General features: G+C 49.1%; 3 protein-coding genes across 3 annotated transcripts; 1 reads left to right on the top strand and 2 right to left on the bottom strand.

Moving 5' to 3' along the window:
- Window positions 1–19266: 19266 nt before the first annotated feature.
- On the bottom strand, window positions 19267–43341 carry PNPLA2 (patatin like domain 2, triacylglycerol lipase; the record flags this gene model as incomplete). The annotated part of the gene is made up of 9 exons (XM_084263073.1): window positions 19267–19531; window positions 20205–20327; window positions 21109–21241; window positions 21690–21857; window positions 22764–22824; window positions 23704–23913; window positions 27668–27733; window positions 27920–28152; window positions 43155–43341. The coding sequence occupies 9 exons, from the start codon at window positions 43339–43341 to the stop codon at window positions 19267–19269; spliced, it is 1446 nt and encodes a 481-aa protein (XP_084119199.1).
- A 5554-nt stretch (window positions 43342–48895) lies between these two features.
- On the bottom strand, window positions 48896–53606 carry RPLP2 (ribosomal protein lateral stalk subunit P2). Its single transcript, XM_084264200.1, has 5 exons — window positions 53511–53606; window positions 52825–52948; window positions 51194–51242; window positions 49431–49529; window positions 48896–49013 (listed from the first exon to the last, which is right to left on the bottom strand). Exons 2-5 carry the CDS (start codon window positions 52945–52947, stop codon window positions 48937–48939), a joined length of 348 nt encoding a protein of 115 aa, XP_084120326.1. The 5' UTR covers window position 52948; window positions 53511–53606; the 3' UTR covers window positions 48896–48936.
- Window positions 53607–56665: 3059 nt separating this feature from the next.
- Window positions 56666–70262, top strand: PIDD1 (p53-induced death domain protein 1; the record flags this gene model as incomplete). The annotated part of the gene is made up of 15 exons (XM_084263535.1): window positions 56666–56930; window positions 58722–59135; window positions 59844–60047; window positions 60913–60967; window positions 61172–61373; window positions 62031–62159; window positions 62467–62646; window positions 63276–63423; window positions 64439–64574; window positions 64795–64945; window positions 66341–66464; window positions 67624–67742; window positions 68131–68238; window positions 69106–69311; window positions 70025–70262. 15 exons carry the CDS (start codon window positions 56666–56668, stop codon window positions 70260–70262), a joined length of 2679 nt encoding a protein of 892 aa, XP_084119661.1.
- Window positions 70263–70650: the final 388 nt, after the last annotated feature.

The following is a 70650-nucleotide window of genomic DNA, read 5'->3' as shown; positions in this document are numbered from 1 at the left end:
CTGGGCACCCATTTGGTAGAAATTGTTTTAACAGGCTCTGTCTGGTGCCTGAAAAGGCTGGGAGGAGAGCAGAAAGAAAATACTTTCTCGATGTAGTTTGTAAAAAATTAATTTTGCTCTTTCCCTTCTCTAGGAAGTTTGTTTCTATTGTTTGGAATTTGTTTGGGTGGTTGTTGGGCTCTCCCTTCCCAAAGGGAATGGCAGGAAAAAAAAACCCAACACTGAAAAATTAGAAAAACATCAATTGTTTTGTAAGGTTGTGGGTTTTCTCCCTTAAAAAAACCCTAAGAAAACCCATACACCCCCCAGACAGAGCACCCGAAATCAGGTGTAATACCTAGAGCTACACTTCTCTGATCACATGCACTTGATCGTGTCCCTTTAAGGAAACACGAACAAATCCAGGAACCTTTGTGTTGTTTATTCAGCAGGAGATTAGCCCAGCTTGATAGCCCTGAGCTAACCATGCTGTGGATGACATCATCGAGGGATGTGCCAGTACGATACAGAGGTATATCCCAGGAACCAGGAAAGCTGCATGCAGCTCCATCATTCTGAACAGCATCTTTAAAAAGGTGCTCTGCTGCAATTCACAGTTTTCCTCACCAAAGTTCATCAGGGGAACACTTCTTTATGACTTACCATACCAACTCCTTCATCTTTGAAAAAAAAGAAATCCTTGTTGTGGAGAAACTTGCTTGATACAGCCTATGCTCCTATCTGCGAGCAGTAACAGCTCTCTGATTTTATTTCAAGAGGTGAACAAACTTCTTAAAAACTGCACTCAGTGATGCTTCCCGATTCAACCACACAACAGCACACGCCAAGAACAATCGGCGTAGTAAGTCTTCAACATAGACAGGTAGCCCTGACGTACCAGAGCAATATTCTTTCCCCCCAGAAGTTGCCCTAAATCCTCCCTCACACCCACAGGCTGTTCCCCAGCTATGCCCTTTGCAAGCCAGTGACACTCTGCAGCTCTCTCACGCTGGCACAGTGTCACAGCGTCGGCACCGAAGGGCACGTGTTTGCACTGGAACGGCTCCCACTAATTGGGGCTTTGGCTTTGTGGGGTTGTTTTGCTTGGGGAGCGGAGAGAGAGAAAGCATCAGTTTTTCCTCTAATGATACTTGGGCCAAGAGTTAATTCTCAGCAATTAAAAGCAAAATCCAAACCACATTTTTTCCATAAACAGCTAATGGTCTGGGAGCTGTCAGTATAACTAGCACACAGCTGATTTTTCAGAAAATAAAGATCACACCTGCAATAAGACATGACAAACAGCAAGTACTAGTTTAAAAACAACTCAATCTTGCAAATTCCTTTGCTTTATAAAAGCTTACAGATTTCCTGGAACTTTTTTTTTTTGTTTAAAGAGACAGAACAGAACACTGCAACTTCCCATCCAAGCCAGCATAAGGGTCTGTCTTATGTGGAACAGGAAAAAATAGCATTATTGTACCCTTTGCCTTCAAGAAGAATTCACTGTGTTTCCATACACTGGAGATCGTGCTGCACATCCACAAAGGACATGGTTAGCCAGCAGTGAGTAAATAAGTAAATATCATTCACTTAGTCAAGTAGAAAAGGCTCCGAGCAGTATCAAGTTCCTCACTGATGCCACGGCTGTTAATGTTCTACCACAAATATGCAGTTGTTCAAGGACAGAGGCAATCAGCTTGAGAAAATAACTGAGAAAGACAGGATATTTTAGCCATGAAGAGATAGCACAGCTGAACATGCTAGCTGAACGCTGCAAACAGTCTTGTGAAGTTACAGGTAGATACCTAATGGCAAGGGCAGGTAGGCAGGAGGAAAGCAAACTTTCTTTGCAGCCCAGATGTGGGAAAAGGAGTGGAGAAGACAAGAAGACTTGACATGAGACACACTGGATCATTTTTGATTTAAAGTGAGCACTGGGAGCCCGGGCAAAGGAGCTCTTTACCCCTCCAAGGGGTGGTGTGGGAGGCGGGAACACCCCATAAGGAAGACAAGCTCATGATCTAAGCTGGCATTCAAAGCTCTTCAGATAGTCTTGACAGGAAACGAAGTAACTCCAGGACAGCTCCTCAGTTTAATTGAGCAACACTGGCAATTTCCTCCTGCCTTACCAACAACACCTTTAGCAGAGGGGAACCCTTGCGTGCAGAGCGGGTTGTACTGGAGACAACGATCAGGAGTCAGCGCGCGTCTGCTGAGCTCATGCCACTGGTTACTGAACAGCTACGATGTCATGCAGGAACACTCCACACATGACAGCACCACCTCGGCTGCTGCAGCGCAGCCAGGACACGTCAGCAGAAACGCTGCTCTGGAGACTCCGCTTGCACCCCAGGACGAAGCAGCAGAGCTCAGAAGTGCTGCTGTGGAGACTCTGCTCACACCCCAGGACGAAGCAGCAGAGCTCAGAAATGCTGCTGTGGAGACTCTGCAGCGCTCTCCCCCTGCACTCAGGGACACCACTGCGTCTGGTGTCCTGCAGAGAAGGTCGGTGCTGAAAGGAGGCATCCCCCCGTCCTGTGCCGGAGGAGAGCCACACACACCCTGACAGTGTCCTTGAAGCATTTCAAGGGCAAAATTACATTATTCAACAGCAGCTGTTTCTGCAGAAGTGGGTAAAAGGTTCTAATGGTTACACAAAGATTCAAATGCAAAAAAATTGGGGTTTTGTGGAGTTGCCCACATAATCAATTCCCAAATTACAGAAATAGCAAAGAATTGTCCCCAGTCACTGTCTTAAGAATGCAGGACCCTCAGAGAAAACTGGGTGGTAGCAGAAGACATCAAACAGGAGGAAGCACTTCTCTCTAATCATGAAAGCATGAGACTCACTAACATGGGATGCTGAGGATGTCACAGGCACTTGTGTGCTGCAGAAGCAGCTGGTTTTTAATTCCCTGCATTTGTCCATGAAGAACTATTACACAAAACATCCATTTTGATGAAAATTTTCTCAGCCACAAACAGCCAAAAGAGTGTTCCAGGAACATATCATTACACATTTATGCTGGGAAGATGAGGGTATCTGCCATTAGCTGCTGTTGGAGATACAGCGGTAGCTCAGCCTGGCTGTTTCTCAGCATGAAGGATGCTGCTTTCTCATCAGCAGGAACCACCATCAAAATACACAGAGTCTTCTGCCTCGGTATTTGTTTCATTTTCACCAAGGACAGTCCTATGAACTGGACTTGGTGCTCCAACAGCCAAAGGTCAGGCTTCTTCCCAAAACTATCACTGCCATGAGACCTGTCACTTGAGTGCTGAACTCAACTCACACTTACCTTTGTGCCCTCAGATTCTAGCTAGCAATACCAGAATGAAGATTTTCCTTTCCAACAAGAAGCTGAATCTCTCTGACAGCCACGTACCTTGTCTGACCTCAGCTGGAATCCTCCTGGGCTGCTGTTACCTATGCATGCTCATCCAGGGGAGTAAGTGGGTAAGTCAGGCACCCTTTCTAGGCATCCCTTCAACTAGTTCTTACATCTTGCTGTAAGAGAGGGAAACACCTGGTGTTAGCTTTGTGGGAGATGATGGCATGCTGATGAGAAAGGTGTTGACTGCTGCCTCTAGTTGGTTCCTAATCTGGACTTGTCACTTCTTCATTGAAATTCCAATCAGACGCCCACTGTGCTGAGCTCAAACCCTTCCTGGCCAGCTGTGAGGTACCTCAGCTGCCTCAGTACACTCTTTGTGCAAAGGCCAAAGATCCTGCAACAATCCCATCTCACCTAGAGTACCACAGGTATAAGTTCAAAGAGCCTTATCTTTGCTCAGTTGAGATCCTTCATCTTGAAATCAACCTTATACAAACAAAAATTCATAGCCTTATGTTATCCTCAGATAGCTCTGCTGCCACGCCAACGCACAGATAAAATATCAAACCAGAACATCAGACAACCTGATCCCCTTTCAGAGGAGGAACTTCATTTTGATAAAGCACCCACTCACACCTCAGCGGAGTATGTGACAGACAGTGATTTCTTCTCCAGCTGAGCCAACAAGTTCTCTGCAGGACTTGAAACCTCCTTATCCAGAGGGCTACAAGGGTGTGCACGAAGTTCAACCATCTTTTCCTCATCCCAGGAGATTCACCTCCAGCCTCCAGAGACCCGGACAGAGTGATCTCATCCCTATAACCTTTTCTGAGGCCAGCACAAGAAGCTTTACTTTGCTAATCTGAAGGACACTTCAAGCACAAAACCCACTTGCAAAGATTAACAAGTGGGAATGAGCATGGAAAGGATTTCTTGGCACTGCCGTGCCCTGGAGAAGCCTCTCTGTGGCTGGTGATGCATTGGTTTTGCCCAGGAGCAACGCATGGGACCCATGGACAGTTTGACCTTCCTGCAGAAGCTGTTATAACAACAAACAGAGCTGAGGCAGCTGGGTGAAGCCAGTTTCCAGTAAGACAGTTAACCCATGCGCTGCCTCAGAGGGAGGAAAATGGCCAGATGCACAGGTGTGTGACACTTGGTTAGGTCTCAGCTAAGCATCCATATAAAGACTGACCCCCTCCTGAGTGCTACACTGGCTGTGCTGTGCAAAACACTGGTTGTGAAAAGCCAGTGTAATCTGTGCACTGGAAAAGGATTAAATCAATGCTCTGAGTAAAGACACCTCTTAGCTGTGAGACCGACAAGAGAGATACAGGTCTTGGATCCAGGGAGTCCACACTGTGGACCATGAGGGTCTGAGTGTCCATGAATTCCAGGATTTCATACAAGGTATCAGAAATACCCTTTCCCTTTCTCATTTGGGGGACGCAAATCACAAGAAAATACTAAAAGCCTCCAATTCCTACAAGACAGAAAGCCAAAGGATGTTTCAGGCAGCTGCCAGCCCTGACCTGCTCCTCCACAGAGCAGGGTAAGGGGTGCCACCGAAGGGCACATGTTCCCTGCACACCAGGCACAGCTTCCTGCACCGAGCAGTCAACATGAGGAACAGCGTTTGAAGCAAACCTGGAAGCAGATGCTGCCTGAGAGATGCTTTTGTTCACCTTGTTCTGGGAAAGGTGAAATTTGCCAGGGAAGGCGGGGGGGCGGGGAGAGGGATATTCCCCTCTGACAAAAGCTGTCAGAGTCAGAAGCCCACAGCAGCAACACTGATGTAGGCTGACAGAAAATGGGAGGTGGGCAGTAGGTGTGCTCATGAGGGAGAGCCCAAAATTTCCTGACAAATGCTTTTAGAGAAAAGTCCTCATAGAGTATGCAGCAGAAAACCCTCAGGTTTTAATCTCCTCAGCTCAAAAGCACCCACCTCATGAGAAAACATAGCAATTCCACATATTCTAAGCACGTATTTCCCCCCTTTGCGTTTGAAAATGTGACCACTGCAGCTATTACCCTAAACCAGCAACTGAACTAGAACCAGCTGAGCGACCCGCAGGAGGAGCCACAGCAGAACTGAGGGGCAAGTTTCTCCGGTTCAGCATTAGCAAAGACGCCGGGTGATCCAAACCGACGCATTAAGCACCTGTTAATTAATCACCTCCAGCTCTCGCAAGCCAATCAATAAGCTCCCCCTCTTCCAGCGGGACGAGCGGCCGTTCCCCGCCGCGGTACCGCCGGGCTCCGTCCCGCTGCTGGTCGCTGCTCTGCAGCCAAAGCAGGAAGTCAGAGCAGAAAGTTTCCTCGGGAGAAGCTCTGCCGAGACTCACAGCAACTCCCGAACTCCTTCCCATCCCCTTCCACTCCGGTAACTCCTCACCCAGAGCGGACAGGCGTTCTTCCCTCCCCTCCAGCCCGTCGCACCCCCCCGTTTTCTCTCTCTGCAGGTGTCCCCAGATACCTTGAGCAGCGGGAGGTACCGCTCCCCTTCCCCGGAGCCGGCAGCAAGCTAGCGGAGAGCAAACACTGCCACTGTAAATACAGCATCGGAGCGGTCCGGGCTAGGAGGTGTGGTCTGCAGTGCTCCCTACGCATCTCATCCCCTTTCCAACACAGGATAGAGCCCGTCGGTTCAGAAAGCAGCAGGAGAAAACCTGCCATTAAGCTCCCCAGGTAAACTCCTTGCAATCCTGCCTTGTGCACAGGTGTGGAGGAGAAGGGCTGGTTTCGGAGCTGGCTGCCTTATGCAAAAGGGGAAGAAGTGGTAAGAAAGCAGATGGTCCCTGGTCTCATGCTGACCTTACCTTTCCTGAGAAACTCTAACCGTGCTTGTAGGTAGCTCACTGCCCACCTCACCTCTGATTTCAACAAGGGCAGCACTGGAAATTATCCCCATCAATCCTGCCTTAAGTTTAATTCCACTTCTACAGAGCTGGCAGAGCTCACAAAGAGAAGTACAGAGAACTTAGGAAAAAAGTAAAACACAGGATGACTCTGCAAGGAGCATCTTCCCAAAACACCATAAAACACAGCCCAGGGTTGGGGTGCACACCACAGGACTTCCTCACTAAAGCAGCCAGAGATGCCACCCTCTATCTTGACACTGACCAAAGCACCCCTATACCCCACAGCACCACCAAAAGGAAGCAAAGCCACCCCTGCCCACTGAGAGCTGGTGATGCTGATGGGGATTTGCTGCTCAGTGGCAGCTCCAGGGCCTCCAGCAAGTTGCCCTCATCTGTGTCAGCTACCACTAGCTGTGCCTGAGGACTTCTTGAAAGCTGACAAAGAAAAAAAAGAGCAGGTGGAGACCCTGGCAGGCTGGCTCTACATCACCTGGTATGGTTTTGTCCCCTTTGTTCACCCCCCACCCCAAATGACTCTTCACGGCAGCCCTCAAGGATAATATTTGCCCAGTAAACAAGCTTTGCCATACAAGTCATGAGCAGGCAAGCCCAGCCTCCACAGAGAGCAAAAACCACTCTTCCACAGATTCCCTCTGAGAAGACTCCAGCCAGTATCTGAACAGCAGGGACCTCATCAACCTGCAAGCAGAGGAGCCACAAACATCCCCATCCTCCCAGCAGCAAGTGATGATGGGACCTGCAGAAAGCAGAGGTAAAGGTGAAGCCTCCCACATGTATTTTAAGATGGTTATTTCAAACCCCAGGCTGAAAAATGGACACGAAGACTATAAACTATCACACTTGGTTTTAATACAGGTTTAATGGAGCCAAGCAAGCTCCTCAGAGCCACCTGTGAGGGCTCTGTGCTACCAAGAGGGCAGCTCTGCTTCTCTCAGGATGAGGAGGATCTCCTTGCCTCAGCCCCAGGACCACACGTCCTTTGGGGCAGGCTCTAGCTGCATAGCTGAGGCAAATAAACCCCAACAAACCCAGACACAGTTACCTGCTTCCCAGCAGGAGAGTTTACTCACCATTCTGTTTACTGTTGCTGCAGAAATGATGCTTAACACTGAACCATGGTCTTGGCTGGGATACTGTGAGAACAGCACCAAAAAAAAAGGGAGCAAACTGCTCTTCGGCACCTCACAGCCTGTCCCATCTCTAAGTCTCTAATCTCCTCCTGGGCCCCTTTATAAAGCTTCTCCTAGTACTGATCAGAACAAAAAAGCCTATCAAACACACACACACAAAGCATTTTGGAGGCACGTTAATGACTCCTTAGCTTTGCACGGATAAAGGCCAGGAAATGCAGAAAGTTCTGGTTCCCATAGTAATGCTAATTCAGCCATCCTGCACATCCCTGCGCTTAGTGGTACTGTGGAACAGAAAAAGGCTTCCTCCACTGATCCCCAGGAGGCTTTTGATTTAGTAAAGACACTTGAACACATATTGTTCAGAGAAGTGGCTTTCAGGTGGGATTGGATTAAGCCAATCCCAGCATCATTACACTTCCCCACATCTAGACCAAGAGCTCTCCAGCGTGTTCTTGCCCGGCCGGAGTGCGGGGACCCAGGCACCGAACGGGCTGAGTCACCGCAGCGCGGGCAGCACCGATTGATTCCACCCTTGGACGCGGCAGAGACGCAAGGAAAGGAGAGAGAGGGGAGAGAAAACAACCGGCCCCCACATATCCATAACTAGCGACTGTTAATCCTGTTCTACAAATGCCCGTTTCTTTGATAGCGAAGGCCTGAAATATCCCCCTGCCCAGCACCCCCCACCTCAGGTGGCGAAGGAGCCGCAGCGGCGCTGCCCGCTCTCCAGCAGCGCAAATCTGCGTATTTCTCTGCTCTCCAAGCTCCTGAGGTCTTCACGCTTTACATAAAGCCCATACCGCTCCTTCCAGAGAGAACGGCTACAAGTGGTCTATTTGCATTCTGCAGCTTTGACGGAGCAGCCAGATTTGCATGGGAAGCAAAAGACACCTGTGGTGCCATAGGAAGGGATTAAATCAAAGGTGGTTGTGTATCCATGTTGGAACAGGGGATTACTCCTTGGGCTACGTGTCCGGAAGGGAGGAAGGGTTGAGCAGAGATCTTGCAACCTCCTTTAAGAGGCAGAAAGGGTAAGGAGGAGGGAAGGTAGCTCTCAAGCACAGGAGCAAAGCATGTGACGAAATGTGTACATTTCTTAAGGCATCTGCACGTGTCCTTTTTCCCCTCAGTAAATCTGTATTCTTTTCCTGGTTCCCATGATCTCAGACAGAAGAGCAAAGTTCAGGACAACAGACGCTTTTGAAGACACCAGGGCACCCAGACAGCCCTGTTCAGAAGACACTGAGCTGATGGAGCTGCTCATGGAGCAACATCAACCCCAGAGTCTGCAGCAGGGCCTGGGAACACACAACAGAAGTCTTTCTGCCCACAGGGTTACTGGGCGACTGTTCCTTCCCTCACAGGCCTCAGGATAAAGGTCACCATCCCTTAGGGTGCACCCACATTCCCTCTTGGGCTCCAGGATCAAGTCTCCACATTTAAAAGAGGCTTTACAACCCTGCCCACAGCTGCAATGCCTGGCCGTCCCTTGGAGCCACACAAATCTCTGACAGCATCTAGCCACACCTGCCAAGGGTAACAAAGATTTGGTCATGTTTTATCTTATCTGAGTGACAATGACTCTCGTCTGCCTTCCTGGGCACAGCAGCAGCTCTGCACCTGCTGAGGAGGGAGCTGGGCTGAGGCCAGGAGCTTCGACCTGCAGAGATTCCCACCAGAGCCGGATGGCTCCGCTGGTCTGTCACCCAACAGCTGTGCACATAGTCCACAGGAAAGAGTACAGGGGAACTTTATCACGTCTCAGCAATATTTACACATCTCACCTCACCTCCACCTCAGCCACTAGCACAGGCACACAGCTCACCTTCCCTAGACATTGTTCAGCTGTGCTAGTCCTTGTCAATAGGTGAGCCAGCCAATTATATCTTACAGGGAGTCTGTAAAGGTGATTTGTCTGGAGAGAAGACCCCAACATTGTCATGCTGTCAACCTACAGGTTACCTTCAGCTGAGAATTCTCAGCTGGAGATAGCTTAGTTTCATCCTCTCCAAACTGTAGGACAGATAAAAGCACTACTTTTACTCAGAGATGTTTTGCTGTCCGATATGGAGCTACTATTCAGCTACTGTAGCAGTGAGAACCACCAAGTGTTCCTGTAATAGGCATTAGATGTGCCTCCCCCTCCCCACACCTCTCCCCAGCTCCCACTACGCCAAGCCAAGAGCCTACAGCTAACCTGTGGTCTGCTTCTAACCCTCCTTTTCCAGAGGCTGGACTCACCTACCTACCTATGCCCAGGTGTAGCCAGATTTTTCCCAAAAAGGTTTGCTTTCCATCACCTAAATGACATACTGAGACACTCCACACTTTTAACACCCCACCATTACCAGCCCTGCTCCTCCAGAGGTCTGCAGGTACCCTGCTTGTCACTGTCAGAGAGCTGGAGACAGCAAGCAATAAACACCTAGATGCTGTTCTCTCCACTGCACAGCTACGACTGGACTCGACATGTTTCAACCCTTCACTGCATTGCTTTAGCCTTCATCCAGCCTAAGTGCTAAAGGCTAATTCTTTCCCAAAGCTGCAGAGGAGGTCTTAAGAGCTCTCCCCTTGTACTCTCATCTCCTCTTCAGAAACATAGGTTGCCTCAGCCCACGATACATGGTCTGCTGTGAACAGTGACATCTTTGCATCTGCCAAGATCTTACCAGCTCGGGCCAGCCCTGTGCCCAGGCAGTGCTGGACTGACACAGCGATGTCAGGAGGTTCCGAGCTCCCAGTCACTTTTTTAGAAGTCCCCTGCCATCCTCAGAACAAGATAAACCTTTCCTGCTGGGCTTTCAAGTGCATGTAATCCTCAAACACCCTTCTGAACCAGGCAGCCCCCTCGACATAGATGGGGCCGTTAACTGGTGCTGGAAAGTGGTATCAAGTCTTGTACCAGCACAGATTAAAGTTGCAGTAGCAGGGGCAACAGCTCCTCCTTCAGATGACATCTCTACTAAATTACCTGCAGTCACATGCTTCACTGGATAGAAAGCAGGGATGTCCCAAGCCTCTTTGTACTCAGTCTTATGACTTGACAGACTGTCCTCCAGTTATGCCAACCAGATGAGAGCACCGTACCCCTCCCGAGCTTTGTACCGTACCTCATCCCCCCAAAACAGACCCAGGATTAAAGTCACAGTCTCTGAGAGCACAAGACAGTACTTGTTCCTGCTGCAGGGCTCTGTGACACGTGGCAAAGAGAAAGCACTTCTCCCAGGCATGTTACCCCAGATGAAGCACGGGACAGTCCACCATGGCTCCGGACTTCATGTGGGAGTTCAGGGTACCAGAACCCCCACACAAACCATCCCAGCTATTAACCTGAGGTCACATAGTTTCCTCCCAAAGCCCACAATACGTGTCACTACCCCTTAGGTCCCCGGGTCCTGCAGTCCAGTGAAATACTGAGATTCAAGTGCTCCTGGCAGCTTATACAGACGTGCAGAATTCGCCAAGACTGTCAGAAATCAGCATGAGAAAGCAAATTGAGAACATAAAATAAAAACAAACAAAAACCACCACCAAAAAACCCCAAACTTCTGCCATCCCATGGCTTTTTTTTTTTTTTTTTAACTGTCTGGCTGATGATTTTTAAAAGCTATGGGCTGGCAAACCTTTTGAACACATGGCCTGAGAAGAAGGCATGGTGCTTCTTACCACAGCAGAAGCATGCAGGGAATACCGAGTGAACTCCTCACAGAGCTCTGAGGGTTTGCTTAGCAAGACATGCAGTTAGGCCCATGCACAGGGAAATCCTCAGCATCAGCCAAAAAAGTCAAGCTTGAGGATGCAGGACGGGGAAAGGAGAACACCTAGAAAATTATTAACGGGGTAGTCAGAACATCAACAGCATCTCCCTTCCAAGCTGCTGGGCTATCCATACCTCAAAGGATACAGAACAGCAAAGGACAGAAAGCCTCACTAGTTGTTGTGATTCTGCTCCTTTAATGTGACAACAAAATGGACCATTCCCAGTTCAGGCATTCAAAGTAAACCAAGTATTTCCACCTCTGACTTGATAGGGATGGCAAGGAAAGGCGTCCTGCGGGAGCAGGGAAGACACTGCTCTGCTTGGTGCAAGACATGTTTGCTACAGCTGAAATTTCTTGTCACTACCTTTATATCCAAGATGAGATCCTGCAGGCAGGTGAGGAGAGGTGAGAGGATTCAGCCCCCACAGCAGCCTTACCAAATCAGAAAGATTTGGGCAGCGAGCAACACGTGAGCTGTATTTTGGAAACCAAACCCTAGTTCGTTGTACATCAGGATCAATATCTGCAAAGCTCTCTGACCATGAAGAGCAGTGTGCATGAGCTGTGCCCACATGATTTATGTTACTGCCAGCTGTCCTCATCCAATTAGTTTATTCTCTGAGGCTGTCTGGCAAAGTCATTAGTAACAGCAGACCCCCAGCACTGCTTGTGTGCTGTTGAAGACAGCCCCACGTGGTGTCCTCCCATGCAATGCCATCTTCAGAGCAGTAGATGCCAGGGTCTCGATTCATTGGATTCATCAAATGCAGATTGGGGGAGAAGTCTTGATATTAGATGAGGACAGAACAGCCAAGAAGAGTTTCCGATCGGACAGTTTGTGCTACCCAGCTTAGCTCGCCACAGCAGAGAGACTACGAGAAGAGGGATGCTCTGAAGAATGAGAACAACATTGTTTGCCCAGCAAGGTAGCTTCAGAGAGATTTTATACCATCTTATGAGAGATGCTAAAATTTTAAGCCTCAGGCTTCTCATCAATCTCTGTACAGAAGGATGCCCTGGCAAAGACAGGATTCCTCCACTCCAATGCAATGCATTTTCTCAGAACCTTCTCTGGACCACCTGAATTGGCAAGTGAAAGGACAGACTAGACTGATGACCTGTTTTATCTAGAAAAGCAATTCCTATAGCCCTCAGGAGGTGTGTGTATGTATGTATGTCTCTCCATCTGTGTATACTTGCTTATAAGATCCTCATAAATAAATATAACTCTAGAACATGAAAAACAAGATGCAGTTGCCCCTGAACGTGGGTAAGGCGAGGCTAAAAGTTCCTGAGAGTCCCCTCAGCAAGGACTCAACAGGTCACGTCTGAACAGGCGAGCAGCGTTTAGATTACGCTGCCTCCCCAGGATGTTCCTGAGCACAGCCCTGTGTCCGAGGCTGGCGATCGCTGGCTGCTTTTCCCCTTGGCTGTTTTCAGGAAGTCCTACAGGAAGGACCTGAGATTCAACTTACAAGTTCACTGAAGTGCATCCCATATGCACGAGATGTTAAAGAGAAAGACACTGCAGCCTTTGGAAAGGGACAGCTCGGGCATTTTTCCCTTCCAAAGAGAAGGAGCCGTAAGGACCCACAGCCTCTGTTTTACTGTGCGGGGTGTTCCACCTGCCTTGTGGCAAGAAAGAACGTCCCTGAGCAGAGGATGCTGAACAAAAGGGAGAAAATAAGGGACATCCATTCAGGTCCAGCACGCAAGACCAAAGACCCTGGACTACCTCATAAAGGAGCCTACAGACTTCAGAGCAACAGAGGAGGGGAGAAGGCGAAAGAGGCAGCAGGTCCCCAGCCCGGACCCCACCAGCACAACGCTCCCCATCCCATGGCTACGCCTCAGGAACGGTGGGTGGCAGAGAAGGCGGCTTTGCACAGGAACATGGATCCTCCGTATCCATCATTTGCCAGCAAGAGACCACTGACACCTGGGGACAAGGCACGGAGTTCATTCTGGGGCGGTGAGGACCTCCGGAGCACACACAGTCCCCTCCAGCCCTCCGCTCCCCTCTCCCCGCAACCGCAGGGGAGGCAGACGGGGAGCCAACGAGGTGAGGGGTGAAGGCGCTACCAGGACCCTCCGCTGCGGGGGCCGCTCCCCGGCACCTCGCCTGCCGCGTCCTCGCCGGCTCCCCGCCACCGGCTCGGGGTCCCTGCGGGGTTCCTGCCCCCGAGAGGGTTCTGCCCAGGCCCCAGCGGCCGCACAGAGCGGCGGGGGGCAGCCGCCCCAGCGAGGGGACCCGTCCCCAGGGGCAACGCGCCCTCAGCCCGCCCCGCTCCTCCCCGCGCCGCCGCCGGCACCGCCCGCCCCAGGGAGCCCCTCACGCCGCTTACCTGGTCTGGCAAAGGGGGAGCGGAGCGGAGCGGAGCGGGCACCCGCGGCCAGCCGGCCCGGGGGAGCGGGCGAGCGGAGCCGCCGTTAGCGCTGGAGGCGGCCCCGACCCGGAAATGAGCGGGGCCGCGGGCGGGCAAGGGAAAACCCGCCGTGCGGCCGGGCCGGGGAGCGGGGCGCCCGGGGCCAGCTCCCCACGGGACAAGCAGCAGCACCCACCCCCTTCCCGCCCCCGGACATCTCCCGAAACCCGCAGGATGGGGCTGGCGCACCCCGCCCGGCTCGCAGCCGCCCGCGGGGCAGAGCCCGGGCTGAGCTGGGGCAGAAACAACTTCAGGGGTTAAGGGCGCGGAGTTGCGGCGCTGGGTTTCTGCGGGCAGGAGGGGCGGAAAGGCTGCTGGGTCTGCCAGCGGCAGCGTTAACTGCAGCACCCGCGCCGCTCCTGTGCCAGCGCTGACCGAAGTATCTCTGCGCTTCCCTGCTGCCGAAACAGCTGGGAAAAGGGAAAAAAAAAACCGGGGGGAAGCTAAACCGCTGCCGCACCCCTGGGACACCTGCCGCAGCAACGCCCGGGACGCCGGCTCCGCGGGGCGAGGAGGCGCCGGCCTGCCCCGGGCTGTCAGTTTCCGCCGGCCCCAGCTGGGCAGCGACCCGGCCAGCCCCCGGTTCCAGCTGCGAGGGAGCAGCAGCGGCCAGCAGCGCTTCGTTCTCGGCTGGTAAAAAGGGGCCTAACAGCCAGGGTGGGGTTTCCCCGAGAGGTGCCCCTGGATTAGAGAAGTTTCACATTCGGGAATAACTTTTTACCCGCCCCCCCCCTCGGGTGCCGAGCGCCTGCCGCTCCCGCGGGACGGCGCCGTAGTTCCGCTGGGAAACCGGGGCCCAAGCCCAGGCTCCAACAGCCCCCAGCCTGATCGCATCAGTGTTTTGGTCTGAGGAAGTCAGAACCGGGCCAAAACGCATCATTTTTTCAGCCCTAGGTCAACGCCCCATTCTTCGAACAGGATGAACTGACAGGGGGCCCAGCAAAACAACCCCACAGGGTACAGTGCATCCAAAAAAGCATTTAATAGATCCCTGAAGGGGAAGACAAGCAACCGACCACAGCCAGGTAAATATAGAGAAAGTTTTATTAGAAGGTACATCTCTGCCAAAATAAATAGTTACATTTTCTTCAGCAAAACATTAGAAAAAAAAAGAAATAGGAAGGAAAAAAAAGCATCAACAATTTAATACTGAACTTTTAAAGTGACTGTGAGCACTACTCAGTGACATTGCCGTGTGAATACATGACTTGCGTGCGCTATTGCTGGTGTAGTTGCTGCCCTGGCATCAGCAGTTCCCACAGGATCTCCACCCGAGTTGTGTGCTTTAGATGTCCTCTCACAGTGACAGCAGCAGATTGCCAGGATGCATTTAACTCGAAAACAGCCTCTAAAGCAGCTCTTCAAGAGTAAGAGAAAACTCCAGAAGAAAAAGGGGGTTAAAAGTCTTCTGTTGGGAGCTGGTGGTGTCCCCTCCCTCTGCAGGCGGCTTGATGTGGCCGCACAGAGGCAGAGACCTGCTGGTGGGTTGGGAACAGCGATGTCCCACCAGTAGGCAAGAGGAAGCAGGGAGAGTGGTGGGGGTGGGGTACGGCTTCTGCTGCATTCAGAAAGGCAGACAGCGCAGGGACACAGGGCTGGCAGACCAGAGCCCACCATAAAGGCACAGGGTGTGTTTGGCACAAGTGAACTGGCTGAGGGGGCAGCCAGGGGCGGTGGTCCATTCTCTCAGTGATTTAAGGGGAGAAAGAAAACACAGATTTTCAGCTCCTTCTCCCACCACTACTTAGGCAGAAAGGGAGAGCTCTTCTCTCAGAGGGAGTGAATGGCTAGGCTATTTATTTTTTAAATGGACAAAATCACTGGGAAATACACACTTAGTACTAGGGACACCCCAGGGCTGGCAGACAGCAGATCTGGTCCAAGTGCTGTGAATAAACAGCCCTCCAAGATGTCAGGAGAGAACAATTCCTAGGTCCTATAGACAGTAGTCAGAAGTGAAATACTTTTCCCCACCCCTTGGAGAACACTCAGCTTGCAACAGTATTAGCAGTAGGGCCAGCAGCAAACCCAACCCAGCACACCACACGCACATTGCAGCTCACAGAGTGTGCCGTAGATTGGGGCTGTTGTGCACAGCAGAACTCCAGTGTTGTGCAGGTCAGGGGCTGGTTAGATGCACAAGTAGCTCACCTCGGCCTTGTCAGAAGCAGCAGTTAGTATCTGTGTAACAGGAAGAAGGGGAAAAACGACCCTTTACATGAAATGGTGGCAAGGGCAAGGGTTGGGACTCCTGCAGATTCAAGTGAATGCTGTGAGGACAATTGGATACGGACTGCAAGCTGAGCCTTTGGTCCAGGAGCCTGGCCTCTCAACCAGACAGGCCCTGGCAACCACGTGCTGGGCTGCCCAGCCACACATTTTGCTGGAGAAGGGACTGACTGCTACAGATGATAACCTTGTTCCTACGACCTTCACAAGCGCAGGTTAATGAGCAACTGCTACCCAGAAGGTAACACGTGCCATGAGGTACACGTAGAACAAAGGCCTGAGAAATTCCAGCTAGCACTATCACAATAAACCCCTCCATATCCAATCCAGAGCCCATCACAAGGTTTCCAGGGATTTCAAGGAAATGGGGTCTGATCCAGAGAAGACAGCACCACATTAAAAACAACTATTATTCAAAAGCAGCCAGAAGGGGATTTTGACATGTCTGCAGTTCCTTTATCAGAGCTTAAATCTATAGAGCCAACAAGCTATCACGCAACAGACATCATTTGGGGAATAAACACAGGCAAAGAAAGGGTTAATACAGAGTGGTGCTCTCCCAGTATCCTTCACACCCTGCAAATTAGCATAGGGAAAACAGGAGTTTCCACCCTGAAGAGTTAGGCCTTTATATTTGAAGTCAGGCATTGGTTTGTGGTTATGGTTTTAAGTGTAAAAAAGGTTCTTTTTGAAAGGTTAATACAATAAATTATATGAGGTGAAACAGAGGGTGGAAAACAACAGTTAGTCTTTTGAAATGCATGGACCAGAACCAGCAAGCCTTCTGGATCTCAGCACTAGAAGACAGCAGCACCAGCCCAGTCAGTTCTGATGCAAGAGGAGAACAGAGGAGATCCGGGGGATAAGGGTGCCAAGCTGTAATTTCTTACTGCACTCTGTTGCCAAGAGAATTCTGTTTCATAGTTTAGTGGTTTACATAATCACTCAGTGGTTTTACCAGTCCAGGAAGAAGGGATAAAAAAAACCCCAAACCAAAACAGTTGCATCATCATCTCCACCCATATATTAACACAAACAAGGCAGAGTCAAAAGGGCAGCAGCTTCCAAGCACAGGGTTTTCCTTATCCAGCTTCGCCCCGGCAGATGTTTTGCTTTTGGATGAAGTGTCTTCATTTCTTGACACTAAGTATCTGTATGTTCTTGTCAATTACTTATGTGCTTAGGGACAGGAATGCATTTGGCAAACTAAGTAGCTGTGCTACAGGAGAAGGTACAGTGGAACAAAAGGAATCCCACACCAAACCACAAAATAAACACCTTTTCTCAATTTCAACTTTGATAAAATTCATCCCACTTGTAGGCACAGCAGCTTGCTGCTGGTTCACTTCAACTAGAGGTATATCTGTCCAGTAGTAACTTTTTTTCCACAGGCTTTAGAAAAAAATCACAAGACTGCCTTGGCTTATAACCCAATATTGCTATTCTGGTTTTGGAATCCTCCAATTTATTTTTTTCCCCCTTCCTGTAGCAACTTCCCTGTTCCCTAATTGCCCTAATTATGTGAAGCTCAAGACTAAATCCAACCGTGTAAGTGCAGGCCTGCTTCCTGAGCTACACAGGCCCTTGTTAGGTTACATCCAGGAAGGGCAGCGGTGTGAAAGCTCAGGCTTGCACTGGCAGCCCCCAGACAGTCAGTTAGCATCACAGCTGCCCACTGTACTGCCTCCCAGCTTGCAAAGGCCAGTACAGGGAAGTCCTGATGCTTATTGCTGTCTCAAACCAACCCGGGCCCAGTGTACAACTGTGCTGGTAGGAAACAGCCCCACCACTTCCCCCACACCACTCATACAGATGTGATCAAGCAGATTCACTACCTCTTCTATTAGTAGAACTTCAGGGGTCATTTTCCCTTCCTAAATTAAAGGTGCAAAAGAGAGTCCATTATAAATTGCCATTCCATGTATTGGCTGAGTAATCAGCTTCTGATACGCCGTCTCTGTGGGGAGCAGGACAGGGTAAGTTTGGTTTGGCCAGTTGCAAACTGTTTGTGCTAGGAGAGGTAGAAGACGCCTCATGCAGCCAGACATGCTGCAGAAAAAAGATACCAGGAACTGGGTTTGTGTCAGAGTGCAAGGACTTAAGCTTAAGTACAAGCAATCCCCACAGGAAGCCATATCTCACCCTGTGAGGAACAAAGTGTTCATGCTTCTGCACAGTCACAACCAGACCACCACCAAGAAGGCAGTGGTGCAGTCCTGCCCTGCTACTGACCCAACTAGCTCTAGTCTTTCAAGGGACAGGAGCAGCCAATTCCAAACAGGCTACATGTGCACCAACACTCCTATCTTCACTTCCACTTCCCATGCTAATGCTATGGCCAGCTGCAGAGCTGTACCTGCGAGCCACAACATGAGACCGGTAAGCTGCAAGGCTGGTATAGCTGTAACTCTAAATCATTTCCACTCCAACACCTCAACATCCAAACTCTTTGAGCAAAAGATAAAGCCAAGCCCCAGTTTGGCAGAAGGACCCTTTGGTATCAGCCACTTGGAACTTCCTTCATTAGTACAGTCCTCAAGGAGCAAAGCTTGACCCCTGTCAGGGGCAGCCACCTCCTGCTGTGACACTCCACCACAAGCCACTCAAAAATAACATGCCCTACACAATCTCACCTTCCTACAAGCATTCCTTCAACATTTCTTCAGCTGCTAAGCTGATCCTGAGATAGTCAGGCTGAGCTTTTCCAGGGTAACCTCACACCAAATCCATTCAGTGTGACAGAAATGAGACCTCAAATCCAATGTGTTACCCTGGAAAAAAATCCTGTCTAAATTACTTCTTTAAAATAAGCTCAGTAACGTACTTCACGCTCCAGAGTTCAAGCTACAGCAGTTCAATGAAGACAGAAATCAAAAAAAGGGAGAGACCAGACAAACACGAATCAGGATAAACACATCTCTGCAGTCCTGGTGCAGTCTGCAGCAGAGCCAGCTCTGGCTTCCAGAGGGATGTTAAGGGACAGAGGAAAGGAGTCTTCAGAAAGATGAAAGTCAGGAGGAGATTTGGAAGCCGTGAGAAAAATTGGTTTGGCAAGAAGCTACTTCGTGTTTCAGTAGCCCAAACAGCTACAGGGTATCAGATGATTTAAGAAAAAACTAAACTGATGCTCTGAAAAACAAAGGAAGCCAAAAGCTGTATGAACTTGAGAGCGTCATCTACGTCCTGATTATTTGGCGGTAAAAATCCAACGGCAATTCAAAGTGCATTATTTGGGAGAGCCCAGCTGGGTCAACATCAGCCGGGCCACAGGCAATGGCCAGGCCTCAACCCAAGCCTAGAGCAAGGTAGGAGCCCATGTGTCCCTAAACACACAGATCCCTTGCCTGGCCCAGTGGGCAACAAATGGCTACAGTCAATTCCACCAGTCTCCCTCCCAGGGAAATCCCCTCTGCAGCATATTCAGGAGCACAGGGAAGCCTGCTGCTGAGCAATGAGACTGGTCCCACCCTACATCCACTCCCCTTCCCACCCACCCTGATCCCCTCACAGCAGCAGGCTCAGAAGAGTGGCAGGCACTCTTTTGCACAGTCTAGAGGCGGGAGCTTTATCTGGAAGCCCTCCCGAGGGAAGAGGGAGGCCTGCATGTCCACATTGATGCAAAGCAAGCCCAGCATGAGCTGACGCTGGTACTCCTCCCACTTCATCATGACATCAGACAGGGAACGGTTGCTTCTCATCCACATAGGCAGTGCTTCACCACAGGCTGCTGGGGAAGTAATTGGCAGGCTCTGGGGCCCTCCAAGCTCAAGGTGATAGTAAAGCCTGAAAGACAAACGGACGCAAAGAATCATAATGTGGAAAGACTTGGGTAGGTCACCAGAGAACCATGGACCTATTTCGTTCTACCCCTGGCTCCATGATCTTTGTCAGAAGACTCTGTGGGTGCCTGTTCCTATCTTCACCCAAGCAGCACAGTCCTGCCTCAAGCTGTGGCCTACTGGAGGGAGTCCAGTTCAGAAGCACAGGCACACGCACAGACCCAAAGCACTCACTCGGCAACTCTCTCAGCCACCCCAAACCAGGCCATCTTGAGGCAGAAAAAGGTTATTTGAACACAAGTACCTCTTAGGAACTTTTATGCAACCCTGGGCAAGCAAATGCCATGCAAACACCTCTCTTCTACAGGGAGCATGGGATAAGCTAGCTTATTTTGTTTTAATTAGACCTACATCTTCTGCCCTACTGCTATAGTAACAGCTTCATTACAGGGTCTGCCCTGTAACGGGAAGAGGGAAGGACATCATGTGTTATCCACCAGTCAAAGAAGCCAAGAGACAGTGGAACACATGTTCATTTTAGATTGGGCAGTAAATCCTTCTGGTTAATTAGTGCTTTACTGTCTCTGCTCCAGTGAAGTGAAGTCTGAAGAAGTCAGACGTGGAAGGGGAAATGTAGGACTCCTCCAGAACGGTATTGTGGAGGAAAGCAGCCATACCTGGCTGAAAGATGGCTGCCCAGTTTCTTCTTGGCTTTCTTCATGAGATAGTTGCAGATTTCAGTCATTTGCTCCCTCATCCATCTGATGTCCTCAGGGATATCTGGAAGCCATTCCAGCAACCTGGAAAGAGACAGGAGACAACCGTTAGTTGGGCCATGGAAAGGTTAGTATGGAAAGAATGCCAGTTTTGCCTCCTATCAATGGTTACTCAGTATTTTTAGTGACAAATGCATTAAGAGCCACTTCCCATGCATAGAATTAAGGGGGAGAAGCTGAGAAGGATGAGGACATCCAAGGAACTTATTCTTTACATTTTGTGCCTGTGTTTTTTCATCCATTTTCAGATTTGAAAAGTGTTTTTCCTGTAAGCCTTTCTATCACAAACTATTTCCTTCCAGAAGCTTCTCATAGGATATGCTCTAGACTAAGAGCAAGTCTGAAAGACCTGCCTTTCCAACTGTCTAGAACCAGAAGTGGCTGAGACTGCCCCAGAGGGGAGCTGCCTCTGGTGTGGTTCCTACTTTCGTCCCTGTGCTCCCAGTTCAGAAGTCTCTCTCCAGGCTCCAAAATTTGCCACCATTTTCTAGGGCAAGTTCCAGCACATGGCCATCTTCCTTCAGCTGGAAGTTTTGACTGTAGCTAAAGGACACATGAAGGTAGAAAAGGTTTTATGGTTGTTTTTTGTTTGCTTGCTTTGTTTGGGTTTCTTGTGGGGGAGGAGTTTTGTTGGAGTTGTTTGGTTTTGTGGTTTTTTTTTTTAAATGTCTAGTATGTGGCAGGAACTCTGGCACCAGAAAGTTAGAGAGGATCCTGCTTTCTGGCCATTAATGCTCCACCAGCTACATCAAACACTCTGCTACACAGGGAAGAACACCAGTAAGGGAACCAGGTGAAGGCCTACCTGACAGTGAAGGAAACTGCAGACTCCAAAGGCAGCATATAGGGGACCATCATTGCTGTGGCCACACGAACAGGCAGCATGTTGGTGATGCCAGTCAAGAAACTTCTTCTTTCAGCACAAGCCTCCAGAAGAGCTGAAGACAGAAGAGAACATGGCTGAATCCTCACAATGGGATGGTCCCTTTTCCTTGCCATATCCCAGAAGTTATTCAGCCTGAGGCCTTCCCTTCTCCACCTTCCACTTCTCAAAGAAATCTTTCTCAGGGTAGCACAGCTGAGAACAGCAGCTTTTTGGCTTTATCAGACTGCCAAAGGAGTAAGCAACAAGTTCTCTCTCCCCTCCTATTCTTCCTATGCAGAGCACCATCAAATGAGTCAAATTCTCCCAATTCAGTCTCCACAGGGCAAGCCACAGGTGTATCTAAGAGACCCCAACTCCACCTCACCATCAGCAGGTGCCAGTTCAATCCCTGAGTATGGTCAAGCCCAGCCCACAGATAACACCCACTCATTCCAGTAATCCTCTGAAATGGGCCAGGTAGCACAGGAGGACTGCCTGGGCTTGGTCCCTTTGGATCATACCTTGGTTCAGTCTGGGAGGCAAGTGTTCAAGGATGTGGTCTTCAACGGCAGCAAGGGCAGTATTGTCCTCTAGTTGGTCCTCAGCTTCTGTTTCTTCATCTTTCTTCTCTCCTGGAGGGGCTTCAATGGCAAGGAGAGGACGGGCAGGACTTGGACGATGAAGGAGACCTGAGAAGTCATAACATAATGTTGATACAAACTAGTTGCACTGCCTTGCCTTTAAAATGTTAGTCCTCACTCCACCCTAGTTCCCCTCAGCCAGACATCTTCCCCAACCTCTTAAGCTTACATCTAGCATAATGCTTACCACAACCCACTAGAAACCCTGCTGCTGTAAGATCATACTCTTTCCCCACCAGAAATTTTAACTTTTACCCTTGAATTACTGCAGGGTGCTGTTTGGAAGTATTTTGCTGCTATAATCTGCCAGTCACCAGTCCTGCAGACAAGATTTCCCTCCTGCAGCTTAATTCACAAACACAGCTGTATGACTGCTCTTAGCCCATTAAGGTACATATCACAGAGCAAAGAAATGTGCTTGATCTGCTATAAATTGACACCAGGTGGCATCAAACACACACTCAACCTGCTACAACAGTTGGAGGCAAGAAAAGTCCATAACTTGCAGGTAGAAGAGACTGAAACAGTAATGCCAAACTGCCAGGTGTGTGGGCTGCTGAGGGCATGCTGGCACTCTGCCCTGCTGTGCCACATCAGACATACCCTAGAATCACATAAAAGGGAACAGGGTATCTACAGGTGGCCAAAACGTCACTGGTGCCTAACAATGACACTAGTATAGCACTAAGCACAAGCTAAGTAGCTTCAACACTCTGGTATCAGAGTGGTTAGTGTCCTTCTGCACTGCACTGGAAAGGCCTCCATTCCAGGTCTGCTTGCTTAAGTGCTAAAACACACTTATTAAGGGAAATTCCATACTCTGATATCTGAGGCACAGCTTAGTTATGCCCTTCCACGTTTTGTATGCACCACCGACTATCCTCAAAGCCAAGCCACCGAGCCTGGGCACAGAAGAGAGAAGTCAGTGCCCCCTACAGACAGGCAGAGCCTTACCATTCTTCTTCAGGAAGTGCAGCGCGTCCCGATAGCCCTGCTTGCACATATCCCGCAGCACCTGTGGGCAGGCAAAGGCAAGAGCAAGTCACTCAGAGGTTTTCTGGCTGAGTGGAGCAAACACCCAGCTCAATGCTGGCTTTAGAGAAATTCTCCTGACTCCTGAGCTACCCCAAGGACAAGCCTCATCCTTGCCAGCTCTTCCTCTGAGCAGGAATAGGAGGTATAACATGAATACACTGGATATGGGAATCACAGGATAATTCAGTTGGAAAGGACACCTGGAATCCTATCTAACTACAGACCTAGAGATGCAGCCACCTCATTCACCCATCTAAAGCTGATGCTGCTGTGGGCAGCCCTCAAGTCACTCTGACAAGCAGCCCAGAATACCTCCCAGCAAGGGCCACTGCATTTGCTGACAAAGCCAGCTAAGACTAGAGAGGGAGCAGGAAAAAACTTGTCCAAGTAATTCAGCACAAGAATTCAGCTGTGTGAGGCTGCATTTGCTCAGAAGTGGGCACAGCTGCCCGCAGTGCCAACAAGCTCCACTGGCCCTTTCTGAGGCAGCTACTCACTGCAGGCTGGCAGCTCCAGCCTGACCTTAAAACACTCAAGAGCACATTGCTTCTGTCCTTGTTTACAAGTGAGCCCAACTTCCTGGCTACCACTACTCCAAAAAGAGTGCACCATGGAAATACTTTCCAAGCAACTGTTACCACCTACATTCCAGATATCCCAGTAGTAAACGAAAACCAAGCCACCTACACGACCTTGTTCAGATGGTCAAGGCTTGCCAAGTCCCTGGGTTGGTAATGTCAAGGTTAAAAAACAAATGAGAAAATAAACCTGAGTGTATCTGGAATCTTCTGCTAAAAATGCAGAGCACAGCAAGTGCCTGCCTGCTGCACCCAAGTTCTGGTGCTGCCAGGAGACTCACCTGTGGCTCCGGAGGAAACAGGGCCTTTGAGAGGCGGTAGAGGTTGCGAAGGTTGAACTGGATGCTGGTGTTGGTGACTCTCAACTCATGCATGTTTGTGGAACTGTCCCGTGGACAGATATCACTCTCTCCTGAGAATGGAGACACTGTGATGGTGTTCTTCAGCTCGTAACGTGGCAAGTTGTCAGAAATCCCTCCATCAACGTATCTCTGAAACAAAAAGAAGTTAAACACTCTCTATTCTTGTAACTGATCAAGCGGCTTTTTTACTTGTGTCCCAGTTTCTATTTGCACTGACAGCTCGTACAGAGACTGGAGTACATCTACCAGCACTGGAAGACTTGTAAGCAGGGACAGCACAGCTACATTGTCTATAATCTCCTTTTGTTACATGCCTTTCTTGCAATAGTCAAGCGTACTGGTCTCAAGTGTTCAGTGTGAAAGGCATATTCATATCTGTGACTGCTGACTGACATCTACAGGGTTTGACTGCTGTCCAATTAAATAACCTGACACACCAACCACCTGCAGTGCGAATTAGCACTGATCTCAGTTGTCTCATTATGACATTTTTCCACTTGTGTTTAAAGTGAATCAGCTCAGACATGAGTCCCCAGTGGCAGATGGTTTGTTACCCAAGAGCAGAACCAGGTGATTTGTTGCTAGCAGACTCACTGAACAGCAATCCCTACACGTGCATACACATTTGGAATCTACTTCTTGAGGCAGGATAACAAAGTACAAGGGACTTGGGTTTGTTCTTAACAGGCACCCTCTTATCAGAGAATGTTCTGTGCTTATGTACAGCAAACACATCTGCACAGCCCTGCAGGAAGGGTACCCCAGGAGCACACACTCAACTCCAGCACTCGTTGGAGGGCTGTGATTGCACAAGGAGCTGAGCAAGCCAATCCCTATCACAGGCCTTCGGCACGGCAGGGAACGTGCAGAAGATAAAAGGAAGGGGACGAGCCAAAAGAGCAAGAGGTTTGAGACCTTTGCAGAGCAACAACTCAAGCTCCTGCGAAGCTTGGTTACAGAAGAGTCCTGCTTGACTTGCTATCACAGCTGATCCTGACATTTGCTGCCTGGAACCTCTGGATACATTCAAAAGCAGATCACCATACAGGAGCTACGCTCATAAGCAGCAGCTGTAACATCCTTCAGAGCTCTGCTGGGTTAGGAGCTGAGCTGGCAAAGACTGAACCCAGGCAGAGCATGGAAATGCTGATTGGAAGAGGAGATGTTCCATGCTTTCTGGACAACAGAGGTAACAAAAGTCAATTGAACCCTAGCGCCCTTCTAAAACGGGCATTAGTTTTCCCTAAGCCAGAAGCAGCCATAGCAACCTGCCACTGCCATCACCGCCCCAAAGGGGCTCAACTGAAAGCCAGACTAGGCACAGGTAGAGCTGGAGACCTCTGGCAGAATCCTTCTGCGAGGCCAAGTGGGAAGAGGACAGAGCAAAGCAGGCAGCACCTGCCTGATCTGAAGAAGATGGAGGTAAATGAAACACCACAAGTTTTACACAAGGACGCAGAAACACACCTTCCCCTGAGGGTGGCAGCACGAGAACACGGAAGCCATTAGAAAGCGGGCTTGGCTGCAGGAAGGCTGGCACACAGAGCCGCCTCACCGCCTGGGAATCGGGAAACTTCGCGCTCTCGTCCTTCTTTGCATTTGCCAGAACCTCCACCAACCTAAGGCTAGCCACTCTCCAACCTCCTGCAAAGCCCCTCTGACCCTCAGCTGCCTGCAGGCATGAGCAGCAGCAGCTTTGGGGGATGGTTCACGGACTGGGGTCATTTCTAGGGTGCCTAGTTCCATTCCCTTACCGTGTCCCCACTCCCCATCACTCACATGAAATGGCAGTTTGCTTTGTGACTCTTGTTAGGGGTTCATGTCACCCTTGTGCCACAGACAGTTCACAGCTAGAGGGTGTTGACAGGTCAGGTACTGACCCGTCTGTTTCTCAGGATTTGAGAATTCTTCCCCCCACCCCCATCTCTCTCTATCGTCCACTCCATGGATCTACTAGAGCTCAGAGAAACAACCATTACCAAAAGGTTAGGAGGAAGGCAGGATACAGATTTTACATTTTCCACACAATCATATGGCAGTCCTCATGCCAGGCCTGTCAGTCTGTCCTGTGGCAAATACAATCATCACAGGCATGCTAGGAAACATGCAGTCCTGTTTTGAAATCTTTTTCCAGACTCATACCCAGCCTGATTTAACCTCTCACCTTGCCAGCTCCCCCTTCAGAGACACAAATGGCCATGGATTTTCTGGGCAAAAGGTAGGAATTAATTTCCTCATCTCCTATTTCCTCCCCACCTTTCCCCATGAGGGATCTTGACATAAAAAGTCACCTCTCAGTGTGCCAGGGCAGCTGCACATTCCAGAAACCCTGATGTTGCACACAGCTTTGGAATTTTGAGATTTGCCCTGATTGACACTGACCTCAACTAGCCCCAAAGAGGTGTCAGACAAGAGCCACTGCTATGCTCCCACCAGCTGTGGGACAAAAACCCCACCAGCAGTGACTGAGCATATACCAAACCATTACCAATTCTGTCACTTCTCTGAAGGACTGCACACTGGACATTTCTTCTAGGTCATCTCCCTGCCCAACATGCTTGCACAAGACAAAAAGAGTCAAGTTGTGTATTATGCAGAAGAAAAACTGACCTCACTTTTACGACACTGGTAGCAATGGGAGCAGATTTGTTGCTGTGCTCTGACAGAGCATCGTAGTTAGGTCACTTAAGGGAAACCTGGGCACACATACATTAATAGCAGCTCTCCCTTGTGGAAATTTAATTTGCAAACAAAGCACCTTTTAATGTGTGCATTAACCTGTGCAGCACAAGGGGAGTCCAAGCTCAACTGAAGCCCTTACGCAGGGCTGCAACATTCAAAGATGCTCCTGCTCTACACAGCTTTCAAACATTGCAAACAGAGGGGAGAAATTGCTCTGGACAGCCTTGGACAGGACATCAAAAAAGCTCTAGCAGGCAGCAGACCATTATCCTCAGAGGAAGGACAGGAAGAGCTCCATGGAAAGGAGGTTTGGTACGAGCACCACTAGTTAAAACCCCACAGAGTGTGTCAAGCATGTGGGAAAGGGACTACACTCAGGGAACTCCTTGAAAGAGTCCAGTGCAGGGCCACCAAGATGATTAAGGGAATGGAACATCTTCCTTATGAGGAAAGGCTGAGGGAGCTGGGTCTCCGTAGTCTGGAGAAGAGAAGACTGAGGGGTGACCTCATCAATGTCTATAAATAAATAAAGGATGAGTGTCAGGAAGATGGAGCCAAGCTCTTCTCAGAGATGTCCAGTGATAGGACAAGGGGCAATGGGTGCAAGCTGGAGCATAGGAGGTGCCATGTGAACACAAGAAAAAAAAATTTCACTGTGAGTGTGACAGAGCACTGGAACAGGCTGCCCAGAGAGGTTGTGGAGTCTCTTTCTCTGGAGACATTCAAAACCCACCTGGACATGTTCTTGTGTGACCTAATCTAGGCGATCCTGCTCAGGCAGGGGGGGTGGACTAGATGATCTTTCAAGGTCCCTTCCAAGTCCTAACGTCCTGTGACTCACTCATAATTGCTATTCTGGACTAATGTTCTTTCCACATGCATAGGGTTGGAGCCTCAGTGATGGAGAGGACTGTACCAAGCAGCCAGAAGAACCACCTAAGTCACTTGCCCAGACTGGTATATATTACGGTCATGTCAAATCCTCTAGTCTTTGGGACATTGACAGCCAACTGCAGGCAGCAGTGGAAGGAATGCACATCTGCTGCTGCAGGTTGCTTATTGCAGAATTTCTCATGCCTCTCTGTGCTAATGGCTGCCAACAGACAGGACATAATAATGCCAACACTCAGTACCAGCATTACTGCTTTCTTATTCATTAGTACAGGATGTAATGAAGGAGCATCTTAAGAGTCTTACTTACCACTCCACGCAAGGTTGGAGGTATCAGCCCACAGTAGACAGGGATAAAGGTGCTGCAGACACAAGCCTGAGGGAGAAAGAGATCCAGAACCTAAGCACCAGATCAAAGCCTCCTCAACTTAATACTCTTCTTAGAACACCACACTGACATGTGCTGAGAATTACACACCAGTATGAAGGCCAGTTGGAGACCAAGGCAAAACAAAACCGCATGCAGTTCCTACCTATCCCTCTGCAGTAAGTTTCCGCTCACCTGGATCAGCTCCTCCTTGGAATTGAAGTCTGACAGTATCACATTTTCTCCATCAGAGACCCGAGTCAGGGAGATACCCAAACGCCCTGCTGCAACTTCATGCCCGTTCTCTGGCACAGTCTTGGACAGGCAGATCCGAATGATTTTCACCAAGTTGAAAGATGGGTGGAGTGGGCCCAAGAACCTCTTCCGAGCCTCTTTGGACACGCGAATAATGCTAGCGCCAGCCTCACCTGCAGCCAAAGAAAAATGCACCATGAAATCCCAGCAAAACCAGCCCTCTTCATAAAATAAGAGGCCAAAAAGCAGCATTCACAGCCGTACTTAGATGTTTCTCCCCACTGGCAGATACATAACTGAGACAGGAGGCTGTCATGGGTGGTGTTACAGAGGTCAGACATTTGCTGTCTGGGCTCTCACACTCTACTGCTGCAGAGAGCTACCCCCATCTCACATACATTTTATAGAGTCAAGGAAGTTCACATGCATCTGGCTAAGGCCTTGCACTTTTTCTTAGATGCTGTTTCACTAACCAGCATAGGGCTGGTGAAAACACAGGCTGACAAAGAAAACAAGGCAGATGCTTACAGCTAAATTCACATCAAAACGTCTTCCACTAAAACTTTTCTAGTGAGCATCATCTTTTTCTGACATTCAAAGTCATCTGCCTATAAGCAAAAGTGCCAGTAAACACAAATGTCAGTGCTCCCCAGTTAAGTGATCCCAGCTCTGTGGTGAATGGCAGCCACCTCAGGTGAGCAAGACAGACAGACACTATGCTCCATTCAGTGCCACCTCCAGTCCTTAGTGTCACATCCCTTCTGTGTCCAATTTCACAGCACCCTGATGGCAAGCAGCACTCAGAGGCTTGCTTGCTTTACCCTTTCACATGGTGACCCAGCTGGGTTTGGAGAAGAGACATCCCATCTGCACAAGAGGGAAGGCATCTGCTAAGCCCATTATCTCACGGTCACTAGGAGACCAATCTGGCAACAGCATCTGAGCTCTCCAGTGGGAAAGGAGAAATGAGAGAAAACAAAACAAAAACATCAACCCAAGCCAAACCCACAGGACCCAGCACTCTGCCCTTTGCACACACTGTCTGCTGCTTCCACACACATCACTGAACTATGGTGAGATACAAGACAGTTCCTCTAAGTACCAGCCAAACACTGACTCCCAGGGGCATTGTGGAATATACACATGAGAAGAACACGAGGGGAAGAATTAAAGAAACCAGAAGAGAGACCTGTTGTCACAAATTAAGGCTTCTCTCCAATCAAACTGAAGTTCAGTTCCTGAAGCAAGGTGAAAGTCTATCAGTTCAAGTCAACTGAAAATCCCTCCGCTTTGCCCTCCCACCCAGGCTTGACGTTGCAGAAAGGAGGCAGCAGAATGAAAGAATCCAAGGTAGACCCAGGTTAATAAATATAATGGAGATAAGAACACCACCACCCTCAATGCTATGTTGACACATCCCACTCTTTTGCAATACACATGTGCCAGCAACATGTTTTCCAACAACGTGGCCTGAGAATGTGATTCTGTGCTTAAGAAACCCATCATCACCAGTAGCTAAGCACACACAGAACTGGACCCTTGAACATGACCAGAGACTCTGGGGTCAGGATTTTAGGCACTGTGAGGTAGCAACTTAGCAGAAAATCCAAGTTCCCACCTCTGAAGCAATTTTTAGCACTATAATCCCAGTCTTTTGCTCTGTCCTACAGCAATGTTTAGCAGTCTAATTCTGATCTTACTTACTCAATTAGCAGTAAGCCATTGAGCCCAGCCTGTTCCAGATAGTAGCCACATGGTTCAACATCCTTCCCAACATGAAGAGAGCGAGCCTCACAGAAGTTACATTTTATTAGCTCTCCTAAGGCTCCCCAAGATGCCTTAACATCTGATTAGGGGAGTAAAGACACACAACAAAACAGCAACACAGCCAAAAACCGTCACAGCCCAGCCCAGCACCTTGGCTACACGACCCCAGGAAACTCATTTGCACTGAGTGCATTGCAGGGACTTACTGGTTTGGGTGAAAAACCCAGTAGGAGGGTGGGTGTTGAGTGTGCAGCAGTACAGGGACTGCCTCTGTGCAAAGGCCATGCTGGGAGGCAGGGGGTGTCACTCAAGAGAGGGTGCTTAGAGAATGATGCTTTCAGACTTGGCATCTCAGCATGCAGGAAGATATAACAGCAGTACTCAAAACAAATGCAATTAAACTGAGCTAAATGTGAGCCAGGAGTTGCTCAAGAAAAATAAACCCCCCCGAAGTCCCAGCTATGCCAGGAAACAGACTGTCTGCACTGGAAGGGAGACTTCAGTTGCAACTATCTGCTCACCATTTCACAGCCAAGTGGGGTGGGGGGGACAGAGGAAAACACAGGGTAGAATTAAAATTATTGCTAATTAAAAACTTCATTCTTTGAATACTTTGTGTGCTTGTTTGGGTGGTTTTGGTTGGTTGGTTGGTTTTTAATATGTGTGCATACACACAGGTCACCTGTCACGCTGTGGGACTTGCCGGCTCACTTGCGCCACAGCTGGGTGCAGAACAGCTCTGTGGGAAGAGACAGGCACAGGGTGATCTGCAGCACCACCGGCTTTCCTGGAAATAAGGATAGCTGAGGGTTCAGCCAAAGGAGTCGGGTTTCCATAGCTAGATCCACGACAGACAACAAGCCCTCTTAGAAATACATTTGGGAAGAGAGAGGTGAGAGGGTTTTCATCCTGTTACTGCCAGAAGTACTGTTCCAGGAAAAACAGCTCAAATTCTGCTGGTGTCAAGACAGACGAGTCCTGGGGTGGGGGGGTGGGGGGTCAGCCACAAGCTGTTAATTGTTTCCCAGGGTTTTTGATAAATCTGGTGATTCAGGACACAGAGTCATGTGAAAAAGCTAAATTAAATTTCTCTTCCTTTACTGAGAGGCAGAGATGGTCCCTAGTAGTTGGTACTGCTTGCTGGGAAAACATTTCATGCTTCTCCCACCAAGCAATTAATTCAACACTTCTCCCTCTACAGATTTACTAAGCCAATATTAATTTAAAAGTCATATTAATATGTGGAATATTCCCTTTTCATGAGAAAAGCCATATGCCCCTTCTTCCCTGCCCCCACCATCGCTCCAGCGGGTGTTGTTATTTATACATGAACCTGAGCACTGCAGGGCTATTGTCCTTATCTGAATTTCAGTTGATGATGACGCAAAGGAGCGGCAGTCTTGTCCTGAAACACCCCAGTGTGTCCCCTGCCAGACAAGGAAGGCCAACTGCTCCACCTCTGCTGGCTCATCTTCCTGCAGCAGCTACAAGGGGCAAGTTACCCACCCACAGGAAAACACATGAAGGCAGCTGCTAGTTAGCACTTCATTTTTAAGCTATGTCAAGCCAGCTTTACATTAGTTTATTGACATAGCAAGATTGTTCCCTTAAAGAACTGGCTTTCACCCTCAGCAGTCATACTCAACTCCAAAATAACCCAGTATCTAAGTCTCTACTGCCTTGCATCCTCTAAACTACCCTTCTCCAACCTGAAAAGCATTCAAGCAGCACATTATATGTAACTGCACAAACACCCCCAGCCACAGGAGCTGGCTGCTGCTCTGCCTCTGGAAAAGAGCTGGAGTTCAGTCACCTAAACCTGATGTTAGCTGGGCTGCTGGGAAGACACAGCCAGGAACTCTGAGATGAAACAGAAAAGCTACTAGTGCATAAGGGTGAGGATCATCACAAAGGTTAAACAACCCGTGGTAGGCAGGGTAATGGGTGAGGAAGAAGGGCCTCTTCAGACACAGGGCTTTTGCCTCAAAGGCACCATGATGCTCACCTGTTGATATCTATTTGCCAGCCAGCAAAAAGACAGGTGACCCATAAACTATTTTAAGTGGGGAAAACCAAAATAAATCCCAAGACACAAACAAAAATAGAAGCAAAGCAGGCTGAAGAATGAAAAGGGCATGCTGGACATTCCACCCCACAGCTCCTGTGACTGCAGCTCACCCATGACACTGCAGCTCCCTCTGGAAGAGGTCCACATCGGCACAAAGATCACCCTCTCCGCCAGGGACATTCCTGCTCCCTGGCTAATGCAGCAGTAAACAGGATGGAAGCTTAAAGGAAAGGTTCTCCAACAGATACGGAGAGCAGAGAATGGCACAGACAGTGTATGGATATAGGGACAGCACCTCCTGTCCTTGTTGGTGGGAGGAACACACAGGGAGGTCACATCCCAGACTGCAGATGCCCTGGCTTGTCTAGATGACCAAAGCAGGCAGGGAGGGAACTGTGCAGATCCCCACTAAACTTACTTCTCATTCAGCACAACCAAGAATTCAAAAGGATTCCTTCCTACACATCAGCAGCACACAAGGTACTGCGCCTCTCCCCTCAGTCCCATTACCCAGGTAAGGCTCCAGACTGGCCAGGCACACCAATACCAAAAACTTTAGCAGAAGGAAGTGCAGGTGCTTTTGGCATTCCTTCAGCACCTGGAGAGCCCAATGCCTTGTTAGTTTGAGATGGGAGTGACCTGACCAAACTATTTTGACTGCAAGATTTTCAGCACAGGAACCAGCCCCTGGATACCGTGATCAGGGACCTCTTTCTGGAGCTGCTTAGGTTCTGCTCAGCTACCTGCTGGAGCAGCGTTCGTGTGACACTCAGCACAGATGCTCCCTGCAAGAGCCTCCAGCTACAATCGTCATGCTTTGCTCTAAACTTGGTTGCTGAGCATCACTGGCATTCTCATGATTTCCATTGGTAGATCCCAGCCCATATTTTAATTTAGGAATAGGATGAGTCAGAAGGAATTCACTAGCACCATCTCCCTCAAGGTTAACTTAACTTAGTTGCTTGTCCCTTGCTATTTCAGCTGTCCCTGTACCTCATCTACAGAACAGCTAAAAGCCAGTCTTTAGTGATGAGCACGAGTTTCAGGAGAGCTGCCCTGCATTCTTCTTGGGCATAAATTGCCAAGCTGTTCCAGCTCAGCACACGCAGCTCCTGCACCTGCCTCTTCTCTGAGCACTGAAAGTAGGCAATGCCCATGTTTCTGCTGCCAGCCCTCTCCCAGGAGATGATACTGACCTAACTATAAAAACAATCCTGCAACAAGCCCAAAACAATAAAGCTGTAAACAAGAGGCACCAAAACACAAGTTATCAAACTGACACCTAGAAAATAATTAACAGAGAACTTCATTGGATGTTTCTTCACAGGTAGCCCAGACCTCCAGAAAGTCCCTGTTCATTCACCCCAGGGAGCAGCACATAGCAATGCACTGGTGACCCAAGGACAACCTCAGTTCCTGTGGCCAGTAACCTCAGTTTGCCAGAGATCCCACTGCTGGTCTGGACTTCTGTTCCTCTTCCTACACTGAAGCAACTTGGTTCCTATCTGTTGTACCAAGAGAGCAAAAGAAGACAGACCTTCAGCTGAACTAAGCTGAACAAAGGCCTATTTGTGCTGAATGGGAGCCTGACCTGAGAGGTTCTCTGTCAATCAGTAAGGCTAGATGGATGCCAAAGGAGGGACCAAAGACATACCAGCAGGAAACAGAGCAAGAGCAATGTCTTAAGATGTGCCCTTGTAAAACATTTTCAGGTGACAGGTGAAGAAACCTCCTGTTTATAAATATTTGAGGCTGGGGGATGGCAGGCAGCAGTGGAGCCTCTAAAGGCACCAGTTCTTTTCACATCTGTACACATCTTCCTGTAAGCCAGTAATATTGAGAAACACCATGTACCAAAACAAGCTGTTTTTTCTGTGACTTCTCTAATTCTTGTTGTCCTGAAGTCTACTTATTTTATATTTATTTTAAGGTTTTCAATTCATCCCTCCTACTATTTTGCCATCAGATAAGAAGCGGCTCAGCTGACTTGACTCCGAATAAGAGATACAGAAACTTCTTAGCCTGGCTGCTAGCTGTAAATAATAGTCTTTCTCCCTTTGCTCAGGCATGAGTGGCACTGACACAAACCCTAACTAATGCAAGCAGACTAACTCCTAAGGATCCCTATCAGACTACAGTAAGCACCATCTATTCTGACCTTACAGGTGGGGCTGGTGGAAACACCAAGGGGACGAGACAGCTTTTCAAGTAGGGCCAGCTCTCACAGCCAGAGGCGGATGATGAAGGAAGGGCTCTGCCCACACCACTTTCTGGCTCAGGTATTTTGTGCTCAGCATTGCAAAGTCTAGACACAAACAGGGCCCAGACACAGCCTGCAGCAGGAGGGATAAGTAAATCCAGATCACCTGCAACTGCTTCAGAGCCAGAAGCCTCCCTCTAAGCATGTTTTTCCCCAAGGGGTTTATTATTTCAAGTAAAACTTGGGAAGAGAGCAAAAAGCTTTTGGTCTGTCTGTTCAAATAAAGCCAAAACAAAAAGAGCTGGGTTTTTTTCCTCTCTGAGCCAGAAGAGACAGCTATTTTGTGTGCTGGGGATACCACTTCATAGATGAACCAGAACTACTGGCATGCCCTGGATGTGTGGAGATCACAAGGAGAAGATCTGCTTTTAAGTCACCCTAGTTTTTCGCCCTTGCACAGAGCAGCTCACTGTGACAGCTGCCTGCCCACCTACCCACTGGTACTTGTAGCACGGGACCCTCCTGTAAGCCAAAGTGCAGACACACAAATCATACCCCATCTCACCCCAAGGCAGGTTGCTCTGCTTTGCACAGAGACCAAAAAGCTTTGGGAGAACAGGCACCAGAGCTGCCAGGCTTGTTTGCATCTCTAAACTAAACCTTTGCACCCGACATAACCTACTGTTGGCACGCCAAAGCCTCCCTAGGCAACTGATGTTCTGCAAGCTGAGGCCCCGCTTTGTTTCTGGGGCCAGGACAGGACTCTTGCAACATGAATCAGAGAACAGCACAGCTGCTACTGCAGAATGGTCAGTAGGAAGGCTAAGAGTCAGCTCCGCTCAGGAAGGCAGCCAGGATCATTCTCTGTCACAACCACAACAGCAATCCCCAGTAGCCTAATCTCTCTCCACTGTAATTCCCTAATAGGAGGCTTAACACTGCATTCCTGCTCACTGTGCTAGAGAGAAATGAGATGGTCTAACAGCACATGAGAGGAGAAAGTTGCTCAAGACCCTAGGTAAACTGTATCAAAAGCTACATCCTGTCCTCATACATCCATCCGTTAATCCCTGCCAACGCTACAGTGCGACTCAAGTTGTACAGGGTGACGTGGAAATGACATTTACAGAGTAAGAGAAGGTGCAGCCCAGACCCCCGCTACTCACTGAGCCACAGCGATGCTGGGTTTGGGGTCCCACTTCAAATGCAAACACTCAGCAAGAAAAAGGGAGAAACAGACCAAAGAACATGATGCAATAATGCAAAACCGCCTCCTTCCTCTGCCCTGCACAGAGGCAGAAGGGGAACTACATCCAACTCTTGCTTTATTCATTCAAGTGAAAGCCACTAACACAGAGCCTGCAGCAGTTATTCTGAACAGGAAGCACTGCAGAAGGATCAAGTCTCAGCCACATGCACCACATTACACACACTCCCTCCATATTTATTTCTTAAGGCTGGTTTGCAGGACAGCACCACATACCTAGAGAAAGAGCACACTGCTTCCACTTAATGGTGGAGGTATCGCTGGAGTTAAGATGCTTTGGAAGAAGAGACACCAGTGCTACAGGACAGTAGATGTCCCTGTCAAGCACCTGCACCACAGTTTGGTGAAGACAATGATGAGCTGTCATCATGTTTGTTTCCAGAGCCTGAAGAACTGGCTGTCATGCCTGCCTCACTCCAGCTTTATCAAACACCAGCCATTACTCTCAGCTGGCTCACCAACACCAAAGAAAAGCCCCCACAAAGCTTTCAGTGGCTTTCAGTCTACCACCTGCTAAATGTTCTCCTACATGCTTGCAGGCAGTGATTGTTGCATGTTCACCAGACATGTTACCAGAGACATGGCTGGCTCTGTCATGCAGAGCAGGGCAGCCCAATTTCCTTCTTCCCTATCCCCTTTCACTGTACATTTGGCGTGACTGCTAGAGCACTGCCTCACCCTGGCACTGAATGAAAGGAACAGGCCTGCAGTCCTCCACTGGCCCTCAGCCTGCATCGTGCCCAGCTCCCTCATGCCTGCACAGCCAGCCAAGTGCTCCACCCCACGCCAAGCACCTCCCCGTGCACCTGAGCGCACTGCCTGCTGCGCCCGCTTTGCCCTTCCATCTCACACAGGCATGTAACGTGCTACCTTATACCCCTAAACTTTTCCCTACTGGGCACGGCATGAGCAGAGCGCCTGCCACCAGCAAGGGATCAAGAATGAGCAGCTTTGTTCCAAAGCAGTACTCAGAAGAGGCAGGAGCATTTTGTTCTAGAAGGAATCTCATTCTGATGATGGGGCTTATTTGGGAAGGATCTTCATTCAGGTTGCATTCCTTGGGAGCCATGACAAAAATATCTGGAGACTGATGTTACCTTTCTTCCACGGATGTCAGCAGCAGACACCCCCCCCCCAACCACAACTCCCAGGCATCAAGATGTTTAGGGTTATGAAAGGAGCTATGCGAGCCAAACAGGAGCAGCTCACAGAGGGTCGCACAGACCCCTGCAAGGGAAGAGCATCTGCTGAATCCTTCCTGCAAGGCTGAGCAGTGCACAAGCAAGGAAAGCAGCAAGACAGATGTAGCAGTGTCCACCTGAAGCTCACACACAGAGAATTAACTCTTCTGTGTGCAGAAGTATAGCTAGTAGTGAAATGGAGAGTTTGTTCCCATAAATAAGTTTCTACCAATCCCACTATGTAAGAACAGTGGGATCCATAAATCACGTAACTCCCCCTGCACCAGCAGCCCACTCGGAAGCAGGGCTCTAACTTTCTCCATGCATGACATAACTATGGCAGCCCGAATCCACACCCTGCCTCCATGACACACTGGAATAACTTACTTGCCAGGTCCGGCCCTGAATCAGCAGTCTTCAACAAAGCCAGCAAGAGCCGCTCTTGTAATTAACATAAGTAAAGGGCTCCCCAATTTACTTACACCCTCAGATGCCACCTCCTCTTTTTCAAGATGCTAAACTAGATAATTCATAGGAGTGGCAGTTCAGAGACACTGCCGCAGCCTCCAAACAATAAATGGTACTTGATCCTTTAAATCCTAACCTAGAAGGCTTCCAAAACCAATACCCATCTCAACAAACTGTAGTGTATGAAGAGGAAGAAAAAGGTTTATTCTCAGAATAAATACTCCACAGCCAAAAGCCTAGGAAACAGCTACAGAGCTACAGCAATCTCCAGCACTTTCCTACACTCCCAGGCTCACCAATTCCTTCCCTTCTATGTGCTTCTTGGAAAGGATTTTCTACTGACCCAGACCCTTTCACTTCCAGGACACATTCTGCCTTTTCCCAAGGACACAGAATTATTTAAGACCTTTTACATTAAGTCATTTTCTTTACCTCTCCTTTCCACCAGCTCTTACTCTCTCTGGGGCCTTATGCCTGTTTGACAAGGCAGACAGACCAAGGCAAATACACATAAATGGGCTCCCTGGATTCCCAGACTCTTGAACACACATCCTGACTTTCATTTCAGGTCCCCAGAAGATGCAAAGTATTACAGCTGAGCAACAGAAATGCAGAAGTGCAGAAGAATGCAGTGGACAGTCTGGAATCCAGCCAGCAGCAAGGTTTGCCTCATGGAGAGCAAGGTAAGACAGGAGTCACCCCCTCATATCACTCCTTCAAACTGGAAATTCCTAAGCTTTTTCAAAGGCCCTGGAATTATGAGGTTCGTCCAGTTCTGGCTCTGGAAAGAAGAAAAGCTTACCAAATCAGCATTTCTCCAGCCCTCTCGTGGTCGTCTTCAAGTACAATACAAAGCAAAGCACAGCAGAGTTAAAAATCCCTACTTCATGCAGGTCACAGAGAGAAACACGGAGAAGCCCAGAGCAAGCAGGGACCCAGCATCAGAGTGCCATCATCCCTAAGCCCACCTGACTGGAAGGCTAGCACCACTACAGCAGCAGGAGTTTGAAACTTGAAGACAGAGCAAGGAATCTGAGGAAGGGTTTGATTTTATCGGGACTAAAGTTACATTCCAAACATAATAATAACTGGACACAGGACCCTGAAGAACACACAACAGCATCTCATATTTTACAGGGAGGACTGGCAGGTGCCTGAAAGAGTTTTAGAAGATAAGAGGCAGAAAGTAGAACAGTCTGGAAAGCTGCAAGTTCAAGAGATGCTGAAACGATGGGTCAGAAGAATGACCATGCAGAGACCGCTTGCACTGTTGCCACCAAGACCGCACAGCTGCTGCTGGGGCTGATGGAGAGGGCCAGGCACCAGGCTGCTCTGCATGTGTTGTTTACATGGGGTGACAAAAGACTAAGCACATGCACAGCCATTACTATGTTTTTTAGCAAAAAGTAGCTTCTTGGCCTCATCCAAGGAAGGATTGATTTACATCCTCACAAGAGCTTCCTTATTAGAGCCTGGCAGACAGCAGGCACAAGCTCTTTCCCTCCCAGTAAAAGGTACTGCAAGGTGTTCTGGCTGCTTGGCTGCCAGCTTACTCATCTGGACACCCAAACCTGCAGCCCTGTGACCACTGACAGCGCTGACCCAGGCATAGCAGCTCTTCCACCAAGCCCATGAACATTTCCAACTATGTCAGTGCAGAACATCCTCCTACCCACCTGTTCTCCATCAGAGGCAGAAGCAGCAGCTTCACCACCAGGAGGTTCCACATCCACATCTTCATCTCCATACACAGGAGTACCTGTCCTTCCACTGACTGTCCTGGGGCAGCTGAGCTCAAGAACTTCCTGCCCCACTAAAGCCTTTGTAGGAGTTACAAACGACAGTCTCCTGTGCGAGGAGGGACTCAGGTTTTGAGAGTCCACAGAAGTTTTCCTTTCTTTAGCTGGGGAGATCTACAGATCTCTTCACATGGCCACACAACATCACATAAACTTCCCCTAGGATAAGCCTCACAATTCACGCTTTGGCCAGCATAAACTGGCATTGCTCTGAGGACTCCATAGAGAATAAGCTGATTTATCTCCCTCTCTCAATCTGGGATTTGGTGTTAGACTCCACAGAGAGAAATAACCGCCATGCCCAGTCCTTATGCATGCACATAATCAAATTTCAGGAATAACATTTAAAGATGCTGCTATCACTCATCATCTCAGTTTCAAAGTGGTAATACTTTATATGGTGGTTTGCTTCCCCCTTCCCACTGCTGCCCAACGGAAAAAGTCTCTACAGTTCAGCAGCATATTTCCTGGTGGTCACATGGTGAGAGCTGACAAGCAAACCTGAATGTCAAATAATTGTTATTTCACCACAGGTTGAGCCTGGGACTGAGTCCTGGCTAAGGTACTAGTTTGAAAAAAAAAAACAAAACCACACAAACCAAATATCCAAAACCCCGCAAGCCACCAACTCCTCTCTGTATTCTTAGTACTAGAAGGATCCCTTAGCCTGCTGTAGCATTTCCTGCTGACATCATCATGTTTTAGATGAACAGCTAACTCCCACAGATGAGTGTTTGACAGCCAGCTTTGCATCTGACAGCAGAACTCATCCCTTCCCCCCCAAAAGGCCACAATTCAGCAGTACCAACCCACCCTCACATGGGGGCCGTACAGGACAACACGTGCTACACAGACAATTGAGATGCTGTTGGTTAACTATGAGTTGCAAGCACAGTCTGGGACCTCAGCATCAGCTCAAAAACAGCTTTTCAGTGATTACAGGTTCACATCACATCATTCACCCAGGCTGCTACACCTCCAAAGCAAGCACACCAAATCCCATACAGCTCATGGTGGCGAGATGATTCAAGACCTTTAACAAAAGCATATATATATGGTGTGTGTATATATATATAGTATATGTATATATATAGTATGTGTATATATATGTGTACATATATATATATATATCCTCTGCTCTGTAGTAAAGATTTAAGAATCTGACATTGGCTGCATTGTAGCATTACTTGTGACTGAAAAAAAGAGACAGACTCATATCATGTAAGACATTTTTACTCATCAAGGCCCAGTGACTTCAGGACTTACTCAGACCTGTAAGCATCCCCAGAGGTCCAGGCCTGGAATTTGTGAAAAGCTGCAGGACTTGTGCTGGTTTTACAGTCTCCTCCTTACACATATCTCAAAAGGACTTGTGGCACATAAAGGTGCATTTCCTGGTGTGCTGAACTCCAACAGCCCCAAGTGAAGACACAGGCATGACAGAAGGCCATTTCCAGAAAACCCTCAGGACAAGAAGTGATTCATGCTACAACACTGCAGCACACACAGTCACTTGTAAGCACGCCAGACTTTGCCTTACACACCTTGATAACCACACAGATTACCTTAGCAGAAAAATAGCAACTCTTTTTCATGCTAGTGAAGAAAAGGACCTCAAAGCTGGATAGAACCCTTCAGCTGCAGAACAATATCACTCTTGTAGCCCTACAATTTAACAGTATAGTGCTTAACATGAGCTAGGCAAGGTTGTATCAGACCATAAATAGCTTCTGGCCTCTTATTTAGAAATAAGGTCCTCTGCCTAGCCCAATGTTGTTTTATTTTGTATTCTCAAATGCCCCTTTGAAGCCTACAGTGAGCTCTCATGGCTGCTGGTCATTTGGTCAGTGTTAGCCCATAGCAAAGCCTTACTGTCATATTCAAGTGAGGACAGCATGGCCTTAAATCAGGGAGAAGGCAGAAAGAGCTCAGAGGCAAGCTGAAAAAATACAAAGTCCAGAAGGAAAGAGCTGGAAAAGAAACTAAGTGGGATCTTACACTCTGAAGTCTGAGAAAATTTCTGTTCTCTCTGATTAGAGTCTCAAAGTATCAGAACCAAAGAAAAAACAATCAAAGGAAGATGTTTTTCCACTCCTCCTCAAGAAGCAACTATCTTTACCCATTAGTCTCATTGAATTCTGAGCCAATTTAAGATGGATGAAGGCACTAGCCTTAACCACAAACAGCCAAATAAGCAAGGCTTCTGCAAAGCTCCCCTCTGCTGTCCGCCATCAAGAGACACAATTAACATTTCAGTATGACTGACAGGGCAACAAACACTGCAGGGAAGCAGCTGCCACAAGCTTCAAAGCCCAACACCTACACTCAGATACTTGGGATCCCACAACAGCCTATGCTGGGATGAACTGCTCTCCTAGTACAGGCTGGATCTTCTGCCCTGTCAACTTCTTCCCTGTGATTTCATCCTAACCCCTAAACCTCAGCCTGGAATCTGTGCTGTCAGAAGGGTTTATGACAGGAACAAAGTACAGCAATACCGTGCTCCAAACAAACACCCCATTTGCTTTTACTTTCAGAACTGAGTTCTGTTGCCTTAGAGCTGCTCTCTACCCAAGGTACATGCCAGCCACTCAGGCATGGTCAAAAGAAACCTATTCCAGAGAAGCCAAATTTAAGACAGAATTTGAACATCCAAGATCCGAGCCCTGGCTGGCTTGGAACAGCATGGTTTGCCCTCTTTCAGGGCCTGGAAGGTGGCCCCTAATACAGGCCTCCCCTTGTACCAAAAAAGGGCGTGGGAAAACCTATTCTAATCCTGATTCACAGAAAGCTCTGTGAGGGCAACGCCTAGCGCACCGCGGATGCTCCGGACATATAAATAGCAACAAGAAGGTAGACATGATAACAGACTTGCTCAGCGCTATAATGGCATCTGAGCAAGGCAAGGGATTTAGGCGCTGTCTCATGTTCGTGCCATACCTCCAGACACCACCGTGAGGGAACTAATTGGACAGTCACCTCTGCAAGAGAGGCAACAGCAAACAACCAGATTCCCGGCCGCAATCAGCAAGTGGATCCTGTTGGAAAAGGGATCAGAGGAGCCTTTTTCCCTTGTTTGCACTAAAAGCTAGCACCATAGTACAACTACAGTCTTTGAGATCCCAGACTGGTTTGTACCACTAGTAAGAGGTGCCCATGAAGCTCCAGAAACAATGGTTACACTTCCTTGGGCATTTCCATAAACAAAATACTAAGGAGGTGGAAACTTCAAGCCTAACTACACAGAAATAGCTTTTGCTTCACGAAGGCTACAGCTCAAAACTCTACCTGTCCCCAAAGGACAGGGAGTGCCATGAGAAGACACCTGTGATCAAGGCAAGAGGGGTTCAAGGAGTAAACAGCTCTGGTTTCACTCAGCTCTAGGAGAGGCTCACAATTCTCTAAGACTAAGTAGATAAATCTGATTCTCTCACATCACAGTCCCCTTCCAAGTTTTAAAATACCTTCCTACATTTGTTATTCTCAAAATGAAAGAAAGCTTGCAAGTACAGACTAGCACAAGTTTGTTGATGCCTTTCCTGTCCCCATATGCCAAAAAGTTGAGTGTCAAAACAGTAAAAGACCAAGAGGCACCATGCACTGTTCTCCTCGGATGCTCCCCAGACATGCCCTAAGCAGAGACAGGCCACACTGGGCACTTGCTTCAGAGAGAACTTTTCATGGTTTCTTCTTCAACTCGAACACAGAGCTAATATCGAGCCAAACTGGTCATCTAGCTCTTGCAGAGGGCAAGAAAATTCCAGTGCCCAGGAACAACTCTCTTCCAAAAATAAAGATGCTGAGAAATAATAGAGATTTCCTAGCTACTTGGAGATGCCGTTCAACCTCAATCTGTCCAGGCAGCACACTCTTTGATGCCCTCACAAGTCCACATTACTGTGGTGTGGGTCAGAACCAGGGTCCCCATGCTGAGCTCCCGCTCTCAGTGCCCTTCTTGACACACGTCACGTGTCCCCTCTGCGGACACCTGCTCTGCGGGGCACAGCGGCATTCACCCCCCTACCCCCCCCCGTCCCCGTCCCACCAGGGCCAGCTACCCATTTGGGACGCTTTACCGGGCTGAAGCGCCTCCGACAAGCCCTCGGATCTCAGCCGGAGGGAGGTACGCAGCCACCCGGGCGGCCCAGGGAGCGCGAATACGGAGGTAAAGCCCTCCAAAACACAGCCCCTCACGCATGTGGGAAGAAGGCGGGGGAAGGCGGAGCGCTATTTCCACCACCGCCACCCCCGACGCTGTTGTTATTAAAAAATTTAGCAGCCACGAAGGGAAGACTCGGGGAGCGCTCGGCTCTGACAGCCGGCCGGCCCCGCCGCGACAGCGCCGGCACCTCCGGACGGCCTGGCTCTAGCCCTGACCCAGCCGCCCGCCAGTGCCCGCCGGATCCGCGCCCGCCCCGCGCTTACCGAGGCAGGCGCCGCTGACGAGGGCGGTGGCGGTGAGCGCCCCGGCTGAGGCGCCGTAGACCTTCCTGGCGTTGGCGACGAGGAAGGGGGCATGTTCCTGCAGGCAGCTGGCTACCCCGATGTGGTAGACCCCCAGGAAGCCGCAGCCGGCGAAGGAGATATTCCAGGTGGAGTCCAGGGGGAACATGGCCTCCGCGCCCCGCTGAAGGCGGGGGAGGTGGAGCGGGGAACAAGCAGCCGCGACGCTGGAGGGAAGGCGCGAGTGTCTTCTCGCAGCGCCTTGTGCGGGCGGGCGGGCCGGAAAACGAGAGCTCGGAGACGCTGCTGTGGAAGCGAGAACCCGGTGCCACGGCCGGGTTTGCCGCTGGGTCTCCGGTAGCGGCCGCCGAGTTTATAGGGGCGGCCCGGCCCTCGGGCCCGCCCTCAGCTCGGCCCCTCCCCTCCCCTCCTTCCAACCCTTCCTCCGGTGAACCCCCTCTCTCAGCCAGGGGAGGCCGGGCCCCGTGGGCATTGCGGCTTTTCGCTGCCTGTTGGGCCGCGGCGGCCATACCAGTGCTTAACGGGCAGAGGCTAAGTCAGTCCCTTCGAGGGGAAAGGAGAAGATGATGGGTCCTCTCAACCCCCCAAACCTTGCTGCATAGCTGGGCAGCAGCCTGTCTTCCCCCCACAAAACCTGTTGGTTCTTGGAGCTTAGCACAGTTGTGGCACAAGAGCAGAGAGGGAACCCCTCTCTAACAGCTTCCTCTGCCCCCAAACACACCGTTGCTTACCTCTGCTAACTTAACAGTTTTCTCTACAGGCATCTAAGCTCACTGCAACGCTTACCCGTTTACCTTTGGACAGGGCAACTGCAGTTGTCAGTTGGGCTTCTCCACAAGCTCCTACGCAGGCAAACCCACAGCATATCAGCTCAACGCAGCACGGCACTGGGTGAGAGGCCAGTGCCATTAGAAGATCAAAATAGGTTTCAGAAGCTGGAAAGATGCCCTTGTCATAAACAACGCAGACTACAGCCATTCAAGCAGTTAGGTAAGTGTGAAAGTTTACAGGGACATCAAATGCATCAGCATAGCAAGAGATGCAGCTGCTCAACTCAAAGCAAGGAAACAAGATCAGCAGGAAGGAAAGAGGTTTTGGGGTTACAAAATAGAAAGCACATGTAGTTTTTTAATAGAACCACCATGGGGCAAAAGCACTTTTTGACAAAGTTTTTTTTTTAAAAAAATGCTTATTTCATCTTGACATAAAGATTCTAACAACTTTGAAAATTTTTTTGGAGTTTCTCATTTGGGACACCATTATAGCTGTCCTTAACAGCTCTCAGATTAAGCAAAGCTATGCTTTCCACCCCACAGGAATTTCACTGGTTATGTTAGTGGAGGTCCAAGTACCCCCCCTCCTGTTCTTTCCACTCCAAATGCCCTTTCAAAGGACACAAGGAAGGCTGGTGCCCTCCCCACAGAGGGGCCATCCAGGTTGTAAGAACAGCTGCCTACTGCCTCACAGTCAGATGACTGAAGCAACCAAAGTCAGCAAATAACCCTTGTATAAATCCAGTACCTAAGCTCAAGTTAGGCCTCATACTCCAGCCTCTACAGGCAGAGTGCTTTGTCCTTAAATGTTTACACTTTCCTTCCATCACACAAGCAGGAGTCCAGGCTTAATTTTATTCCAGGTCCTACCTTGGACCCCACCATCTCACCTAGATTCCAGGAAGTATCCTTATTACATTAGGTCCATCCTGGAGAACATAAAGAATTAACCCCACCTATATCAAATCCCCCACCTTCCTTTCTCTTCCCTCTCTGTACCTCTACTTGCTTTTATAATTTCCTTTCTCCCCTGTGTTTGATGTAGTTACACAACCCTTGTCAGCCCACATCTCCTCCACCTGAAGAAGTGAGTGTTGACACACCTGAGCTTTGACCCTCTTAAAGGCCCTTAACACCAAGACAATCATAGTGCTTTCACCCCGTGCTTCTGGTGACATGGAAAGGTATTTCCATGTAGCCAAACACAAAGAAAACATTGTGTCCTGCATTTTCCAGAACAGGGATTGTTCTACTGCTGTAGAAGAACTAGTCAATGGGCTGTGACTTCCACAGAAATCTGTCAAAACTGAATACTGAACCTTGTTTGCAGATACCTCCCTAACACTTGTAACCACAAGAACAGCTTCATTCTTGAGCCAACACTGCTTCCTCTTTTTTTGCAGCATTTCACAAACCTTAAGATTCCTACTATGAAATAGAAACAACAATGCTGTGACAATGCTGGGGTGAGTTTCACTTGATTTCTCAACAGCATTCTCATCCTGAGTTGTTTACATCGCTCTGCCTTGGCCCTCGAGGTTACCTATTTGAAGAGGTTAATGCTGCCTGCTGAAATGGGTTAATGAAATAAACCATATGAACAGTAATCTCTTGCAGAGTGCTGCCTGGATACTGGCACTACCAGGCTGGCAAACAACCGTGCTTTTCCCAAATTATCCCCCCAAATCAATCTTCTTCTCTTTGGTAAGAAGCTACTGCCATAATCCTGAATGGTTTATAATCCTGCAATAAACCAGGTCAGCAGGATTTACATGCAGCTTTTCCTGTGTATCAAACTCTTATCAGAACATTGCAAGTTCTCTCACGCCCCTACATGTTGTGATGCCACTGAGGCAGCTTGTCATGTGATCGCTGTCACATTTGTTGTCTGGCCTAATGAATGGCGAGCAGTTAGCACGTGTAACAGCGTACAGGCAAAAGCAATCTCCATTGGTCTTCCAGTAAAACCATGACTGTCAGCAGCTGACAGGAATTCTTTTTAAAGGGGAGCTGAGAGACAGCCTGTTACACTGTTGTCTTTGGCAAATTACTTGACTAGTGTTGCCTGTAGTCAGCAAGACTGGGGCACTGGTCACGAAGCCCAACCTGAGTGCTGTTAACATCACCGGAAAGCCCGACTTTGGTTTCTCTTTTTTACCTACAATGTTTGCATTGTATTTGTCTGATATAGACAATTCCATGGCAAACATTTGGGACTTGCTTTGTAGGACCATCTCCTGATACAACAGAGCAGCACCCTTGTCCTTCTCCCTTGGGACTAAATTTTCCCTCTAGGAAAGCTACTGCAGGTATCTCTGCCCTATGTTAAGTCAAACCTACTGAGATTAGTAGGGCTGCGTGCACGTTAACAGCTTGCAAAATTGGGCCTTAGTAGTAAGAGTGAAACCAGTTAGTGGCCCCAGGGAGCCATTGTTTATTACTTTCCAATCGTGTCCAGGACGTTCTCCCTGCTTTCCAAGTAGTGAAGATGTCATGTCACTCTCCCTGCCACACAGCATTTGTAAGGAATGATTTTCAGTCAGGGCTGGTTTGAGGTGGCACAGCAGTTGTGTCCCAGCTCACACGTTTCAACGTCAGGCCTATGACTAAATCACTCTCCCCTACTGTCAATTTAGTAATGATCAGTTACCAGTATAACCCTCCAGGCACAAGACTATCCTTTCCTTCCCCTTTATAATGTCTTTGAGCCTTTAAGAGGGAGTCAGGAAAAATCTGGTTTAGCTAAAATTGATTCTGGAAGTGGACAGGCACAACACATCCACCCCACTGCTGCCCTTGCCTTTGGAAACCATTGCTAAGCCTGAGCACTGACCAAGTCTGCAACAACCTTCCAGGCGTATCGCTGCTTGTACACAGAGCCATCAGGTGACAGCTCCTTTGAAAATGGGTACAAGGGAAGTAAGCTTAAAATGCTTTGATTTCATATTCATAAGGAATGTCCACTGCACAGAGGTTTTAGTGTAATTCTGCAAAACATGTGTGAAATCTTGGAGTAAACCTGTCCCCTGACATTCCTTCACAGGGAATACCAGCAGGCTGGTTGTATAAAATGCATCAGTTCCCTGCGGCAGTGCAACAGATGCTGTATTTTCAGTGCTTTCTCTGAGAGCTGCCCCCCAAAGTTTCTTCTCTGAACACTTCCCCAAATGAGCTGTCCTTCTCCTTCTCAAGGCACACTGAGCAACAGTTTTCATCAAAATGATGTGCTTTCAGGAAGGATTTATAAGATGGTAAGAGGACCCACAGCACAGGATCAGGCCTGTAACTCAAGGTTTAAGAGCTCATAGGGAAAAGATAGAGAAAAACAGGGGGAAGAAAGAAGTTAGTCTAGGTGTAGCCTTCCCCTTATCACAGCAGCCGGCACCGCAGGTTTCCGTCTCATCCCACAGGCCTGGGCACAGCAAAACTCAGACTAGCTCAGCACCACCAGAACAAATCCCTGGTGCACCAAAAAACCCTGCTGAACGCCATGACAGGGCAGTTCCTCTCTGAAAAGCCACCTGAATTTGCTCTTCCAGTTCCACACAAGGAAATATTGCAGGGTATTAGTTACCTCTCAGTAAAGCAACATCCAAGAGCCCCTCATCCAGTGATCCAAAATGGAGACATTGGCAAAAAGCCAAATGTGGTTATACGTGCCCCCCCTTCCAGTGGCAAACCACAGCCCTTACCAGCCTGAGAAGACTCAAGTGACCACAAGCTGTTTTAGTCACTACCACAAAGATTACCACCCTAGGACTTAAGAGACAAAGTAGAGAGGCATTGGTGGTGTTACCTCCTGTAACTATTTCTTGCAGCCGGTACAGGGTTAGTTCAGATTAAATTGCAGCCATTTTGAGGCCTGGGGATCTTTCAAACTGCTCACTCCCTTGGCTACTGTCAAGTAATAGGCGTTTCCTCATTACACCACAGGGAGGTAAGTTTTTCCTACTTGGATTTCACCCATCCCTCTCCTCAGAAGTACTTGCCATGCTTTGTCCAATGACTCCTAACCAACACAGCTGTACCTTTGGGGCTTTTTTCCCCAAAAACAACGATGTTAGAAGAGCTTCATGGTATAGATGATGTTAGGACACCTTTTCAACAGCATCAGTGGAGACTTGGCACAGGAAGATCACATGTGCTACTTGCACTCTATCTACTTAAGGTGACACTAAGACCTCTGTAGAGGTCAGGATAAGCTGCCTGCCAGAACCACCTCCGAACAGAAGCCACTTTTTATAAAAGCAAAATTTACTATCCTCCCAAGCTGGTGTGGTCTTCTGGGCACACCAGAGACTGGTTTCTGTTCTCCAGAAATACCATTCAACTCATAAACCACTTTTTATTCAGATCAAGGCGATCCATGTCTTGACAAGTTCAGCTGCCCCCAGAAAAGCCATTCAGTATGAAGAGCACCCTTGCATTGATCCCCGTGTCCCATGGAAAGCAGGATGCTGCTTTTCTTTCTTACAGATTCTACATCAAGCCTATGGATATCACAAATTTCAAGTGTAGTCAAGCATTTTATTGGTGCTGCCACAGCAATGGAATTGGTGCTTTTCAATACTTAAACCCAAACCAAATTACTAGAACTGGACAAAATCACACCCGCTGCCCATTCAGGTTCATATGTTTTGGAAATGATTCAACAGATCCCTCCAAAATAAGGTTCTTTCATTGCTGAATAGATGGGTGTCTTCCCTGAGTATCTGGGATGGCAAAACAGTACAGAGAAGATGAACTTATGTTAACATCAGGTAGACTCAGCTTCCACACGCTATTTAAGAAGCAGGAGTGTCAGAAGCACCATCGAGGTTCACGTGAGTCCCATGGCTTGTTGTAAAATCCACACACCTGCTTCAGACAGATAGCTCTCAGAGCTATTCAACAGCACTTGTTTGGTTAGAATAATAAACTCAAAAAGCATTTAAAACAAAGAATTTTAATAATTTCTCTATAACAAATAATTAATCAAATAGGCCGAATCCCATGTCATCGTCAGATTCTTCTGATTCCTCCTTCTTCTCTTCTTTCTTCTCCTCAGCTGAAAGGGGAAAAAACCGCCAAAATTAAACCCCAAGCCAATGGTCAGTGTTCACATTTTTTGCACCACAGATACGTATTTTTGTGTTCTCAGCTTCCATACTATTGGCATTTCAGCCTCCATGGTTCACATCATTCCCTTTCAATAGCCAAATATGAACACTGAGGAGGGGACACAGACACTGCTACTGAAGCAATGTGCAGGGAAGTCTGATTCTCAGTTCTAAGCCAGACCAATCTTTAGGTGGATAGAGTAAATGCTTCTGACCACCCAAAGGAAAAGTAACTCTGCCATTTACACAATCACACACTTAACTGACAAAGTGGAAAAGCCTTGAAATTTGGACCCAACTATTAAGATTTTAACACAGAAAAAGGAAGCTGCCCTGTAACAGTGCCTCTCACCACCCTTACTCACCGGCAGCAGGGGCAGCAGCTGCAGCAGGAGCAGCAGAGCCCCCTCCAGCAGAAACTGCCACAGCTCCCCCCGCTGGCATGCTGGCAAGTTTTCCATTACCTGAGTGGAACAGAAGATAAAGAAATTAAATACTCATTTGTGAGCACGGAGGTGAAGTGAAAAGGAAGAGAAATGAGAGTGCAGAAGAGAAGACAGTGTGACTTGTGGACTGAACCTCTCACTATCAGCTGTAAGGAATAAGATGCCGCTCCCGTGGTAAGAAAAGTATAAGCTACCCTATGAAACAAACACCTAGAGTTGAAGATTCACACAGGCTTATCCTGATAACACTGACAACACTTATTACTAAGTCTTCTGTCCCCTATTTTGTCTTCCAGAACAGTAGTATAAAGATAGTGGCAAGCCCATCTAGTTTTATACATACAGGAAAACTCTTGTAAGTACAGCACAACAGCCCAGAACTCGGGAATTTCAGTATACCTCAAAAAGAACAGGCAGCACATGGGTCCCCCACCCTTTCTGTTTAACAGTACAGAAAACTGTGAGGACATGACTGAATCACGCTTACAGGAGATAAGAGGGTGAGGGGAAATTTATGGCAAAGAGGACAGTACTTAAACAACTCGAACATATTGCATCTCCTTTGAGATTAAGCAAACTGATTTCTCATTTATGCTTGTCTTTGGAAAGCCAGCTAGTTCTCTGGCATCTGTCTTTCACATACCAAGGATCCCTTGGCATTCAGAGGTCGTGTACACAGTATGTTTGCCCCTATTTCAGTTTCTGGGAATCAGTTTCTAAATAATTCTCTGTTACTTCAAGCTCCAATAAACTAGCCAAGTAAACAAACATGTTTCCTATGCATGTCAGTATGTTCTAGGAAACAATTTATTTAAGGAAAAGCATTAATAGCCTAAGTGTGTTGTAAGCACATGCATAATGGCTCTCTTAGGTCTTCAGACCACATTGACAGAAAACGTCCAGTTACTGCTCCTAACAGCAAGGCCAGGCAGAGTCCTGGCAACCTTCACACAAACATATGCCCACAAGTTCCCTTGTGCCGTAGCACTTGGAAGAAAAAAGACAAAAAAAAAAAAAAAAAGAGGAATGAATTAGTCAGAAGCCTTTGCACTACCTCAGCTCTGCTTTATTTCAGCCCTATGACCCAGTCAACGTTAAAAGTTCCAGCTTTGATAAGAGCCAGTAGGTAAGAGCACAAGCATCTGCAAAAGGTATGAGAGTCCTATCTGAGGGAAAAGAAAATGCCAGACCTGGGGAGCTCTAGAAGAAACGTGTACTGGAGAGGTCTGTATTAACCACAGAGGGTGTACTGTAGCCTTAATGTGAACTGACACTTATTTAACGGTTTGTTTTTCCTGTTTACCTGAGAATGCTGGTGTACACAAGAGGGTAAACTCAAAGCAAAAATTATCTCCCAGGGAACCTGAAGGACAACTAAGACTCTCTCCAATCAGTATGTCCAGAAAACTACATCATGAGCAGACTATCAGTAAGCTCGTACATGCTTAAGTTTTCCAGTTTAATGTGGTCCACAAGCGAAACCCAGCAGGTACTGGCACCAACCTGCAGGGAATTAGAATGGACCCATTTTGGTCATTTCAGCAGAGATCCAGCATGGAAGTCCTCCACCACAAAGCTAAACTGATGAACAATCAGGGAGTTGGCAGCAATTCTAAGCTCTCAGGTCAAAGTGAGTCAAGTAGTAAAAGCAATTATCTGTGACACTCAGAGACTGTACTTACCCTGAGCAATGACATCCTCGATGTTTTTTCCATTCAGCTCACTAATAACCTATGTAAATTAAGTTTACAACGTTAATATATTATTGTTTCAAACCAGCAAAAGTATAAGCTACATTTAAACAAGTACTGATTGAACAGCACGTGCAATGCCTTCATCCTGCTGCTTATACAACCCCAACGTTCCCTATTTCTCAGTGGAAAGGACACAAATAAGTATTTCAGCTAAGTCTTTCATACTTTTCTGTGAAAGCTTTTTCATGAAATCTGTTACAATAAATTCATATGAATCCAAGTGCCTTGCAGAAAGAAAGATACACGATGTTGTGGAGCCAATTAGGAAACCCCACTACTGGTCTGTCAGCCCCTGAGGGACTATTAACATATCTTGCTTAATACTCACTGGGATGCTCTGAAGTGCTGGCCCCTAGACCAAAAACCCCAGGGTCCCGTTCCTAGCATTACCAAATGTTATAGCCAAGCTGGCTGCTGTATCCTTGCACTGGAACAGAAAGTCCTAACTTCAGTTTTACTACCATTGTCGTATAACTGGGGATGATGAAAGCAAAACACAACAAGAACTGCTGCATGAAGCAAGCACTTTAAAAAAAAAAAAAAAAAAAAAGAGAATGCCACAGACTTTACTGGGAGTCCCTGCTACCAGAAGCCAGTGCTGAACACTGCAGAGCCCCCAAGCCAAAGGGCTTCAACCAAGCACTGAGTTGTGCCTGTCGTGAAGCACCTCCTGCTCACATGGAGCATGCGATCAGTGAAGTGCCTGTGTGCTTGCTTCAACCAGAAGGAAGGTGGTTTTAAAGACTTCACTAGGTTTACACTGCTGGAAGATGTAGCCAATGCCAATAGAAAAGGATTAATTAATCACTACCAAAAGGAATTCCAGAGCAGCTTTGCAGATACTGGGGGATCAGAGAACACATTTTTTTTAATTTATGAAGGAATTAAGCCAGAGCTGAAAGTCTTGGAATTCAACCAGTAGCAACATGAGTTCAAACCAACATCCCAAACCATAACAGGAATACAATCAGCTCAGTCAACTCATTGTTTTGTTGGGCCTATGGTAAAACACTGTCTCTGACTAGGAAAGTAACTTGTTTTCTCCTCCCCCTCTCAGGAAATACTGCACGTCAAGGTATGGGTCATGTGATAAGACCCTTTTTGTTTGGGTTTTTTTTTCCATGGCCATTTACTATTAGGTCCAGAAGGCTGCAAGTCTGTTATTCCCAATAAACATTCTACTCTCTTCTTAAAGGACCTGTTTTTCAACAAAACTATCTCTGCATTAGTTCCAAATATCTTCCTACATATTACTACCACTTAAGTCCACGTTATAATTGGCATATGTTTCTTAGTGAAGGAACAAATGCTTCTTTGCAATACCCTAAATGACAAGAGAACTCTGCAGGGGGCAGGCATTAAATAAAAAAAGCCAAACTCCTACAAAAACATTAAAACAGTTCTGATGGGTCAAGCAACGTTTTAGAAATCACACATATAACATATGAAAAACATAAGGCTACACCAAGAGCAAGGCAATGAAACAAAAAATAAGGACACAGCTCCAATGCCTGGTGCTGACTGGGACGTGACCAGCTGGAATTAAGAGGCAATGCCACCTTGTTCATGCGTTCATCATCTGTCTCAATGCCAACGCTGTCGAGGATCTTTTTCAAGTCCTTTGACGTGGGAGACTCATTGCCACCGAGGACCGCTAGAAGGTAAGCTGCGACGTAACGCATCCTGCAAAACAAGAGAACTGGATCTTCAGCGCCAACGTTACACCTTGGGAGAAGCTTTATTTCCTCGCTAGGGAAGCAAACCTCACCCTTCTCTCCCCCGCGACACGCGAGGTCACGTACTGGTCTCCGGCCAGCACAGGCCCCGCTTACCCAGGGCAGCCCGGTAAACACTCCAAAGCCGCAGCGGCTCCCGGCCTGCGCCGGACTCCGCGGCGCTGCTGCCCGAAGGCCCATAGAAGCCTCCCGGCCTACCACTGCCGGCACCGCGCACCCCTCCTGGAGGAAAGCAATGCCGCGGCTTTCCAAGCACCTCTCCGTCCCCGGAGAGCATCCCCGCCCCAACTCCCCAGGGCGTCGGCCTCAGCCTGTGCCGTCTCTCGCAGGCCCAAGCCCAAGCCCAGGCCCAGGCCCGGGCCCACGCCGGGAGAGCACATGGCCGCCATTTCCTCGCGCCCGAAGCGGCCTCAGCCAAGCCCCACCAGCGGCCGCGGGCGGGAGGGGTGGGGGGCACCAGGAGGGCCCCTTCCCACGGGAGGGGGGCGAAGGGACCGCCGCCCGCTTACTTGAGTGGAGGCTGCGGCGCGGGAGACAGGCCCGGGACGTGCGTTCGCAATGGCAGCCCGGCGGCAAAAGGGAAGGGGCGGCACCACGGCAACGCCTTCTTCCCGTCACTCCTCTACAACGGGCGCTGCCATTGGGCCAGGCCAGCGGGGAGCGGGTAGGCCAATGATAAAAAGAGGCCTTTGCCGCTGCGCAGGTGCCGGCGCATGCGTGGAGCACTCTGGCGTGTGCTGGCGCCGGGTGTCTGTTGGGCAGCGGCGTCCCTGCCTCGCCTTTGTTCGGTTCTTGAACCCAAAGCCGCGGTGCCCGGCGGGTGCCGCTCACCGGGTTCTGCGCGGCCTCCCGGCGAGCGCAGGCTCTGCCGTTAGAGGGAAAGGCCTCCCCGGGAGGGAGCGGGTGGGCTGTCCTGCGCCGTCCCGGGAGGGTTGGGAGTTCGAAGCCAGCGGCCGGGTCTTGCCGCGGGAGCCGCCCGTTCGCTCGTTTCTTTCGGGATCACGGAAGCGAGTGAAGCGGGGAGCGAACGCCGCGCCCGAATGCCCTGAGCCCGAGTGAACCAGAAGCGCGGGGCAGCCCTGCCGTGCGGCGGGAGGCTGCCCGGAGACCCCAGCGCGGGCGGGAGCGCTCCGCTTCTCGGTAACCCGGGAAGCAGCCGGGCGCCCGGGGGAGCGCTCCAGGGCAGCAGCCGGTGCTTAGGGTCTGCTCCCCTCGGGAAGAGAAGCTTCCCTCGGGGCGCCGTGCAGCTTGTTCTCAGCTTTGGGCAAGGGCCGCTTCTCCCGGGGGGTCTCTGCCGTGTGCCGGCAGCGCGGCACCAGCCAGAAACCCGCCCTCACGGGAACACCCGGCTCCGCGCCTCGGGGCGGAAGGCAGCGCGGCACCGGTGCTGCGGGGCCCGGCCGCGGCGCACCGCGAAGCAAGCGGCATCCCCGCTGTGCGGGGCCGAGGGCAGCCGGAGCCCCGCCGTGGCAGAGCCCCGCAGCTCGGTGTGGGCCGAGGGCTGGCTCTGCGGGCCCCCAGCCCCGCTCCCCGCTGCCACGTTTCTCTCCCGGCGCTCGCAGCAGACGAGCGCGGCAGCCGGGGCCGCCCGTGCTTCCCGTTCCCTGCGGGCTGAACTCGTGTTGGAACCCCACCGGCAGCGGCTGGGGTGCGGGGTTGGGAAAAAGTCTCGTTCTGTGATATTTTCGGGACAGTGGGACGCCCGGGCAGCAGTCCCCCGAGCTGCCTGCCTTTGTCCCGCTGATTCTGGCACCTCCTCCGGCTCGGCTCGTCCCGCCCCGGCAGCGCCGCTCCCATGCAGACTTTGCAGGAAGTGCCCGAGCCGAGCCGGGCTGAGCCCAGCGCGCCCGGGCTTTCCCTGCCCAGGCTCGGTGTCCCGGGGAGCGGGTGCGGAGCGGGTGAGACAAGCGCGGCCGTGCAGGGCACAGTGCCTGTGGCCTGGCTGCTCGGCTGTAGGTCCTGCCGGGGCGCGGGGGGACACCCTGAGTGTGCAGCCTCGGCTCGGGGCCCGTGTGGGGCAAGGGGGGGCCTGGGGCTGCCGGAGGTGGTGGCAGGGCAGGGAGCACAGCCCGGGGCAAGTGTGTGTGTGTGTCTGTGTGTGTCTGTGCCTATGCCCAGGTGCGTGCCTGTGCCCAAGGGTGCCTGCGGTCTGCAAGCCTCTCCAGCCTGGCCTGTTCAGAGACGCCCTCTGGTTCTTTCACCATCATTTCTAGCGTTACAGAGCTAGAGCAGGCGTTCTTTTTGCTTATGCATATCTGAAAGAGCGCTGTGAACGCATTCTGTGTAGCTTTTCTGTAAGAAATGCCTATTTGCTAGAGCAGTAATCTCCATTTACCTGTTCTTCCTGCTCTTACATGTCTGTAAGGTTTCAACTCTTCCAGGGAGCCGGCTGTGACACATCCCCCCCCCCCCCCAGACTGTGCCTTGGGAGCATCAGTGTTGCTGTGTCCTTCAGGTTAACAGTAGAAAGCACTGCTCCTCGGGATGTGGCAGGGGCATTGGCTGGCCTTGGACATTAAAGCTGTTACAAGGGCTTTTTTAGTTCTGCACTACTCAAAACAAACATCTATTCTCCTGTTGGGTCCATTGCAGGGTTTAAAAAGAACTCCAAAAGTTCACACCATAAACTGGTTTAACTACCAGTCTCAGGAGGATAAAAAAAGATAAAGGAAGCAAAAAGAGCAGGAAACTGGGGACTTGGAATAAAAGCAAGCATGGTGCCTCTGCTCATCTTTGCACTACCAGTATGCTATGATGATAGTGGCTAATTTTGAAAGTCCCAGATGGATGAAGGCTTCTTCACAGTAAGAAGGCAGACAAATAATTAATTTGTTAGAATTTAATTCCTCTGCTCCTTTAGGTTTAAATACTTCTTAGCATGCACTACCTAGTATCTACTTTTCCCCTTTCTCTTTATCTGTGGAAGATGCTGTGAGGGGAGAAACAAGGACTTGGTAACTAGCTGGCTCTGGTTTCATGCCTGGTTTGCTGTGGTAGAGCATCCCTGCAGAGGCAAGCCTGCAAGAGCCCCAAGTCCCACTACGCAGTCCAATGCTCCTGTGCCATGAACATGCCTCTTCTCACCCCATCCCTGGCCCTGCCACATTTGCGCTGATGCACTTTGCCCATTTTCATCTACACTCACTTGTATCCTGTTGGCACTTGGTTTCTCAGCCAGGTTTGATGAGAACCTGTCACAGCCTGTGAGCAGGCTCTGGGCTCTGCTTCTGTCTCAGCTCTCCCTGCCCTGGTTTCCCCCTCCACTCGTAAAGCTTCCCACTAAGGCGCTTTGAAATCTGTGTAAGGCATAGGCTTTTATATCTTTTTAAGTTAATATTGCTGTTTATTCTGATGGCTGCATTCCCTGACAAGATGTAGGCTAGGAAAACTCCCAGGAGGAGAGGCCTGCGTGTCATCCATCATCCTGCATTTCTGTGCTCTCTGCCCACAGAGCTCTCAGTAACGTGGGTGCAGTCCCTCCTGCCCTCTTGCCGTGTTCATAAACTGTTTCCAGCCACTCTGGGCTGGGGCAGGTGGCCTTCATCATGCACTTGTGTTCTCTTTCAGAGCCATCCTCCTCGTCCCGGCTTCCTTGTGGTGCTGCTGGTGCCTGCCTGCCTGGCAAGTCAGAGCATGTCCAGACCCCGTGGACAAGACGTAGAAGATGGCAGAGCTGCTGGGGCTCGGGGACGAGTGCGGGGAGGGGGCTTTGGAGGCTCTTTCGCTTGCTGGCTCCTGCCTTGCAGACAACAGACTGAACCTGGATGTTTATCCTGACGGCTGTAGCCGGTTCCTCCAGCTGTTCCAGGGGCGACGGGGAGAGGTGGTCCAGGTGGAGTTCCTTCAGCTCAGCAGCAACGACCACCTCCTTGGCACCACACTGGGCATCCTTCCCCATCTGAAACACCTGAAATCCCTGGTGCTCAAAGGTAAATTCCTGGGCCCGACATCATCCAGCTTTTCTAGGCTTTGCTTACTGCTTCTTTTTTTTTTTGGGGGGGGTGGGGTGGGTTGGGGCGGTATCCTTTGCTCCCCATTTGAGATATACAAACTGCTCTTGGAATTGTTTGATTCTGGTGCCCCTTACTATAGCTCTGGCTCTTAGCCTTGCTTAGAGGTGCATGCAGATTTCAATAAGATACAGCTTCTAGACTCTTTATATCCTTCCTTTGTTTCTAGTGCTGCCTGGGGGCTGGTTTTTGGAGCCTGGTTGGGTTGATGCTGCAACATTTTTTTTAGCCATCCTCTAGAAGAAGAACATTTTTTGCACAGTTATGCAAGGGTAGCGGGGGATTGAAAGGTGTTGGATTTTTTGGTAAATGTTCAGCTCCTCTTTCATTTTTGGAACTATGATGAGCTGTCTTTGCTGTGTTTCCATCTGAATCAATCCTTGCTTAGTGTCAGTGACTGTAGGTTTAGCAGAGTTCGAGAGAAGAGGCTGCTCAGTGTTTTTTCAAAAGTATGACTCAGGGTGTGCACGTAGTTTAGCAAGCTGTGATAACTGTTAGGCTTATAAATATTAGATCGTTCTTTGCTTTCTCATTATCTTTATTGTAGGAGGATCTCACTACAAGTGGTACGATTTCATTATCAGACTGAATCATTTGCTCTTTGGGAGGTGGATTTTTCAAAAGAAATGAGAGAAAAAAGGGGGAGTGTGTGGCCAGAATTCATGGTTATAGCTGAAAACTGAAAAGATTGAGGTTTGTTTCTGTATCTGCCACAGATTTCTCTTGTGAATAATTTCATTTGTCTTTCCCACCCCTTAGAAAGGCAAGGATAACAGCAATACCTTTTATTTGGCTTATTTTGTGAGATGTACACACCCCTTGAGCATCCTGAAGTGCAATAAAATAGTTTGCTAAGATTTTCTTGTGTGCAAAGTGCAGTGTGTCAGTTTGACTGTTCTCATTTTATGCCATTATGCAGCATCAAAAATGTTTGGTGCCCTCTGCTGTATGTGTGTTCAGATAGACAAGGGTGGAGGGAGAGTAGGGAACAATGAAGAAATGGAGAGTTTTGGAAGCTTCCTTTTATTTGCTTGACTTACTTCCTGTGGGTTCAGTCCTTCTCCAGTTTGAGTGTCACAAGCTGGGGTGGGGGGACTTGTATCCCTCTCTCTCTGTGCTGTCTGGCTGACACACTACTAAATTACCTGCTTTTTTCCCCCATTTTCACTGCTTTGCTTGCACCTGCTCACCAGTCTTGCAAGGGCAGATCTCAGTCCTCAGGGCTGTTTGTCCTTCTACAGCACAGGCAAAGACTGGAGGGTAAGGGATGTCTGTCTCCTTAAGTCCATGAAGTGTTGTGTGTTGGCCACTGGTGCTGGTGGGGGAGGATTGGGGAAGGAGTGTGGGAGGCTTGGAGAAGGAGTGTGGGAGGCTTGGAAGGGGTATCAGCCACCCTGCTGAAGGGTGGTGGATGTGAGGAGTGGCCTGGCTCTTTCTGATCTTCACCTCCAGATGTGTTTAGCAGAGCTTTACTGGTTGACTGTGCCATCTCTTCACTTCAAAATAGGTCTTCACCATTGTACCCCTTTCACTGATGAGGAAAGTGAGGCAAGGAGCAGAAAACCCACTTCTCTATGAGTACTTTGTAGTCAGTGCTGCTCATTGTGATCAGTAATTCCCCATCTTCTGAGTCTCTGTGCTAAGGAGTCTCCTGCGGGGCTGGTGAGGTATCCTGTGGGATATTGACCTCTTCTTCCACTTCACACCCAGGTGGCCATACCAGGGATGAGTTTGGTTCATGTCAGCATGGGTCCCTGACAAGCTTACCACCAGATGTGGGCAACCTGAGGTGTCTCACCCACCTGGATCTCAGCTTCAACAGCCTCTCCACCTTGCCCAGCTGCATCCTCCACCTCCCCAGCCTCCGGGTGCTCCTGGTGAGCCACAACAGCCTGGTGACCCTCCCTGAGGACTTCGGCTCTCTGAGGAAGTTGACTTTCTTCTCTGCTATGAAAAATCAGCTGAAGGACTTACCTCAGAGCATTGGAGAGCTGGCAGTGCTGCAGGAGCTGGATCTCTCAGAAAATGCTTTGGAATTCCTCCCCGAAGAAGTTGGGAATCTGCACAACTGCGTAGAACTGGATCTCTCTGGGAATCGCTTATTAAGCATCCCAGAGTCCTTAGGTAAGTGTTTTCTAGGGAAAAAAGGAGGACATTGGCTTGCAGAGCTTTTGGTACAGTCTAGGACCCCTGAGGCTCAGTCTCTTGTCCCAGAGCTGTTGGCACAAACCATCTGTCCTGTTACAGCCAAACAGAAGAGATTTCCAAAAGAAACATGCTTGGTTCAGTTTGTGCCTTCAGGCATTAACAAGTCTCTGGACCACACTTTCTGCTCCTGTGGATCAGCAAGACTGATAAGATTTCAGTACAGTTTACAGTAGCCAAGGATCTGGCCTGGCTGGTTTTGGGTAGCAGCCAGGGCTGGAAACAGGAGAATTGGGATTTAATGGACTGCAAATCTGGACTTGAAATCGCGCTGTCCAGTTTAGATGAGTCCACAGAACCAGGCTCTGACTTCTGCTGCCCAGATTCCTTGGGTCCTGTATTGCTTTGTGCCCTGGGGTTGTCACTAATGGTGTTACAGAGGCATCTTACATCTATACTCATAGCTGGGTGCTGAAAAGGAGAGGACAGGGAAGGCTGTGTTGCCTCTCAGCTAGTTCCCTGGGCCTCTTTATTTTGTGAGCTGAAGAGATGTCAGACTTTTGTCCTTTTCCCTCTGTGTGTGTGTGTGTGTACACGTGATGAGGAGAGCAGGGAGGGGGGTTAGAGCTGACTGTGCGATGCAATTAACAGCTTGGATGGGGGGTCCCTTCTTGTTCTAACCTGCAGCCAATCTGAAGTCTCTGCGGCGGCTGCATCTCCACAGCAATCTCCTGGTGACAGTCCCTGCCTCCCTTGCCAGCCTGCCCAACTTGTCCAGACTTGATCTGCAGAACAATTGCCTCCGCACTGTCCCTCCAGAGATCCAGACTTCACCATTTGTGCGCCTCCGAGGCAATCCCTTAGGAGAAACTGAGCCATCCCCACAGGCTGGTAATTGCAAGGCTTTTGCTGCTGTGGGTTCTGCCCAGCTGTTCCCTCCTCAGCCCAGCATGGTGTGGATGGCTTGGATTAGAGGAGATGAGCAGGGGGGAGTCAGATCAGCATTCATTTGTCTGGAATAATTATTAGGTTGTAAGGATACAGACATTACTACCATTTTTCCAAGCCAAATCCCAGTCTGAAGGGCTCAGCAGTCCCTGGAATTGGGCTTGCTAGGAAAGGCTTTACAGTGGAAGTGAAAATGGGATTCACAGGAGAGGGCTTGAAGGGGTCCAGCCATATTAGCAGAAGTGAGCACCAGTTCTTGGACTAGTTGTATGGCCCTAAGGCTACAGTGGCTCATGCTAGAAGCACAGAGAGCAATAAGAGGTCATTCTGCTGTGCATTTACCTCCTCCTTCCCTGTGGTTCCCAGTCTGCAAAGCAGCAGCTCTTTGTGCAACAAGAAGGTAATGAATGAGCAAGAATCTGAGTAGGGTTTCCCAGTGGTGCTCACGTTCACAAGAGAAGCACTAACTCCTAGAGGTGGCCCCAGGCAATCAGACATGGCCCCACTGAGAGCTGCAGGGGTGGTATATTCCAATATTTTCTAATTCTCCCTGCTTCTCAGTTTTCCTTGAGGGGGTGGGGATGGGGTGGGGAATAGTCAGCATTTCCAGTGCGTCTCGGGACCCCTGGGTCCCTTCCCCTCCTGCCACTGCTTGATCTGAAGCCAGCTGTAGTGTGAGCAGGGTTCCATTAGCGGCTTCTGTCAGATTAGGATTAAGCCAAAACTGAAATGCAAATTCAGCCTTTCTTGTCTGCCCTGATTTGAGTAACCTCTGTCTCCTCTTCCTATCCAAACCTTATTGCTGCAGATGAACCCAGTGCTGGAAGGCTACAAAGACTCTTCCTTTCATCCACAGAGGACAGGTAAGCCTCTGTTATTAAGAACTTCTATTACAGTGGTGTAACAGGGTCCCAGGCAAGATCGGTGCATGGTGGGTATTGCACATGTGTATAGGAGCTCACGGCCTCAGCAGGCTAGTCAAACGAAAAGTAGGAGATTCGGCTGTTGGTTTTTGGAGGGCTGCAGTAATTGCACAGTGTCATGCATTCATGCATTTCTTCTGGAAGCTTTACTGTCACCTCTGAAGGCTGCAAAGTGGTCCTGGCCTGTGGCATCCGTTTCTGCTTCCCACCGGGGGCTGCCTCTGACCCTCTGCGGATCTACTTCCGAACCCTCGCACCGGACCCTCGGTGGGTAAAGCTGAGACACCACGATGTCCTGCTAAGTAGAGTCCTGGAGCTGCAGCCTCATGGGGTCGTATTCCAGCAGGTGAGGACACAAACAGGCCACCTCCTGATCAATCTGCCTCTGCAGTAGCTCTGCAGTATCTTCTGAGAGAGTCTTTCGGGACTTTTAAGACAGCTGTCCCCATCCTTGCTACTTTTAAGTAGCTACAGGACTGCCTTTCAAAGAAGCCCCACTGCAAAGACTCAGAAAGGACCCAGCCAGCTTCTCTGGCACTGTGCTGGTCTGGCTCCTTTGCCTTCCCAATGCTTCTATAACCTTTCTCACTCACAACCCTCCTCCTGTGCCAGAGGATGAGTGCTGTTCCAGCATGTTGCTTTAGCCTGCAAGGAGAAGGGTTCACATCCTTTTCTAGAAGTCCGATTGTGTGGTTTCCATTCAAGCTGGTGAGTTCATACACCACCAGTCTTGTTGTGGCTGACAGCAACTCACTGCAAAGGTTTCTTTGCCCTTTATCTGCCAGCAAGCTGCTGAACTTTCCCTGCTGTCACTCTTCATTGTGGGCCTAGCATCTATCACCTCTCCAGGGATTGCAAGACAGAGCAGGTTCCTGTGTCCTCCACTCCCTGTGTACAGTCCATGCTTTTCCCTCCCCCTTGTCTGCACAGGAAGCCACAGAGCAGAGCTACGCTTGGTTTTATCCTTCCTGTTGGTGTCTCATGGGAATGTGTTTTTTGCCAGGAGGTACAGATCTGGATGCCATATGCCTCCCCTCAAACCCTTCACCAGCGTGAGGTGGTAGTCCGGACCTTCAGTGGGCAGAGCTGGAGTGACCTGAGAACAAGAGTGGAGCAGAAGAGAAAATCAAAGGTAAGCAGCTTGGAATGACCACTGACGTGCATTGTTCCTGTTCCGCTCTTTGGTTTTGCCCAGCCAAAAGTGAGCCCGTTTGAACCACCTCATGAGCTGTGTTTTGACCAGCTGCTATGAAATGTAGTGGATTTCACCTCCAGGTTTCCTCTGTCATGGAGATGTGTCTCCTGAAGGAGATGAGTTTCATCCTGTCGTGCTTCATCCCTGTTCTAGTGCTTTCATCTGCTCAGTTGTTTCTGGCACTTATTTTCCTGCCTTTGCAGTATTATGTATATTTTCTCTTCTTCCTTGTCTTCTGTTACAGAAGCACGTGGCTCACTGTAGTGTCCTTCACTTCTCTTGGTTCCTTGTTGTGTCTCGACTTGTGCAAAATGAATGCAAAGTGCCAACAGAGGGGACGTTGCTCTTTTCCAGCGTGGATCCAAACATCAAAGTGACCTTTCCTCCTGGAGTCACTGAAGAGACTCGCAGTGTCAAGCTGCAGGTATGAATGCTTTAAAAAAACCCCTGGTTTTTGATGTAGCTGTTGTCCCACACCAAGTAGGGAAGCCAAAGGTGAGATGTCCACCTGAGGGTAATTCATGTCTGACATGGATGCTTCATGGACTGACCCATCCTCAGGTCACCCCCTGTGTTACCTTCCCTGCCTGCAAAACGGGCTGTGCTCCAAGCTGCCCCGTGTGGGAGAGGGATCTCTGGGCAGCTGCTCCCTCCAGCAGATCAGCAGGTAGCTGCTGTGAAGGGAACACAGGGAGTCTTTGCTTCTTGTTCGCTTGCAGAACATACTGAGCCTGGCCAGACAGCTCAGTGAGGTAGATTGGGGAGGGTCGGGATTATTTAGGTGGATCTAATTCTAAAGCCACCCACTGAAATGAATCGTTCTGTAGGGTTGCTAGATAGTGCTAAATGCTACTGTAATACCTTGGTCTGTCCCAGCTTGCCAGGTTGACACCAGTATTAGAGCAGACTTCAGCCAAAGTTCACTGTCCTTCCATTTCTCACTGGGGCCTGAGTCAAGAAGAGCATTTGCCTGCTGGGTTCTGGGGGAACTGAGTGAGCGATGGGGGAATTTGGGTGCCCAACTGCTCCACTTGCCATGTCTTCTACGTCCAGGTGCTGCCGGTCTCTGTGGAAGAGATAGAGGAAATCACGGCTGATGCGGGGTGCAGGGCCAGTCCCCTGCTCTGCCTCTCCCAGGACTCCCTGGTGGATTTTCTCAGGCCAGTGAGAATTCAGCTACCTCTCCCACCTGGGGTCACAGGTGAGTTTATTCCCAAAATTGGCAAAGAGAAAGACTGTATGTGGAAAACCGTGAATGCCAAGCTGGGAATTCTGTTTGCCTTTCCTGTTAACAGTAAAGCGTGCTGCTTTTCCTGCAGGAACAGCAAGGTGTGTCTGCTGAGTGAGTGGTGGTGCAGGGTGGTGGCACAGGGTGGTGGCAGCTGAAGATAGTTCAAGTCCAGCAGACAAGTGCTGAGCTTCACAGAGAAGCAGCACAGGCAGGGAGAATGACATTGGCAAATGGACTTCTCTGCTGAATTGCAAGCATATTTAGACTGTTGGGTTTGCTAAGATAGGTTGGAGAGGCACTCCTGCCAACTGAGGAGATGCTTTGTAAAAGGGCTCTGATTCATGATTTGGAATAGCTTGAAACTGGCAATACAGTCACTGCTTCCAGAGGTCTGCCTTCTCACTTCTTTACTCACCCTGAGCCACTGCAGTTAGAAGCGTACAATGAGACACTAAGCCATCTTCTACTCTGAATATTGCTATAAACAGCCTCAGCCTTGCCAGGGATGCCTTTGTTAGTGTGCTGAGTACCCTGTGTCTCCTAACTCCTGTTTTCTTTGACCTTTCCTGGCTTTATTGTGAAGAAGTAAAATCTTTTTGGGTGTGTCTTGGTCTTCATTGTAACACCAACTGGTGTTTGTATGTCTGAAGTGCATCAGGATTGAAAAATTGGTAGGATATATGTTTAGAAAGAGATAGAAATTAATAATGCTAGATACTGATGATGGGCATTGTCTACTGAACCTGTTGGTGGAAGTAAGCACACTATCAGTTTAAGCCTAGTATCCTGGAAGCACTGGTGTAGCCTCATCCTTTTATTGCTGCTCTTCTGTGACCAAAGTTCAGTCCTGGATGCTGAAGGGAAGGCCGTGAGCCTTAATTTGGTTGTTTTAAAAGTAAATCACCCTAAACTGTGGCTGGGTTTGTGAAGCCATGAATAAAGGCTTCTGCTGCATACAGCATCTCTCACTCGTTGTTGTCTTTAGGGCTAAATTTAGATCGGTCAAGGCTGCACCTTCTCCATGGTGACCTGGAGGGCCAAACCTGGGATGACATTACCAGTCAGGTGGTGCTGGAATTCACCCATCTTTATGCAGTGTTTGAAGTCACACACTTCTCCTGGTAAGTGCAGGATTAGTCCTGAGGAAAAGATGGGATGTTCTTCTGCCTTTCTTTTCCCAGATTCTGAACAGGGGCCACACCATTCACCTTACCTTTTCCCTTTGCAAGCCCAGCCCAGCTTGCACTTTGTCACTACCCATCATTTATAGTCTTGTGGGCATGACACTGGCTGCTCTTCCTAGGGAGGATCCCTCTTTTTTCTTAATTCCTTGTCTGCCAGGTACTGGCTGTGGTACACCACCAAGACCTACATTGGAGGCATCGCCAAGAAAGTGTATGAGCGGCTGCGTATGTACCAGGTGAACTTCATTGCTCTGCAGAGGAAAAAGGACCCCGAGCAAGTCCTGCTGCAGTGTGTCCCCAAGCACAAGGTCTGATCTGGGTTGCATTGCCTTACTCCTGAGCTTCCTGGGCTTGCCTCTGTAGGATGTAAGGGCAGCAGTGCACCTAACGGACCTGTTCACTGCCTCAAGGCCATGGTGGGGTGTGCTGTCACCATGCTGTCTCAGTAGTGTAACACCAGCACACTGGGAGCTGGGGGAAGAAGGAAGACACGGAGCAGAGCTACTGTGTGCTGTTACCAGCCACCAGACCTGAGGCAAAATGTGTTGGCTTAAACTTCAGTCAAAGAGATTAAAGTTAACATGTCACTTGTCTGGCGTGGGGTAGTAGTGTGGGCAGCAGCACTGCTTTGGTATCAGCTGGGGTGGTTAGAAATGGTACTTTTCCTGATGTTCCTTGTTTTTTACAGTTCAAGCAGTGGAACAAAACATATGAGCCCTCCTTAACCTGTTCCAGTGCACCACCAGGCTAGTTCATGCTATTGGTTGGAGCTAATCTGCCTGACCTTGTGCAGAAGGAGATGGGAGGTGCTCACGTGTTCTCTTCTATTGCCTCTGCCATGGGGCATCAGCCTACAGCGGGGTTGCTCCACATGCCAGCAAAGTAATTGTGCGTCTCGGGTGAGCGTGTACCTTGGCAGGCAGTGCAGCTCAGTGAGGTCAGGGTTAGTTTACCAGACTCTCAGAGCAGGGCTGGGTATCCTACTCTGCTCTAGCTCCTTCGTATTTTGGGGTTTGTTTTTGTTCTTCTGTATTGAAATGCCCTGTAAGGATTCTTTTTATCTTGGGTTCCTGGCTAAGAGTGTTTCTCTCCCAGTGAGATTTGGGTTCAGAGGTGGCTGTATTCCTGCCAGGGGTGGTCATGGGGTGAGAGAGAAATTTTACTGTTACAAATAGAAGAACAGACTCCTTGGGTCTAGGCTGACACTTGCACTGCCTTTGAGACCCCAGGTCTGACAGTGTGATCACAGGCTGCAAAGCCAAAATGAGCTTTCTGGTGTCCTCAGCTATGTGCTCTTGTAGCATACGACTTTCTACAGAGAAAATGCCTTTTAATGGCATATATCCCTCCCTGACATATGTTCCTAACAGGTTAGCCTGAATTTACTGACCTGTTAAAAACACAGAGGCATTGCTGAAAATGCTTTTTTAATGGCAACTTTGGGGATGGCCTGTCTTCATTAGTCTGCATAGGCTCTTCTGCTTTTCACTTGAGAAGAACAATTGGGAAGCCACAAAACTCAGAGCATCACTTCCTTGTCAATAGTGATTGTACCTGGGATAGGTGGGGGTTGGTGTTTGTTCATTTATTTACATCCTTTTCATGTAAAATGGGCTTTCCCTGTTAAAGGTGAGTGAAAGGAAGCACAGGGGCCTGACATGCTTCAGACCAAACACGTGGTCTGGTGTTCTCATCCTTGTCAGGTTGACCCCGTGCTGAAGAAGCTGCAGGATCGCTACCGAGGGCCTGAGCCATCCGACATGGTGGAGATGTTTGAGGGAGAGCAGTTTTTTGCAACTTTTGAGCGAGGCATCAGCATCGACATGGGTATGGTAGTACTGGGCTCCTTTCTTCTCATATCTCTTGTGCTTCTCCAGCCCTAGTCATGTTTCTGCTGGGGGCTGTATTCCTCCCTGGCACTCCTCTCTGTCTCCAGCTCGCCCAGTACTCACTGCAGCCAGCCCTGGTCATCAAACTTTTCCAATTCTCTGGTCACCCAACCTTTGTGCCTATTTTTCCCTCTGAAAGCGTTTTTGCAGCCGCCTTTTCCTCTCACGCTGTTGTAGCCTGCAGAGGGCAATAGCCAAACATGTTTATTTTATGACTGATCTACTTCTGCAGCCAGCTATGCCCTTTTCCTGGCATCTTAGACATCACATTGGAATGCCCATGCTGATCTAAGGAATATTGCCCATTTCTGAGAGAATACTGTAAAGATTTTTTTTAGAGAAGGCATTTCTGAAATAATCCAGAGCAAACAATTCCCTCTACTGGAGCCATTAGAATAGAAGGAAAGAGGGAGCAGGACCAAAATTTGAGATGATCTTTTATACCCTGGTGCGCCTGGACTTGTTGCAGCTGCAAACCAAACTATTTTGTGCAAAGCCTGAACATTCAGCTCAGTTTCACTGGTGTAAATGAAGTGCAACTCTGAAGAAACTCTGAAGAATAATAATAAAGTGCACTGGTCTTTCAGTGGAGTTCATGAGGCCAGAGTCTGTCCCTCTGCCCTAATTTAGGCTCGACTCTTAACTTAATCTCTAGGTAATGACATATATGAATGCTGTACCTGATTCTATTTGTTCCCTTTAGCTCTGTTCCCATTTCTGCACTCACTGCAGAAATTGTGAAGAGATAGGGGACCTATCATTGCGGGATGCTATTGCAGCTGATTCTCCCCTCCAAGGGGTAGAATGGACAAAGAGGGAAGTGCCCGGGATGGTCTTGACTCCATCCGAATGTCTTGCCTTGTCTTGCCTTCCGTTCTTGAACTTGGTCTCCACCTTGTGGCCATTCTCCTGTTTCACCTGTAGGACCTGCTTTCTCCACAGCCAGTGTTTCCTGCTTTCTCCCGTGTCACCCAGCGGGAGGGGGATGGGTTACAGTTCTTTCAGACCTGAGTAGGAGGAGTAGATAGTAGCATGGAGGCTGCTAGCGTGTGATGGGCTTGAAAAGCTGCACACTTTCCTGCTGCTTCTCTGCACAGATCGCCCTGACTGCGTGGATGGACGTCTCTCCTTTATTTTTTACTCCCACTTGAAGAACATGAAGGAAATCTATGTGACCTCCCCTGTAGACAGGAAAGGCCAAGCTGTAAAAGGCCAGGTGAGCAACCAGTTACACTGATTCTTTGTTGCATCCATCATCATCATTGCTTTTACAATGATCCTCATAATAATCAGGCATGACTCTACCTCCCTTTTCCCCTTGGCTTTGCGTTTTGCTGACTAAACCCTGAAAGGATTGCTCAGCACTTAGTGCTCTGACTTACATTCCTGCCATTAACTTTTGGGGTGTTGGCAGTGAGTCCAGCCTTTATGGCCAGAACCTCAGTGTTCCTCTGAGTTGCACTTAGGTGGGAGGCCTATTTACGGACTGAGGAGAGGTGAGAAATGCTGAATTCCTGCTTTCCCAGACAGAAGAGGCATGGTGCAAACTGGCTCGATCACTGTGCTTGAAGCTGAGCCTCACTGCACACTTTCTGTTTGCAAAGGTCTCTTTCTACCGAGGAGCAGTTCCTGAGAGCATCCCTGAAGATGCCAGCAGGAGGAGGAAAGGGCCGGACTCCCTCTGGCTCGCTACTCTGCCCATCAAACTGCCTGTGAGTTGTTTTGTCTCCTACAGGAAAAAAATAATATGGATGGGGTAAGAGCACAACCTTCCTGCTCAGCTAATTCTGTCTTCCTCCATGAGAACAGGTGTAATGAATGGCTACCCAACCATAGAGATCCCCCCTCCCCTTAAGCTCTTCTGAAAAGAGAAATGTGAATAGCTGGGAGTGTTCTCAGTCTCTCTGGCTCATCCTGCTTGTCAAGCATAGGCTTCTTGGATGGGTGGTCAGAGAGGGTGGGTCCCTCGAACAAGGGATGTAGAACAGGAGGAAGTTTGCTGTAATTAAGGGAAGTGTCTGTTCTGTTTATAAATCTCTTAGTCACACAGCAGGAAATAGAAAGGTAGGTCAGCTGGATTTGAATACAGGCGTTACGTGGTGTGTGCCATTTGCCTTTGAAGGCTAGACTGTATGTTACAGTGAGAGCTGCAGCTTTTGCTTCTGGAATTTAATTGATTTTGGGGAAGCTTAAAACAACAGATACCTTTGTAGGGTGAATCTTTCCCTTCAGATTGTGTGCTGTGATCTCACATCCCTTTCTGACACAAATCAGCTATAAACCTTGACTAAGCACTGTCTTGTGGCTGAGGGAAACATGCTTTGAGGAGATGGTTCGTTGAAAAACGCTCTGTAAAGACAAGACAGGAAATCTCCAGTGTGAGCTCTGACTGTGATCACGGCAGTTGGTTATTTTTCTGAGGCAGTGAGCATTGCTAGTCATCGCCGCTGTGAGTGCTCCTTGCTTGTTGCAGCATGACTCTTCAGCCCCAACATCCTCCTTCCTCCTCAGTAGGAGGAAGGAAGTTCCAGCATGGAAACTATTTGTTTAGTGTATTCTCTCTCTCCTCTGTGACACAGCGATTAAAACCCCGCTGGGGTGAGAACCCCGGTGCCCTGAACGGCTTCTCCTTTCCTCCCCTGAACCTGGGCAACGCTGAGACCGGCTACCTGACACAGACAAACCTGCTGAGCATTGCCAGGCGCGTGGGGGCCGACTGGCAGACCATCGGCCTGAACCTGGGCTTGACCTATCAGCAGATCGAGCGCATAGGCTACAACAACAGGTAAGGCAGGACTCCGTGATCAACGGTGATGCATCTGTCTGTCTGTCTGTCTGGAATGCAGTAGTATAAATTAACGCTTGGCTGGTTGAAAGTTTTCCCAGTGGAATTGTTATGTTGGATAAAAGATGGGTTGACTAATGGTTTTTTGGGGTTTTTTTTATAGAAAATGAATTATTTTCTCTTCCCGTTATAAAACAAAGCTTTAGGTTTGAGAAACAAAATTAGGAAATAACAAACCTGATAAGCTTTGTAGTTCAGATGAGTTGCATTCCTGTTTTGTTCTGTGATCTGGATTCCTGGCCAGACTCCATCTCTGACAATGCGCAGTGGTCTACAGCATTAATTGTGAATATCATCTTTATTCAAAAAGAGCTTGTGGTATGTCATGGGACATGCAGTGTGACAAAAAAGTCAGAGCAGTAGGAGAGAATGAGACTTGTGACCACTAAACTACCGTTCCTTTTACATTCAAAAGCAGAATGCTTTAATTTGGTATTTATTTCAATTAGGAAAAAAATTTCTAGAGATATTTTAGTGCAGGAACTGTAACTCCTGTATGATGTGTGGGGGTAAAAGCAGGCTCGCTGAATGCTTTGTGTGTCTGGATGGCTTCTTTGGGGCTCCAGTCACTGGCAGGCACTCAGGTAGGGCCTCTTTGGGTTGCCAGTCAGGAGACTTGTGTTGGTTACTTCTGTGCTTCCCCCTTTCTTCAGAGAGGACCTTGACAAGCAGATCCTGGACATGCTTTTCTCATGGGCTCAACAAAACTCGGAGGACCCTGACTGTGTGAGCAAGTTGATCTCTGCCATGAAAGAGAGTGGCCGCCAGGACATCGCTGACGAGGTGGAAACCATCATTGAGCTGGGACGGCAGAAATACAGGGAGTCCATCCGCCGGGTGGGCTTGGAGCAGGAGAGCAGCACTGAGGACTCTGCAATAGCTATGATGTAACACCTGAAAGAACTGGGTTTCACACGGGGTCCCTCTGCATCCCCAGAGTGTCATGAGGCTGCTCCTGCCTCAAGTAGCACTGTCTTCCTGAGAAGCTGGACACTGATTTACTTTTGAGCAGACTACTGAGGTCTCGTGGGTCTGTACTCACATACCACTTCTGCCAATCCAAGTCAGTTTAGAGTGAATTTATGAGCCTTTTCTGTACTTCCACTTCTTGACCTTGAGCTTTCAATTTCAGAAATGGACAAATTCAGAGGCTGAAGTGTCTGTCAGTTGAGTAGTGCTACAGCAGCCTCTAATGAATTAATACTCCTATCACGTATATTTATTTATAACTTATTCTTGAAACTGCATTCTGCTGGAAACATTGGGTGTGAGCATTTGG

The sequence above is a fragment of the Gallinula chloropus genome (genome assembly GCF_964237585.1).
Source record: "Gallinula chloropus genome assembly, chromosome: 4".
NCBI classification, from domain to species: Eukaryota; Metazoa; Chordata; class Aves; order Gruiformes; family Rallidae; genus Gallinula; species Gallinula chloropus.
This window is presented reverse-complemented; position numbering and strand designations above follow the sequence as displayed.

Excerpts from the sequence above, each read along its gene's own strand:
- RPLP2 (XM_084264200.1), bottom strand. The coding sequence starts at position 52,947 with ATGCGTTACGTCGCAGCTTACCTTCTAGCGGTCCTCGGTGGCAATGAG. Across the intron at positions 49,530-51,193 it reads CGAGGATGTCATTGCTCAGG|GTAATGGAAAACTTGCCAGC; the intron begins GTAAGTACAGTC and ends TGTTCCACTCAG. Across the intron at positions 49,014-49,430 it reads AGCTGCTGCCCCTGCTGCCG|CTGAGGAGAAGAAAGAAGAG; the intron begins GTGAGTAAGGGT and ends TTCCCCTTTCAG.